General features: G+C 30.3%; 4 protein-coding genes across 5 annotated transcripts; all 4 read left to right on the top strand.

The window, feature by feature from the left end:
- Nucleotides 1–8,396: 8,396 nt before the first annotated feature.
- On the top strand, nt 8,397–13,202 carry LOC106764895 (probable inactive receptor kinase At5g58300). 2 transcript variants are annotated; one of them, XM_014649331.2, is made up of 3 exons: nt 8,397–8,958; nt 10,690–12,032; nt 12,268–13,202. In XM_014649331.2, exons 2-3 carry the CDS (start codon nt 10,703–10,705, stop codon nt 12,897–12,899), a joined length of 1,962 nt encoding a protein of 653 aa, XP_014504817.1. In that variant the 5' UTR covers nt 8,397–8,958; nt 10,690–10,702; the 3' UTR covers nt 12,900–13,202. The 2 variants fall into 2 exon arrangements, with proteins under 2 accessions (XP_014504817.1, XP_022637754.1); XM_022782033.1 differs by lacking the exon at nt 8,397–8,958 and adding an exon at nt 8,983–10,176.
- Nucleotides 13,203–23,551: 10,349 nt separating this feature from the next.
- Nucleotides 23,552–26,065, top strand: LOC106763139 (pathogenesis-related genes transcriptional activator PTI6-like). The gene has a single exon (XM_014647338.2). It carries the CDS (start codon nt 24,794–24,796, stop codon nt 25,637–25,639), a length of 846 nt encoding a protein of 281 aa, XP_014502824.1. The 5' UTR covers nt 23,552–24,793; the 3' UTR covers nt 25,640–26,065.
- Nucleotides 26,066–35,687: 9,622 nt separating this feature from the next.
- On the top strand, nt 35,688–36,515 carry LOC106763361. The gene is made up of 2 exons (XM_014647560.1): nt 35,688–35,831; nt 36,057–36,515. The coding sequence occupies exons 1-2, from the start codon at nt 35,688–35,690 to the stop codon at nt 36,513–36,515; spliced, it is 603 nt and encodes a 200-aa protein (XP_014503046.1).
- Nucleotides 36,516–51,530: 15,015 nt separating this feature from the next.
- On the top strand, nt 51,531–55,985 carry LOC106762908 (eukaryotic translation initiation factor 2 subunit beta). The gene is made up of 10 exons (XM_014647031.2): nt 51,531–51,688; nt 52,456–52,505; nt 52,735–52,843; nt 52,945–53,000; nt 53,130–53,184; nt 53,306–53,394; nt 53,938–54,083; nt 54,863–55,005; nt 55,196–55,281; nt 55,697–55,985. Exons 2-10 carry the CDS (start codon nt 52,461–52,463, stop codon nt 55,772–55,774), a joined length of 807 nt encoding a protein of 268 aa, XP_014502517.1. The 5' UTR covers nt 51,531–51,688; nt 52,456–52,460; the 3' UTR covers nt 55,775–55,985.
- The last annotated feature ends 16,104 nt before the right edge of the window (nt 55,986–72,089 follow it).

Consider the following 72,089-nt stretch of genomic DNA (forward strand, 5'->3'; position numbering starts at 1 on the left):
TATAGGTAATGCCAAAGTCACTTTGTTGAACGGTAAAATTGTCATTTTAGAAATTACAAAATGTATATAGAAATTATGGTGGTGCAGGAAGGAAAAGCGGAACGACAATATGGGATGGGCCTCGTCTGAAATTTCTTGGGCCTGAAAAAGTTCAAACACAAAGCATTCGCTGCAAGATGGGGGTTACTCCCTGTACCTCCCCAATTCCAACCTCCACCCCCATTCCATTTTTACCCTTTGCTCTATTTTTTCTATTCCAATTTTATCTGCACCGTGCCACACCGCCACACACTCACGGCACCGCCACCCGCCGCACACCAAAAGCACCAGACTGCACAAATCAACAGAACCCGTTCAGAGGAGGACTGGGAGAGTGAGAGTTGCAGAGAGCATTTCAAAAATGAAAGCTTTGGTGGGGGTGGGGGTAGAAATACGAAGGAGAGGAATCTCTGTGTGTTTTGACTGAGGCAGAGTGTAAAAGAAGTAGGGTAGGTTAACTTTAGTAAATAGGGGTAAAACGATAAAAATAAAAAATACATAAAGGTTAATTTTGTATTTAAAAAAATATCAAAAAAAGTTGAGGAGGTGGGGGTTGGAATTGGGGAGATACAGGGAGTAACCCCTGCAAGATTGTACTGCAACAGTACTCCATTCTCCAAAAATTATAAGAGGTTGTGACATTACTTTTGAAATACATTGTTAAATAAGTCTTTGAAATTAAAAATAATAAGTCAATAAACAATATTTTTTAATTATTTTAATGTCTAAAAATTCGTTGATACTATCATATAAACTAAAACTTTTAATTTGCAACTATACATTCCACTGTTTGTAATATCTAGTAAAAAAAACATCATTCTAGACAAACAAAAACAACTATTCAATATTTCATCTTTAAAAAGAAAACACTATCATTTGATAAATCTCGGACAAATGTATGTTTGAAGAACAAAATATTTAAAAAAATAAACTTTATTATTATCATTATTACTATTATCATATGGCCAACCTTGCCAATATTATTTCAATGTCATTTTTTATATTTATATCAATACATTAAGATAATTAATTTTTTAAAATATTGTAGTAAATTTAGCTTTATTTTCTTTGTCCTCTGATCATTATCATTAAATATATATATATATATATATATATATATATATATATATATATATATATATAAACTTGTTCCAATCGTCAAAATTGTTAGTATTTTTTAGAAATATTCCTGGAAAAAAAATATTTTAAATTTTGTTAAGACGTGTACTTCAAACATAATTCAATTTGATTTTCAAGGTAAGGATTGTACTTTTTTATATATTATAATTTGATCTTATCTTTAGTCGATATGGACTTCCAACAAATTCTTTTGAAAAGAAGGACATACCACATGCATTTTAGGAGAGTTGTATTGTGAAAAGAAGGAGAATAATAGAATTGGTCAAGGAGAACATACCACACACATAACCCTCTTAGAGCATGTAATCCTTCATAAATAGATTCTTTCTCTTACGCCTCATGCTTTTCTTGCTCCCTTTTTCTTGTGGATCACCTGCCATGTGATTTTTTGGTATAACATACTTGTTTCCCACATCGAGCTCAGTATTTGTTTGACTTTCATTTTTCTCACCCGTTACAGAATTGTACTTTTTTATATATTATAATTTGATTTTATCTTTAGTCGATATGGACTTCTAACAAATTCTCTTGAAAAAAAGAACAAAAGAATTTCAATTTTAATTTTCTTAAATTTACTGAATGGACCTTTTGCATTTATTGGGCCGTGTGGTCTGGAAGGTAAACTGCAAAGCAGAAGTCCACACTCCAAACAAACCCAAAGATTTAAGAAAAGAATAATTAATATAGGGGACCATGGTCCATGCTTGGAGGACCATCTCACTTTAGCTCTCACTCACTTCACGCAACAAAAATAAATTAATTTTTCCATCTCTTTCATGTTCTTAATTTTTATAGAAATAACTATAAAACGATTACATTCATCTTTCATTTATCGTCACATCTGCAATTCATATTAAAAAGTTACAATTTGCCAAAAATAATTCATTGATGCACCCTAACTTTTTTCTTTTTTAAATGTTCATGTTTTATACTATTGGGAACGTTTAATTTATACATTTTTGTTCTATTTAAAAAAAATAAACTTCAAATCTTATTTAAGAAAATTGACTCCGTTATCGTTTTTATTTAAAAAAAAAACATGTTTACTTAATTTTTTAAATAGAAAAAATATTATTAAAACGACTTTAAAACATTTTTTATTCATCTCTTCTCTGTTTGAAAGCAAATATAATTCAAAATAAGCATGATGTCGATTTGAATGTCAACACCAGACAATAACAGACATAATTGGTGTAAGCCTTTTGAAATTCATCACAAGAGCATCTTATATCATTATATAATATATACCCCACTCTCATTGTAGATTTAGAATGTCAAATATATTACCTTAAATTTATGCAGTGATGCATAAGGACAATCATAAGCCACGTGAAAACCCTTACGTAAAACCAATTTCGTTAATATTTTTTTACATTGTTTACTTCCAAACATAACAACGTCTGAAACATACAACAATATAATATTCAAATTCCTCATCATTCCTATTTCATATGATATAATAATATCTGTCAACAACTTTAACTTCTGATTGTTATCAATGTCACTTTAAGGTGTGTTCACTTGGGCTGATTGGAGGTGATTGGAGAGAGTGATTGAGTGGATTTGAGAGTAATTTTTGTTGTTGTTTATTTGAGTGAATTTGGAGATAAACGAGAGTGAATTTTGAAATAAAACTTGTGAGAATTGGTGTAGGATTTAGTTTATATGACAAATTAAAAAAATTTACTTCAAAATTCATTCTCATTTACCTCCAAATTCACTCAAATAAACAACAAAAATATTATCCTCAAATCCACTCAATCACTCTTCCCCAATCACCTCCTGTTATCCCAAGTGTGATTCCTAAATTGTATTTATTGACAGGAATTAAACTTATAAAGAGACGTCTTCCTTTTTTCTTAATATAAAAGAACACAACTCTCTTTTTATATACAAATATATATATATATATATATATATATATATATATATATATATATATATATATATATATACTAATGCATGTAAAGAGTATTTTTAGTTGGTACATTTTAACATAGTGTACCAAATTTTAAGTTACAAAAAAAAATTTATAAAAAAAAATCTAACTTTAAATCAAGGTATTTTAATAATTTTAAAATTTAATTTATAATTAAAAAATAAAATTATTTATTTGTCATCTGATTGGTTCTGGGTAGTTATTATCTTTTAATTTATTTTTTATTTTAAAAAAAAACTTTTTATTTTATTTTTTATTTTAAAAAACAATTACATTTTAAAAAATATATAATAAAAAATAATAACTACTCATCTACACGTGGACTAATCATACGATAAATAAATATTTTTTTTTATTTTAAATTAAATTTTAAAATTATTAAAATACTCTTGAATTTATCATTAATTTTTTTTGTTAACCGAAACTTTATTGTAACCTAAATCAACTAAAAAAATTCTTTACATAAATTAGTAAATTCCATATATATTAATATTATTAGATAAAGATCACATTAATAGAAATGATATCCTAATACCTAACTCCTTTTGTCAATAACTAACATTATTTGGTGATGGTGGTCTTTTCCTCATAATATTCAATTATGATAATGAAAAGAGAAATTATATATAACTAAACATAAGTGTGCATTATATTAACAGCTCCCATCCTTTAAATCAAATCGTAAGTTTGTAATGATAACTAATCTTCCTTCAAACACCTTCTTCCATTCAAGCCAATTAATATAATATTTGGTGTAATTTATTAATATTACATATAACATTTTCTACATGGTCAATGAATATCATAATTAACTTAGATTAAATTTATTAAATTTTTTTACACCAAACTCATGTTATTATTATTTTTCTTTTCTGATAAAAAAAAAAGTTAAGTACTATTGTTTTCGATAGGTCCTGTGATTTTGCTCTTTGTTTTTAGTGTGGTCTTGATCCAGCATGATTCCCACAATTGCAATGATGCATTTTTGGGGGCTAAAGTAGAGACATGATTAAAGAATGGGAGCTTTAAACTCGTTAGGTTTTCTCTATTATTGACCATTGCTATCATTCAACATTCAAACAAAACTAGCACAACCTTTTTCAGCTTCCGTCGTCATTGTAGGTTTCAAAAATTCCAATAAGTACGTTAAAAAATAATGCTATTATTGTATGTTATTCAAATGCTATATTTTTTTTCAAACAAAATGTTGCTCAATTAATTTATGACATCTCATCAACATCCAACATATTTCATCACTCAAAATATTTATACAAACACATATGTATTGGTCTCAAATAAAATTTTCACATTAATAACAAACATCTCACATTCTTGTAAGATATAAATATAATAACTTCTTTTTTCTTCTAAAATTATAATGGTTTAATCATCATTTCATCCTAAAATTAAGATTTAACCCATAAAATTAAATAATTCTATTATTTTATATAGTATTTTTTTACCTCACGCATGATCGTGGTACAATAAAGTCATTAGGATGATGAAGTAAAATTGTAAAATTGTGTGAATCATATTTTTTTTTTCTTACATTACCGATTTATCATTGTCCACCTCTTTTGGCCAATGAATTAATTTCAAATAAAACTTAAATGTAATCTTATTAAAAGTAAAAACAATTAAAAATCCACTTAAATTCACTTTTTTTTAGGTGGGTACTTCTTTGATTAGTTTTAATTAAAATAAATCCATATCAATTAAAAATTAAAAATAGAGCATTATTAAAATAGAGTTAAATATATTTCTGACCCTTAATTTTTAGTGAAAATTAAAATTAGTATTTCTTTAAAATTTTACTCCAATTTAATCTCTCAATTTTAGAAATAGATAGATTTAATTCTTTAAACGAAATTTTATTAAGTTTATTTGATGTTTTAAACACATTTTATGATAGCATTTAAGTTGCTTATACTGTTTGATACATGTACTGCACACAGGCCAATAAGGGATCAATTGAGCAAAAGAATAATCAACCTTAAACACAACCTTTAATCAAGTTTACTAGTAAGTCTTACTTATTAAGCAGTGAACTGTGATTATAGTTTTGTTAATCGTAAGTCCATATTGACAAGTAAGAAGGTAAGTGATTGCATTTATTGTGTATTTAAGACTTTATTACTGGCTTCAACGTCATAATTTGACTAGTACTGTTGACACGGTTTGAAGTTCAGACATTAAGAACATAGAAAAATTTGACTAAAGATACTCATAATAACATTAATTAGCCAGGAGAAAAATACGGAAGAGTTTTTTATTATAATGCCAAACTCAACCAAAACAATATAATTTTAAATATAACAAAAATTCGTTAAAAGAACTAAATTCATACCATTATAAAAATAAGAGACTAAATTAATTCAAAATTCTAAAAATAAAAAATTAGTGAATAAAAATATATTTAACCATTAAAATAAAACTTAATATATGATATATAATATAAAATGCATAGCATAATTTTGTTAGAAAATAAAATATAAAATCCATATTATAATCTGAAATTGAGCTACCATACTCCATTTGACTTTTGTGATAACACATCACTTACGATAAAACAGTGGTTGGGTGATTAATGTGTGGTTTGTCTTCAGAACCTATATCGAGGTTGTGTCCCCATTTCTGAATAGTTTAGTTCACCATTTTATGTATTTCATAGTTACCAGTGTTGGAAATATGAAGTTCATTTATTTATGTGCCCACAAATAAATATTCAGATCCAAAAAAATAGGTGGAAGTGGTTGGCAAAAGAAACAATGGGAGTAGTAGTTAGATCAACATTTCTTTGTTTGCTTTCATTTCTCTCTCTTTCTCTCACCAACTCCTATAAATTATAACATTGTCTTTTCCAAAATACTATACGCTCAAATCCATCTTTACAGGATTAAATATGTTTTTAGTCTCTATATTTTGAGGTGATTTTGATTTTAGTTTCTCTCTCAACCTAAGATACAATTTAGTCCTTCAACTTTAAAAAATTTTGATCTTAGTCTTTTTTACCAAATTTTTTTAACTTTATTTGTTGTTTCAAGCAAAAAATTTGGTAAAAAAGACTAAAACCAAAGTTTTATAAAGTTGAAAGACTAAATTGTACCTTAGTTTGAAAGAGAGACTAAAACCAAAATCATTCAGAATACAGGAACTAAAAATATATTTAACTCCGTCTTTATATACTCCTCTTTTTTATTTTCAACATTATTCAATTCTCTATACATGAATAATAAATAGGTCTATTTCAGTAAATGTTGGCACAAGTTCATTTGCAATTTTTATTTTAAATAGCGTTATTGCGAGAAAAAAAAATATTGGGGTGCTTCATAATTTATTATATTAATTTAGTTCATTTGTTTAGATTTAATAAACTATGAAATGGATCCTCATGAATATTTGTTAGTAGGCAAAATTAACACTGGAAATGTAAAAGACAGAATGATAGATTTAATCTAATAAAAATAAGACTAATTATAAGCATTTTTTTTTTAGAAATTATAGTTTATCCCATGTTAATTATAAGAATGACTGAGTTTGAACCTCTGATTGTAGCTTCCGTTATTCTGTTTTCAATGTAGAACAAAAGAACAAATTACACGACAAAATTTGGTAGAAGATGCGAACTGATTTTGTTTAAAAAACATGTTGACTTTGTTTTCACAGGAATCGACGATTGAATCCAATGCTTTGGAACACTGAAGAGAGTAAAGGCAAACTACAAACTAAACAAATTTTTAAAGCATTTAAGTCTTTTCCATTATATTTGGTTTATTTTCTTGAAATTATGAGCAAATTAAATTTCAATGGAGAGACTCTATTTGACTCTCTTGTTTTATCAATTTCATCACCGCGACAAATAAATGAAGAAATAAATACCATGTGCTTCTTTTCTTTGAATATTCCAATCACTAATTCAAATACTTTGACTAATATTAGATCCAACATAGTCTAATCTTAACGGTTTTATACTACAATTATTACACCACAAATCTTATACAAAACTATTTCACCCCATTCATTTTTCATCACATGAGTGAACCTATTTTCTAATTTCATAATTTTTTTTTAAAAAAAAAATTAATGTTTCTTTCTTTACAAATCCATTACTCAATCAAACTGCTTCGATGGATTCACTTTTATTAAAATAGACAATATTTTGAAATGAATTAATATTTCAGAAAAAAAGAGAGCATAATTTTAAAACAAAACAGAGAAGATTGTGTAATAAGTATCACTTATCCTTTATTCACTCCAATGAATTTGGAAGGAATGACTGAATGAATTTGAGAGGATTTGAAGATAAACTTTTTTTATTATTTATTTGAATGAATTTAAAGGTAAATGAGAGTAAATTTGAAAGTAAAATTTTTTAATCTATTACATAAATAAAATAAATTCTACACTAATTCTTATAAAATTTACTTTCAAATCCAGTTTCACATATTTCTAAATCTACTCAAATAAACAAAAAAAAAACATTATCTTCAAATTGTTTCAAATCCATTCAATCACTTAGAAAAAAGGAAATGCAATTTACTTTTTTACTATCCTTATAAAATTATACCAGTTCGTTTTATTGTTTCTCTCCGAAAGTATAAGTTACTTTACAATGAATATGCACCATAAATAGTTAACTGGTAAAAGAGATGTTTGTTTCATATAAAATAAAAAGCAAAATTTGTGTTAAGGAAAAAAAAAGGGAAAATGAGAAGATAATGTAACAAACAAGTACAAAAATGAAATGTGTTAACGAAGATGAGATGCAGAGAGAAGTGTGAATGGATGATTCCATTAAATCTGATGGCAGTCCATGCATGTGATGTGAGGTATAAAAATTTTCCAATAAAGAGACATAATTTCTTAGAATAGAAAGGGAGAGAATCAATTACAAATAGAAAGCAAAGATGAACTCTTCCTAATTTCTCTAATTCCTAATTAGAGAAATACCTTCTTTCCATTTTTCTCTTATTTTTATTCATTTCAAATTGGATCCATATTTTTGCATGTCCTATATTGCAACCCAAAATGGTTAATTCAAAGAAGGGATTTTTGTCATAGTAAAACGGTATTTTATTTTTTATACATTACATTTAATTGACTATTTTTCTTTGTTATCTCTCTCCCTCTCTCTAATTATACAATCTAATTATTCTAAAAAAAAGTAGGTAAAGAAAAGATAGGGAGGGATTGGGTGAAAAACATAAAATTACTTTCTTCCCCTCTCTCAAGTGCAATTGCTATTTTCTGAGAGTACTTTTGATCTTGGCCGTTTAAGGAATTATCACACAGTTTCATAGTCCTAGTGCTTTGTGTGCATTGTTCTCTGACTTTTCACTCTCTTTCTCTCTCTTGTTTAGTCAAGAAGCAAGAAGAGTGGTCACTGTGTGTTATGCATTGCTCTGCTGGCCAAACCATTCTTTAATCCTTTGCGACCTTTTTGTTTCCTCTTTGCTTTTTATTTATAATTATCTCAACTTCGACATAAATAATTAAAGTAAAAGGGCTCACTTTCCTGAATCTTGAGCCTTTCTTACTTTAATTTTGAACTCCCTATGAACCATGCGTCTTCACTTCTTCTTCTAGCTCCTATAGTAGCCTCAACCTCGACGCCTTCCATTTTCATGCAAATTATCTGTGGTGTTGAGCTTTCATGCCCCAATTGAGAGCTACGCTGATTGAAATTCTCTATTATTTGTTACTTACTTCAGAATCTGAAGCACAGTACAAGGCTGCAACTTGCTCAGCTTCTTCAGTGTGAATGCATCATCTCGCCCTGTGGTTTAAGCTCTGAGCTGTTCCATGAATCCTTGTGCTTCTTCCTCTTTGCCTCCTTTCAGGTGATTACTCATTGAAAAATCACCCCTTTCTTTGTCCCTGCGTGCTAACTTGTGCTAGTAACTTAGTTTGCAGATCTGGGGTGTTTTGGTTTAGTGGTTTTCATCAGTGCCCACTTATGGGCTTCGAACTATCAAACGGGTTCCACATTGTGGGTTGGGTTTCCAAGGATGTACTTGACAGGGAGTTTTGGGGTTTATTTCTGGTGCTAGTGCTTGGTGTTTTTCTTCTTCACGTGGGGTGTGACTTCTTAATGAGGGAAACTCTTGGGGTGTTTTGGTTCAGTGCTAGTTTGCAGATCTGGGATGTTTTGGTTCAGTGGTTTTCATGAATACCCACTTATGGGCTTCAAACTATCAAATGGGTTGCACATTGTGGGTTGGGTTCCGAAGGATGTGCTTCAAAGGGAGTTTTGAGGTTTCTTTCTGGTGCCAGTGCTTGGTGTTTTTCTTGTTGATGTGGGGGTGTTACTTCTTAATGGTGGGAACTCTTGGGATTTTGTTTTTATTTTATGTTAGATGTTTTTTGTTTTTAGTTGTTGTTTTGATGAAAGTTTAGTTGTTGAACAACTTTGACTGTCAGTGGTCTTTTAATTTCCTTCCCAAGACATTAAATATGGTATGTGAACAAAATTTGGGTTCATAATTCGTCCATCTGTATTCAATGTAGAAATTCGGGTAGTTCCTCTTCTGTGCAGGGACAAAAAAAAAAGGCAGGAAGGAAGCTTACATTGTTTCTTTCTGTTTGGCAAGAAAATCTGATCTGAGAATTAACTGCAGAAATGTTAGTTCAAAGCAGAAATGTTAGTTCAAGTTATAAAGTCACAAGAAAGCTAAATTACCTACTCCAACAACTTAATTTGACAGTAAATGTTGTTCTTGAGTTCTTTTATATTCCTCTTCAGCTAAAATCCTGGGCTTCTTTTTCTTTTGGGGTTCATCTACTTGGCTTTCTAATGGGACCTTTTGTTGAAAAGCTTCTGTCTCTCAAAAATGGTTAATGTTCCAGCCAGTTGATTAATGACTTTAGACTAATTAAAGAGGAATTTGTTATTTCATAGACCAAACATTTTCCTTTTCCTTGCTGACCAAGCTGTCTCAACATATTCAATTTTGTAGTCATCTTCTTCATTGCTCATTTCTCTTTGTTATTGATTTGCAGCTATGCTTTACGTATGGGCATTGCATGTTTCAACTGTAACTTGAATATTCTCCTAGTGGGTATAGTTGTCATTCAATATCTTTTAATATCCACCGTTGAAAACTGAAAATGATGCTATTACTTTCGTTCAACATCATGTAATATTTCTTTTATTTTCATTTTTATCACTTATTCCTAGTTACGCTAGGCAAGGATTGTGACTGATGTATATACCCTGCTCCAAGAGGCATATTTTCATTAGGTTACTGTTGTTCTGTTGTTAATGATTGTTACTCTGCGAAGTTGAAGCTGAATTAGGCATTTTTAAAATACTATGTTTCTGATATTAAGTATTTTTTGTAAGCTCAAAAGGTTGATTCCTCCATTAGATCCCTGATGGTAATGGAAATCTTACAACAAGAAAAAAGAGATTGCAAAATTGATTCAGGGCTTGCAGCTACCTTGATATTTATTGGTTGATTCAGATGTGCCTTTTAGTTAACTAGAACTATCTGTGTCATTATAATTGATAGTGCTTGCTTCTTTATGCTATTGTATTCTAACTATGATTTGTCGTCATGGTGCTAAACCAGGAAAATATGAAGGATGGCAGATATTGCTTCAAATTCATGTATCAATATTATATACCTTATCACCACAAAACTCGCCATGAAGTTCTACTTCCCTCGAGTGCATCCTTTCCTTTTCATGTTTCTTATTCTCTGTCCTACGGTTTTTGCTGACTTAAATTCTGATAAGCAAGCCCTTCTTGATTTTGTTGCTTCTGTCCCCCATCGCCGTGACCTAAAGTGGAATTCAGATACTTCAATTTGTACATCTTGGGTAGGTGTCACTTGCAATCCAAATGGCACCCGTGTTGTTTCGCTCCGGCTTCCTGGAATTGGACTTGTCGGCACCATTCCGGCCAATACACTTGGCAAGATTGACTCACTCAGAAATCTCAGCCTCCGTGCCAACCTACTCAGTGGAAGTCTTCCTCCTGATATTTCTTCTCTTCCTTCTCTACAATATCTTTACCTTCAGCATAATAACCTTTCTGGTAACATACCTACCTCATTGTCCACCCACCTCAATGTACTTGATTTGTCATATAATTCCTTCACCGGTGCTATTCCAAAGACATTGCAAAACTTAACACAACTAACTAGGTTGAACCTCCAGAACAACTCCCTATCTGGTGAGATACCAAATCTCAATGTCACAAAGCTCAGGCACTTGAATTTAAGCTACAACCATTTGAATGGCTCTATCCCTGCTGCTCTTCAGACTTTCCCCAATTCTTCCTTTGAGGGTAACTCTCTATGTGGATTACCTCTAAGGCCATGCTCTGTAGCCCCTCCTGCATCTCCTCCATCATTAACTCCTGTCCCACCAACTCCTTCAAGACACAAAAGTAAATTGAGTAAGGCAGCTATCATTGCAATTGCAGTTGGTGGGGGTGTGCTATTACTTTTAGTAGCTCTCATCATTGTTCTTTGCTGTTTAAAGAAAAAGGATGATGGAAGCCCCAGACCTACTAAAGGCAAGGGTCCTAGTGGTGGGAGAACTGAGAAACCAAAAGAAGAGTTTGGAAGTGGGGTGCAAGAACCTGAGAAGAACAAGTTGGTTTTCTTTGAAGGCAGTTCTTATAATTTTGATCTAGAGGATTTGCTGAGAGCTTCGGCTGAAGTTCTTGGAAAGGGTAGTTATGGTACTGCATATAAGGCTATATTAGAAGAGTCAACAACAGTTGTAGTGAAAAGGTTGAAGGAAGTCGTGGTAGGCAAAAGGGAATTTGAACAGCAGATGGAGATTGTGAGAAGAGTTGGACAGCACCCAAATGTTGTGCCACTTCGAGCTTACTATTATTCCAAGGATGAGAAGCTTTTGGTTTATGACTACATCCCAAATGGCAATCTATCAACCCTCTTGCATGGTATGCATTTCTGTTTCTCTCCTTGTTTCAGTTAAAACTTCTAAACTCGTTTTAGTTTTCCTTTATTATGTATTTGAGTTTATACACATTACACATGAGTTTTACGTATACATAGTGTTGAACTTCATGATATTTGAATGTCTTTTGGATAATCTCATTTTCTATACCTGTGGATGTTATTCAACTTCTTATGGTATATGTACATGAGTTAAATTGGATCTGAATTCTGTGACAGGTAACAGGGCAAGTGGAAGAACTCCATTAGATTGGAACTCCCGAATAAAAATATCTGTTGGAATTGCCAGAGGAATTGCACACGTACATTCAGTTGGCGGTCCAAAATTCACTCACGGAAATGTGAAATCTTCAAATGTCCTCCTCAACCAAGATAACGATGGCTGCATCTCTGACTTTGGCCTGACCCCACTAATGAATGTTCCTGCAACTCCTTCTAGAGCTGCAGGCTATCGTGCCCCTGAGGTGATTGAAACGCGTAAGCACTCTCACAAGTCAGATGTCTACAGTTTTGGTGTTCTCCTTCTGGAAATGCTTACCGGAAAAGCCCCGCAACAGTCTCCAGGACGTGACGACGTGGTCGATCTCCCAAGGTGGGTGCAATCTGTTGTTAGGGAGGAGTGGACAGCTGAGGTTTTTGATGTTGAGCTAATGAGGTACCAAAACATTGAAGAAGAAATGGTGCAAATGTTGCAGATTGCCATGGCCTGTGTGGCAAAGGTTCCAGATATGAGGCCTACCATGGAGGAAGTAGTGAGAATGATTGAAGAAATCCGGCAATCCGACTCCGAAAACCGGCCATCTTCGGAAGAGAATAGATCCAAGGAGGAATCAACTGCTCAGACTCCATAATTAGCTCTGCCTTTCTTTCTTGTGTTCCAAGCAAATTGTTTTCTTGAAATTGTTTCTTTCAGGAAGCAACATTCAGAGGTATATATAAGTGTGCATGAAACAGTTCTCACAGATGGAATTACTTCAGTTCTGTTTTCTAGGAAGGTTTACTTTATTGGATTCTTGTGTATTAACGTTGTGATTCAATTGATGATCTTCATTCAAGAACAATCTCTCCCATTTGTTCTACTGATTGTTAGCAATGTGTATTTCTGTATCACCAAATCATGGCATGGTTAATGATATGATAAATAATTGATACCCTCTTTGATGTCTATTGATCTTTCAATTACAGTGTGGTGATGTGTTAATATATGCTTCAAAAGGCATATGATATATATGGATAAATTTAATATTCATTTTTTACATAAATTTCGAAGGAAAATGATAATCCCATTTTGAAACAGTGACGTGTCATACTAGGTATCAATTTCTTTATTATTTTCATTTTTGTATAGTTCAGCCACGGTGGAATTGAGAGAGTGGTGCGCGGGTTCATTTGAAATCAAAACCCACTTCGACTTCCAGTCATCTATTTCCTTCATCTCCTTCTCGCACGCAAACCTCTCGTTCTTCCCTTGCCTTCTCGCTAAAAGGGGTTTTTGTCGCAGTCCTCTCGTTCCCGCTGTCGTCCCTCCCTCATCTCCTTTCACCAAGGTGACCACTCAGGTGACACCTCTGCCTCCCTTGTGTTCTCTATTCCTCCTCTCAGTCCAATCGAAGGTCTCTTCCATTATCCTCTTTCTTTGTCGTGCCTCGCTCGTGTAGGTTGACGAACCCTAGCATTCATCTCCCAAGCAAGGTACTCTGTCATTCCGTGCGACACAATTTTGTTTCCTTGTCTTGTCCCATCCGTCACTGCCAGGCTGATATAGCACGTTGTGCTGGTAAGAAACGTATTTTTTTTTTTTTTTTGTTAAAAGGCATAAATGGGGTTATTTTTGTGTTTGTGGTTTAGGGTTTCTTGATTTTAATAAAGTGTTTGTGGCATAGAAATTTTTTGAATGATTGGGTTTAGGGTTTAATTTGGTTTTCGAAACCCCTCTGTTGCGTGTGAAGTAATTGTTAAGAAGGTTTTTGGTGAATACGTTGACTGGAGGTTCTTGGTGTATATTTTGTGAATGTTGTGATTGCTGTAATTCCAGTAAGGTATGTATGTTTTTGAGTCGTTGTTTGTTTTTCCTTTGGAAAGGGTTACCTAATCTTACTTACACGTTCATTGATTGTTTTGAGGCATTCGTGCCGTACCAGTAGTTTGAATAAGAAGTTGTCATTTCAACAAAAATCGTTAATTGCAGGTACACCATTTAGATGGTTCACACAGTTGAGTGAGTCTGTGAAGATAAATAGAAATGTTTTAAGTGAGTTATGTAGTGAATGGATGGGAAGGAGGGGTGGGTTTTTAATTAGATCTGATGTTGTTGGTTTTAATTTGTGAGATGTCTGTGTAGGAATTAGGGTTGAGGGTTGTTAGAGATAAGATTTATTTAGATAAGATAGACATAGTTATCGAGTGTAGGAAGTTGTTTGATACGAAAAATGTTGACGTTAATATGATATTCAATTTCATTATGAATCCGCCTGAACATCTTAGTTTAGAAGACGTTTGTAAGGTTGAAACCTACAATGTAGTTTTTACTTACAATTGTCAGCTGGTCCCACAACTATTTAAAAGTTGATTTAATACATCATTTGGTTCCTTCTTATGGGGTTTGGTTCAAAATGATCTCATCTTTGAAAAAAGTTCACTAAGATTCCATATTTTATTAAAAAATGTTCAATATGGTCCTTTTTATAGATGTCGTTAAAATCATAACGATGCAGATGCTAGCGTGGTGAAACCTTAATTAGCTGCTTATTTCGATGCTTACGTGGCGCTGTGAAGTCATTTTAATGTGTAAATATTTAAGAAAAAAACGTAAAATAGTTTAAGTTTGGATTAAAGTCAAAAACCCTGATCTGATTATGCCATTTTTGGGTTCAAAGTTGTTGTGAAATTGGTGATGGCTGCTGATTCCTTGAAGGTGTAAGTGGAACATCGTACGTACATGAGGTAAGCGATCCTAATCTAAGCCTAATTAGTTGATGTTCTTGTTGTTTTATTTGGGGGTTAGGGTTTAATTTGATTTTGTGTTAAATATAGGTATTTTTTTCAATTGATGATACTTTTGGAGGTATAAATTTGTTGTTTAAATATTTTTTGTTGAATTTGGGGGTATAAATTTGGGGATTAGGGTTTAATTTGATTTTATGTTAAATATACGTATTTTGTTCGATTGACAATGATTTTGGGGGTATAAATTTGTTGTTTAAGTATTTTCTTTTGAATTTGGGAGTATAAATTTAGGGGTTAGGGTTTAATTTGATTTTGTTGTTTATCCTTTTCTGTAACTTTTGAACTAAAATTTTCATATCACAAATCCGCCCATAACCACTATACTAAAAAAATTTGAACAACTTGAACGAACCCTAACCACCCCTTTTATTAGACATAATAACCTCAACTTTAAACATTTCCACTAACTCACTTCACTTCAGGGTGTCACGTAATCATTCAACTAAACAACTCACTAAGATTTGGCCACAGTGGTATCTGCACCGTTATGATTTTAATGACGTCTACGAAAAGGACCATATTGAATATTTTTTAATGAAATATGAGATCTTAATGAACTTTTTTCAAAAATGAGATCATTTTGAATCAAACTCCCAAAAAAAGAGACCAAATGATGTATTAAACCTTAAAAATTAAACTCAGACATAGTTAGTTAGTGACAATGTAGTTAACTTTTAGTCTAGTCAGCTCATCTCTTTCGTAATGTCATATATGCGCCTTTAATTCTTCTTAAATTTACTCACAAAAAATCATCCTCTTCTTCTTCTTTGCCAACACCGTGATCATCAACATTGAGGGTTCCACGAACAATGTATTTTGATTTGTCTTCATCAGTTGGAGCCCATTCCCAAAAAATTTGAAATAACAAACAAAACTTGACAAACAAATCCTACAACTAAATGTCAACAAGTTATTAATTGAAAGAAAATACCTCCCGTTTAAGGAAGGACGTTTCACCCTGTACTTACAAGGTTTCATCCTACTCTCCAAAATCTTTCTAGACCTAAAACATCTTTGAAAATAGTGTGGTGTGGAGAGGTGTGTTACGTGAACTTTGAAGGGAGGAGTGAATGACTTTTGGTTTGCACAAGTCAAATAAAGTGAGAGATATAAGGAGTGAGGTCCACGACAATTCTGAGAAAAGGTGAGTGAAGTGTGGTTTTATTTAATTGAATGGAAAAAACAAAAGAGAAAGAGGGAAGGAAGAGAGTGGTAAAGAAGATTTAATGAGAAATGAGTGTTTCAAGTATGGTCCACTTGGTGAGAGAAAAATGAAGTTTGCTTTTAAATTAAGAAGATTAGTGAGGTCGAGTTGTGTTGGTAAAGTTAAAAGAGAGTGTATTTAAGATAATAAGTACATTAAAAATGTGTTGTGTTGTGAATTTAGTAAAAACATGGGTGCACTAGAAATATTTGTTCTATGGACAGGTTGTGAACTTAATAATTTTGTGGGGGGTGTGTCAGTAGAAAAGTATTTAAATCATTTAATTGTGAAAATTAATTTATTAATTATTTGTGAATTTTAATTAATTGTTGGCCAATAAATTTGGTTGACTTTGTACATGGTACTAGAAAATATGTATGGTTGTGATGGTGATATTGTGAGAGCGAGCATTCTGTTATTTCCTTAGAATATTTGTCGAACGAATGATTTTCGTATTGCGATACGATGGTGTGTTGAGTCTTTGCGAAGATTGAGATTTGAGTGTCACCCTTCCTCGTGTGCAAGGACTTGAGAGGGTTGGATGTCTTGCCCAATAACTTCGGCTCGTGTTGAGTATAATGCTCAGTGAGTGCACCTAACCGAAGTTTTTACTCGTTTGTCCTTGAGTAGTTGGGGAGATATGTTTGAAGTTGTAGATGACTCAAATCGTCCTGTTTTGCGAAACAGGTTTGGTACGACAAAATCCAAGGAAACAACAGAAGCTTGTGTGAATGATCTGAGTCATGTTTTGATTACTGTGATGTATTGTAATGTTATGACTATGATAGTCTGTGTTGTGGTGAATGAACATTGAAATTGTATGCTATGTTATATTTTTAGTTACTCACCCTTTCCTTTTGTGGTTGTGGTTCCATCTGCAATGATTGTACTTGTACGAGAGTAGATGACATCGCAGATAAGGCAGGACTGAAGTTGCGCGACGAGAGAAATGTGAACTAGGTACTGCTGGGAATTTCTTATGTTTTAAAGTTGTTTTATATTTTTGGAACAATGGATTTAAATATTTGTAAGGTTTGAGCTTTATGTTATAAGATGTTTCAACAATTAAGGTTTTTTGTTTTCCGTGACGTTATATAAACGAAAAAAAAATTGGCATAATTTTGTATTTTATAAATTAACACGTGACACTCTGTTATGCCACTAGTAAGTAACAAAATCTGAAATTTTCGTTAATTTTTTTCCATTTCTACAAATGGCACTCCGTTAGGGGTGTTACAACATACGATGTCCCGTGTGCGTGTGAATTAGCATGTTATGATTATGGTGTGATTCCTTTGGTTGAATTTCATGTGATGTGAATAAGACTAAGTCTTTCAGATATTGTATCAAATTAATCTCAACTAGAGTTATCCATTCAGCGTGAGCTTCAGATGGTCAAAGAACAATTTGAAAAGATTGACATTGAAGGTAAAGTGATTATCAACGAACTTACCTCTTCAACAACACAATCTCAAACCTTCACATGTACGCCCTCCCTCCACAACTTTCTTTGCCCCCTAACTCAGATCACGAACAACAATCTTAAGCTTGCTTGAAATGTGATTTATAAAAAACGAAGTCACGACACCCGTGCTAAAATGCTTCATTTCATTCCATTTTAAAATAAAACTACGTGGCAGGCAGTGGACAGTGGTGAGGTGGCAGTGCCGTTAGCCACCTCACCAAAAAATTAACGCCGTCCAAAATTAGGGACTAAACGTACATGTTTCCATACTACGAGGACTAAATGCTATCAATGTTTCATGCAGGGACTAAAACCAAAAATCAGTGAAACATTAGGGACTAAAAGCATATTTAACCCTATTTTTTTTTTTAAGTTTACACATTCAAATATTTTATATATGTCATGTATTGCAAAAACTGTACACATCATTCAGTTTTGGCCACGAGGATAATTGTACTGTTATGTCTTTAACGCCATTAGCCAAAAGGACCATTTTTAACCATTTTTAACGAAATATGAGACCTTACTGAACTTTTTTAAAAGATATGAAGACTTTGAAAAACAAAACAAAACTAAAGACCAAATTATGTATTAAACCTTTATTCAATTATGAAATTACTTAATGTTTTAAATGAATTTATATTTATTTTAATCTTTCCATATTAATTTATAAGATAGGGATTTCTATTAATATATTATAATTTCACTTTATTTCTAGCTAATATTTTCAATATATTTCCTTAAGTTAACGAATTAACATTTTGTTCGTTAGATTATATATTTATAATTGATTTAATCCAAATCTAAAAATGATAACATAATAGTTTACAAAAAACGATTAGGCTCTTATTCTATCTAATTGATAAGTTTATTTATAATTTAATAAAGATTATATATTATAATTTAGGATCTCCGACATGATATATGTAAGTTTGAACAAGACTAATGATAACTAAATAGTAGGTTTGATTGGCATTGTCATTGTCTTGCTTAGCAGGATTACGTTTAAAACTGAAGTTTGAATACACAGAGCATGAAGAAAGAGTAGACGCATACTGTGAGCAGTATACATCAATTTTAATAATGTTAGCACTAAGTGAATACAAACAAATTAAATTAAAATGTAATCCGCAACTTGTTTTGGAAATTTTGGAAACAAAATCTTTTTGTAATAATTATCTTAAAAATCATGTTCTAGAACTTTTGGAATGCTCGTTTCTAAAGATTGATAGAACAAGTATTCTGGAAGTTACTTTCACAAAGGATAAAATATCATTTAAAAAGAATCAAACATGTTTGTAATTGTTGGAGTGCAAACAAAGTTTCACATTGACTAAAAAAAGTCTGATTATGAATTTATATACACATAAATACTTCTAATGGTAAAAGGTCCAGCGATGTGTGTTATCTCTCTCAATTTCTATACTTTGACAAAAAATTTAAATTCGTTTTTAAACTAAAATTTTATACAACTTGTTTCAACATTTTGAAAATAAAAAAATATAAATCATTTAAATAATAGATTCAACCTTCTAAAGAATTATAGTAAGCAGATAAAAATTACGGGATTGCAAGAAATAAAAGCCCACTTTTGAACCTAAAACCCGTTTGGTTCACACAAATACAAACCACTTCATAAAAAAAAAAATATGGTTTGGATTTGGTTGTCGAGTGGTAAAAAAAAAAACATTTTTCTTATAATTACGATTGGTTTCAGTATTGTAGTAGCACTGTACAATTGTCTCTAAATCGACAGGCACTGTGGATTGGATACTGACAGGAAAGATCTTTCCAAAATATTATACATTTTCCCTTAAATATATTATTTCAGACACTTAAAATCTTTTATAATTATATGATATTATCTTTAATTACTTTTTATTATCTTAATTTTTGAAAAAATATAAAACTTTACATTCTTTTTACTATTTTACTGTATGTAAAAGTGTATCAGGAAATTTTCACTATAGTCTTGTATCTAATTTGTACGAAACATAAAAGCAGAAAAGAAAACTGGTACCTGGAGAGGTAAACTTAGGGGTATAATCGCGTTGTATTGACTAGGATTTGAGGTGTTCTGAAGTTCAGACCAGAGTCCTAACCATTCCCTCTCTTTCCTCTTTCACGCCTTTTTTGATTCCTGATCACTCTGGATTTATCTTTTTCAAGCTAAACACAGCAAATATAATCAAACAGCTTCTGCTTTATATACTTGATCTTTGAAGTGAGCTAAACTGAACCAAACATAGCCTATTTAGATGTGATGACACTAACAATCTTTAACAGTGCAGGTTGTCTTTTAGACTAAGGTGTTCCAACCAAGCATCAACAGCGATGGCACATTCGCAAGGAACGATGTAGCCCAGCACTAACCATTACCAAGGTTTGATTTTACTTTGCTTGTTCGTTTTCATATTTATTAGTTTTACATAAAGATTGCAGCAGTTGTATTCAACTTTCTGATAGAAGCTAGACCAATTTTCTGAATCACCATGTCATATTTTGTCTGTAATGTGTGAGTATTGGAATATAGTGTAAGTTGTGTTGAGTAATTGCTTGCTACAGCTAAAAGTAAAAACTTCAAAGCTTATAGAGCTATTGGGACCGAGGGTTGAGAAATGGTAGCTTATAAGTAAACGAACAGAGGTTATATACTTGATTGTGTGATGAAAGTTTTCAACTTCTGAACTGTTTGTTGACTTGAAACTTCTGATTATATAGTGAAGAAATTTTGATTATTTGGAAACTAATTCCACTGTTGTTAGGCCCTTTAGTCAACTGGTTCACTTTTGAAGGATCCCAACAACAATGATCTACTTGTACCTGAAATTTCACACATTCACAAGACAAAATCATGCCATGGGATGATGATCCTAGTGGTGCCTTAGCTGTTAAAATGAAGCAGCAAAGTCATTATTCACGTAAAAGAACAAAATATTTTGAATACTTTCTCTTATTATTACCAATTTCTGGGGACAGGAGAATGTAGAGTTATGCAAACTTTTCGGCTGGTTGAGTTGATATTCCAAACAAGTAACAGTAATGCAATCATTACAAGGTAGGCATAATTTTGAAAAGAAAAATGAAATTATGATGTGAGCATATACAGAAAAGAGTTTTATGCATTAGGGGAAGAGAAGAAGTGATTTAATTCACTAAAATCTTGGTTAGATATTAGTATGTTATGGTGGAAGTGGATGTCTCAGACAAGAAGGTATTGATATTTAGTAAGGTCTGTGTTTGAACATTATTTTGATGGAGACGGTCCAACCTCAAACTTGTGACAATAATTTGGAATATATTTGTCCTTTGGTATAAACAAAAGGAAAGTTGAATCACTTGGTGCCTCGGAAAACGAAAGGCATGGTATGGATATGTTCAATTATAAGGGGCTAAAGCTATAGAGATTTTTGTTTTTCATTTCATGTTGCTGTGATGTGATGCTGCAGAGGAAGAAGCTCTTCACTTGTATTCTTCCAACTTTACTAATTCATGTCATTCCTATAAAAAAAATGGTTGAATCATGATTAATTTCCGGTGTTCCCTTTGCCAAATCATGCAGTGAAATTAGGCAGATATCTGAATACAGTTGAAGGGTCAGGTTGACCTGTGATTTAAAATTTGTGGTGCATGGAAAATGCATAGCAGAGTGTGACACGTTTGCGATGAGGTCATAAGAAGTTGCTAAGCGAGTGGTTAATACAAATTTGAAAGACTTAGAAGAAAAGTTAGCAAAAAAAGTAATCAAAAAGACTCTTGACTTGGTTGACAAGCAAATTGCGGGGTCACTCTTATTGTCAAATGTTTTTGCTCTCCAAGAAGGGTAACACCACACGTGTTTAACTATCTAGCACCTTTGCTTCTTCTTCAAGCCAAACAAACCCTAAATAAACCTTTTTAATTATTCCTCCTTACTTCTATCATTCCAGTTAATAAAATAGATAATCACTGCGGTTAAATCTGATCTTATATCTAAATTAAGCGGGGTTTGAATTTTAGTTTCAGAAGCTAGTTTATGTTTGATCTAAGTTTTGCATTTAACCAAATCCTTAAAAAAAGCTAAACATGTTGACCCGATATTTAGTAGAAACCAAAAATTAAAATGGGTTTTGGTTGTTGCAACTGAACGAAATATCGAACTCTTCAAACTTTTTTGAATTTTTCTTGGTACCCGTTTCATTTTGAAGCCTGTTTTTTAGCAGACTGATTCAATTCCGTCAAAATAGTTGGTTTTTAAAAGTAGTCTGATTTTAAGAACTAAACTAAGAAACGGATTAGCTCTGTTTTCATTCAAAATAATGCAGTTTTTTTAGTTAATTCAGTTTATCTTTTAATAGCAATTTTAATAAAGCATGCAGAGTCGTTCTGATCTGACTAAAAATTTCAACTGGTTGAACTGTTTGTTACTGGTCCAATTCAAGGAAATTGAAGCCATTACCCGTATGCTAGGAAGAACTAACTTCATTGTTATGTTTACAGTTTAAAATTGAACTTTTTCATACCACACCCATAAGAAATTTAGAATAGGTGATGGTAAATGAAGGAAGATATCTAATATATTAAAATTTTGTTGAACTCTTGATTTTTTAAGCAGATTGAAATATTTAAATATTGTTTTTACAGTATATATTGGTAAAGATGTAATAGATAATAAGGTCTGGCTTTGAAATTTGAGCTAATAATTTCTCCATAAAAGGCCATTTAAAAGCGACAATTGATCTTAAAAGAAGGGTCCATGTCTGATTATGATAGTTGGAATTAAAAAAGGAAGAAGAAGAGGCAGCAAGACACACGTCTCTGACGATTGAGAATCGTTTGTTTGCCCTTCGAACAACGCAGAGGTTGTCAGATAGAGCGAGGGGAGACATGGGTGTGTCATGGTCTTCCCAGCTTTGTGTTTTGTTTTATTTTAGTTTATGCTATCAAAACATAATTTTTTCAGTATGTCAGACATAAAATAAAGTGACTGTTAATGAAAACGACCAAATTTTTCCTCTTGTCTGAATTACAAAGTTGGTAAAAGAAAAATAAAGCTTTGTTACGTAAGTTTTGTTGAGTATGTTCATCATGCCTATATATTAGATCTGTACATTCAAATGGTTAATAGCATATTTAGTGATCTGTTTAAAGTACGTAAAGCCTCGTTTATAACCTAATCATGCAAATCCTTGTATGTTCCTTTCATACTTTGAAAAGTACACATTCCATGTCATCTGTGAGGAATTTAAAATCACCATAAATAATTCAACTTTCTTACATTTCTTTTCAGCGCATATAATACATGTAATTCTTTCTCTTCTTTGTATTTTTCTCTAGGTATGAATTTGCATTATTTTAGTGTGCATGGATGGTTTTCTCCGAAATCTTTTAAACAGTAAGAGGTTCTCCATTAGCAGATTCCTGGTTGGAAATCCAATTGCGGTAAGTGTATTGCGGTTTGAGGTAAAAAATAGGAAAAAGAAAGTTTTTCAGGCACCACAGAAATTCGGTTGGGTTGGTGAAATAGAATCCGTGCAGGATGATATTTGGACCTTTTTGTTGCAGATAACTAATGCTTACAGCGAGGCAGTGTCCTGAAATCTCTGCCCAGACAAACGCTGCAGAAGTTTGTACTGAAAAGACTATGTTACAGCCTCATCATGAGTTGGACTAACCCAGCCCAATACTGTCCTTGCTAAATCATAATAACTTTTCATCAAACATTGTTTGGAGAGGTGGAAGAGAAGAAAGACAACATAGATGTTCAAGATTTATGGATTTAACCTAATAAATTGCATTATTAAACTCTTGTCGAGATTTTTAAGAAACACAATTATCTGTGTATGTTAGTGAAGAAGAGGTTCGAGTAGCCTATTATATTTGGGTGGATGGCAAAAACAAGGAAGGCACAGAGATTGACAGGAAATTCAACGGTTGGGAAAAAGTTTCCAAGTCGGGGCTCGTTAATTGCGTTTGGCGTGGTGCGAGGGAGCTAAGCTTGACCAACGTGTATATGAAAGCGTATATTGGGGTAGTGAAAAAGGTTGAAAAGTCACAGATAAAGTTCACATGAGGAAGCGTCACACATGACCCATCAGGAAGCACGCCCTTGTGCATATAAGGCCCGCTGGAAGTGAAAGAACAAAATTAAAAATTAGGTAGATGATGATGATGATGAATTTTGAAGAGTAAAAAAGGTGAAAGGGTAAATTGTGGGAGTGGGAGTAGGAATATGTGAGTGGGATTTTGATGTTGTATAAGAGTAAGAGTGGGATTATAGTTGAGGAAACATGGGTTGGGACACGTCATCAGTGGCAGCTGGAACATGGAACTTATGATTTTTCTACTCCCGACAAGGACACATTCACACACACTCGCAGGTCACCACCCTCCACTCACACTCCTTACCTCAATACAAAAAACCCCACTCTCACGAGAAAAATGTTTTTCACACCCTAACCCTTCCACAAACACTACTACCCCCGTGCACTATAAATACCCTTTACCCTATACCCTTTCATCTCGTTTTCTTCTCCGTTTTCTCCAACCTTCCACTCTCTCTTCGCTCCGGTTACCCTCTAAACACATCTTTCCTCTCCCTTCCCGCCAAAGACCCTTCTTTTTCACTATCTTCTTCACTCACTCACTCACTCACTCACGCTTACCCCGTGTGTGTTAGATCCTTCCACCAAAAGCGGAGTGAGATTTCATTTGAAGCGTATCCAAGGTTGGCCATATTCTCTTCTCTCTCTCTCTCTCTCTCTTGGAATATATCTCCAGAAGAAAAGCAAAAGTTTGTTAGTTGTTACCCATAAACATCTCGGTTTCTTTCTGCATCACCAACACCAAAAGTTCTCAAACGTCTCAATTCCCCCAGCATATACATCTACTTGTCCACTTTTCCCCCATACCCTCTAAATTCTTTCGCCCTTTAAACCCACCCTTCATGCACTCCACCACCACACCACAACTTTCCCTCTTCCACCTCTTACTCTCACACTCTCTCAAAAATAAACAACCTTAGACACAAAAACACACTCCTCACCCTTCAATTCTTCACTTTCTTCCATCTCTCCCTCAATCCTCTAGACATGTCCGTACACTCAACACTCAACCTCCACCCCATCAACCCCGCCACTCCAAATTCCAATTTTGATCATAACCCACAGACAAAAACCAAGACCAAAACCCAAAGGAGGCTCCTTCGGATCATAATCACCGACCACGACGCCACTGATTCTGACTCCGACCACGAACAACCACAAAACAACCCAACAACCAGGAAACTCAAGAGAGAAATTACCCAAATCAGTATGCACCTTCCTCTCCCGGATAACTCCCTTTCTTCTTGTTCATATTCTTCTGGTTTAGCTTCTGCTTCCTCTTGTTCCTCCGAACAAGTCTCAAAGTGCAGAAGGCCCAAAAAACCTCCACCACCCTCCGAAGCGGCCCGACGCCGCACCAAGTTCCGCGGCGTCCGTCAGCGGCCGTGGGGGCGATGGGCCGCCGAGATCCGCGACCCGACCCGCCGGAAACGCCTCTGGCTCGGAACATTCGACACGGCGGAGGAAGCCGCCACAGAGTACGACAAAGCCGCCGTCAAACTCAAGGGTCCCAACGCCGTCACCAATTTCCCCCTCACAACGCCGCCCCCGGTGGCGGAGTCTCCTTTTGCCGCCATCGACAGCCTCAGCACCGACGGCGGCGCGTCGTACTCCGACTTGGTGGCCTCGCCGACGTCCGTTTTGACCTACGACTGCGACTCGACGCCGTTCGACAGTTTCCATTACGGTGACGTGGACGCGCTCGGGTTCCACATCGACGCGCCGTTAAGACTGGCGGACGTTGGCGTCTCGCTTACGTGTCATCCCTATAAGGAGGAGCAAGAGGCGTTCGATGAATTCGATCTCGACGAGTTCATGAAGTGGCCTTACTAAAAATCTCAAGGACAGTTTGGTAATTGTGCCGTGTTTGTGCATTGATGCAGTGTGAAAGTTGAAATTCCGAATATGCCCTTCTCGGTGTTGGAGTTTGAAATTTTGTCGTACTCGTTGGATCTTCGGAAGAGTGTAGAGTTGTAGTCCCATTCTACTACCACCTGAAACGGCGATTCTTTATGTCGTATTTGGCAGAATTTAATTTGTAATTATCAAGTTAAAAAAAAAAAATTAAAGTGTCAAAAGCAAGCAGTGATTGAGAAACAAAAGATCAGCTAAGCAAGGATTATATTGTAATTGGTATATAAATTTTGATAATTATTTAAAGAGATTTTGATATTATCTATATACAATGATGGTTAGTGCAAAAGGGACACATTGATAAAATTTGGCTGCTGAATCCAAGCCATCAATGTTCATATTTGAATCATTATATTTCCATCATAAGATATTTTAAATTTATTTATTATTTCTTTGTTTGGTTTAATTGATATGGTGCTTTATGAGTTATTTATTTGCATGCTTTGACGAAATTAGTAGCTGATGGCTCTTTCGGGCAGCACAAATCTCTTACTATTAGTGTTGTTTAAATAAAACGCTTTATAATAAGATTCTTGCAAAGTGTGATTTTTGAAGTACACGACTTTGATTTTCCTAGCTAAAGAATAAATATTAAAATGCATATTCTGAACAACTATTCCAACTTAGTGTCTCGTACATGTTTTTAAAAGGTTAATACAATTCGTAGGATAATCATATAATATAGCGATTTCAAAAACATGAATCATTCACCATGCCATACAACAAAAGAATGTCTGTTCATTGAATGTTACAAAATTCCATAGGTTTTCCATTTACCAGTAAGATAAGATAATCTATACAATTAAAGGAATATTTCTTTTTTTTGTTTTATATTTTTATACGACGAGTCTTACGTGTTTTTTAATCCTTAAAATTCTCCAAATTGTATGGTTATTATGTTGTACGAAGAACCTTTTCTATAATTGGTATTTGCATTGCTGAAATGGAATTGTTTTGTTATAGTTACCCAACAAAATAGGCTTCACTATCCACCAAAATTTTGAAGCACTCCCACATAAACGTGCTTTTTTTTCAAAATTTATTTTGTTAATCGCTTCTTTTCACACTTTATCTTATACACGTTGCAATACCTTTCTTCAAATCATTCCAGGAAAAAAAGTCAAACCATTATATAAAAATATTTTTTTATTTTCTATTTTACCTCTTAAATACCGGTTTTATTTAAATTAATTTTATCACTTTTTTTCTTTAAGTGGTTTTTTAAAATTTAACTTTTTTTTATTTAATAGCTTTATTTTTTTTCTAAATTTAATCATATACCGATATTTTTTTCTTTTTTTTATTCATATTTTATTTTCTATTTTAATTTTTAAGTAATGGTCTGTTTTAATATTTTTACCAATTTTATCATTTGAGTGATATTTTTTATCATTTTTCTTAACAATTTTTATCTGATTTTTTTTAATTTAACCTTATTTTTAAATTAAAATAATTATCTATAATAAAAGAAAATATCTACAAAATAAATAAAAACTATACCGTACGTACATCAATATATGTATGTAGAAAATATTAAAGGGGAATAAAAATCAAATAAAAAATTGGCATAAATAGTGCATTGAATTGGAGTTTGCAATTCTAAGTTCAAATAAACCTGAATTTATAAAATTAATATCAATAAAAAAATGTCTTTAATTAGTTTAGTTACAATTTGACATATTTACTTATAAAGTAGTGAATCGTGAATGAGTAGTATTGATATAAATCACTTTTAAACATCGCAATCACTAAAATGGTAATACAACATTATGTTAAAATGGCCTTGTTTCCGAAATACACAAGATTTTTTTTATCAACCGGTGATTAACTTGAATAACACTATATTCGATATATCTAAATGAGGTAAGAAATATTTTTGATTTTGTAAAGAAAATAGTACAATATATTTATGGAGATTTTGGTTTATTATAAAAAAGAATTTTAATTTTCATATAAACTCTCACGCGTCTTGTAAAGATATTGTACTTAAATACTCTAATTAATTAATTTATTAATTAATTTATATATATTATATTCAAAATTAGGGTTATTAATGTGTCATTATTGTAACAAAATTTACTGAAAACATAATCTCGTTGTTACAAAATAATAAATTGGATCAAATTTATTTTATCGATGAACTGACTGTTTTTTAAACACAAATGCTAATAAATGTAATTTAAAGTTATAAAATAAAAATATTACTCAAATTAGAAAGGAATCAGTTTCTTGGTTCTTTTTAATTTATAATTAAAAGAAGAAGAAATAAGACGAGTGAAATGATGAAGCACGCCGAGTCATGATTTGTGATTTTTTTTTTTTTTATAAACAAAAAAGAAGTTTCTTTAACAATTTTTTTTTTAAATTTTTTGACAACACATACGTGACAGTTTGTGATTAGTTCGTTTTAAATATTTTTTTTAAAATAAATTCAAACAGACTAACAAAATGATAACACATGTTCTCAAAAAATTATTAAAAAAAAGTTATTAAAATATTATTATCTTTTTATTATTACTTTACACATCTATAGAATTATATATATATATATATATATATATATATATATATATATATATATATATATATATTATAAAAACTTCCATAATGTTTCTCTAACAAAATAATATTAGTTGGGGTATGTTTGTGTGTTTCTAAAAAAATATTTGTGTAAAAAATTCAAAATAGAGAAGATGTTGAAGTAATTTAATTAAATAAAAAAGTAAAAGAAAAAGTTATTGCTGACATATACATAAGCTTGTTGAGATTTCTTATAGGATTTAGCGTGGTCAAACTTTTTTTAACAATATCTAGGAGAGTATTATAAGAAATATCGAAATTTATTCTATTTTAAATGGATTTTTATTACTTCGCAATATTTTTAATAACTCTAAATTTGTAATTTTTTTTTATTTACATTGTATTTTTTTATAACCTAAAATACCATTAAAATATGAAAATAATATTGAAATATTGTTTTTGTGTTGATACTGGAAGTTTTAACTTTAAGACTTTTCTAAAATTTGTGCATTGGTTTTGAGATGGTCGACATGATAAAATAAAGTTGAAAAAGTCTAGTCAACCCTCTAAATTTGCGTTTATGTTTTCCAATCCCGTTTCATTTTAATGCTCAAACTGAAAATAATTAATATCGAATTAATTGGTGAAATAAATTGTAGTTTCTACAATTTTAACCCATTAAAGTTTTGATATTTTTAGCTATTATCGTGATCGGTTTTCTTATTTCTCTTATTTTAAAAAATAATATCATGTTAGAGTTTATAGTAAAATCTGTTATTTTAAAAAATAATATCATGTTAGAGTTTATAGTAAAATCTGTTAGAAATAACTGAAATTGTTATATATAACCATTTCCGATCTTATTGATATTATGTTCAATTTTATTTTAAAATTAATTTATGTTTGTAAAGTTTGCTAGACTCAAACTTATTATTTCTTTTTCTTTCTTTAGTTTTAAGAAGTTTTTGTCTCGATTTTCTCTTCTTTTAAGATTGTCAATTTTATTTGAGTTTCAAAATTGGATCTTTTTTTTCCCAACAAATTTTAGTAAAGAATACGTGTTTTTATACACTAAAATTGTTATAATTAATTTTATTTGAATATTTAAGTCCAGTATTAGTTAGATTATTTCAGAAAAGTGATAATCTCGTTAGTTATTTTTAATTTTGATATGGTATGATTATGTAGTGTTAAGACTTCACTTTTTTGGTCAAATTTAATTTTTTGTAGTCATACTTTTATTGCTATTAATTTTCAAATGATAAAATATACTACGTTTAAATTTTATTTACTTTGTTGTTATTCTCGAAATAAATGAGCCATTTAACGAGATTGATGGATCATCTATCACTAAACCTAATAATTAATTGAAATAGTCAAATTGAGCATTAACTATTTTGGACAAATTGTGTTTTCTTTGAGCTTAAATTAATTATTTTTTTTTAATTTGTTAGGATGTTTATATAGATTTATTGTGGTCATTGGTGAGGTGAGTTGTTAGTTTTTTTTTTTAATGGTGTTTTATAGCATATATAGCTTAATTAGTCATTAATTTAATCTTCTCAACTGAAGGTTTTGAGTTGAACACTGTCATTTTGAGCAATTACTTGAACATTTAAGTGATAATTTTCATTGTTCAAGTCATGAGAAAAAGCTTAAGTAAAAAATAATAATAATAATAATAATGACGACGACGACGACTATCTCCTCCTTTCTAATAAAAGCTTATCAATTAAGTGATGAATGACCAAATATCCGAGGGTTCTATGTGAATTTTTCATTATTATTTTTCTATGTTCTTAAACTAAATCATATTCAAACAATCTCATGGGAAGAACATAAATATTTCATTTGAATTTACTATTAAAACAGTATCATTTTGTTTCGAGTAATAGTGAATTGTTTAAATTTAAGAATGAAAGTCATTATTAATTAAAAAATTATATATAAGAATAATATAATGTTATATATTGATATTGATTTGGATGATTATATATTATTTAATATTCGATTATTGAGGTGTTAGAAAGAGTATATAAAGCTATATTTATTGAATATTATTGAACATTAACTTTTTTATCATTTCATGTAAAAGATAAGTAAACACACGACAGCATTACTGAAATAACAATGTTTTAGAGTATTATATATATATATATATATATATATATATATATATATATATATATATATATTTAGTTGGTACATTTTAGTTATGTGTATCGAGTTTTAGTAGATAAAAACACCTTAATGTATTATAGATTTTAAGTTTTAAAATTAATGGTATTTTAATAATTTTTATTTTCAAAACTAAAAAAAAAAAAAGTAACCCCTTGCTTACCTCCGTCATTCCTCTCATCCTTTCCTCTTTCATCCCTTTCCCTCTAACATTTTCTCTATCATCCCTCTTAAATTCCAATTGAAAAAACACTTGCGGTTAAACAATTTGTTTTTGTAAAGAGTTGAGTCATTGACATATTCGCCTTCAGATTCATTCAAGATCTTTTCATTTTATCATCTTCACTAACCTCTCTAATTTCATCATATGTTGAATCATCATCTCAAAAAAAACTTCCAGACCAATTACCAATTCCTTCAAATGTCATTATGCTTGTGAAAATTGGATAAGACAAAAATTATAAAATGAAAATTCATTATAAAATCATTTTTTTGTAAGAAATTGTTTACCAGAGTGTTTCTGACTTTTTCCCGGCAAATTACCAATTCTTTCAAATGTCATTATGCTTGTGAAAATTAAATAAAATTATATAATGCAAAAATTATGAAATGAAAACTCATTATAAAATCATTTTTCTTAAGAAATTGTTTAACAACAAGTGTTTCTGATTTTTCAGTTGGGCTACAGTAGTAATGAGAAAGAAAATGTTGGAGAAAGATGAAAGAGAAAGAGTTGAGAGAAATGAGAGAGGTGAGAAGGGTTTGAGGGTTTCTTTTTTTTTTAGTTTTAAAAATTAAAATTATTAAAATACCCTTAACCTTAAAACTTATAATTCATAATATATTAGGATACTTTTGTCTACTAAAACTCGGTACACATTGTTAAAATGTACCAATGGAAAACAGGTGTACGCAAGTTAGCAAACCCCGTATATATATATATATATATATATATATATATATATATATATATATATATATATATATATATATATATATATATAAACATATAAACATGAGAGCAAAACATTTCACTAGTAGAAAAACGCTGTTTAACGTCGGTTATTTTGGGCCTTTAACGTCTCATTCACAACCGACGTCAATACCGGTGACGTCACACATCCTACACAACAAACGTCTATACATGCGTCAGTTAGTGCCATGTCGGACGTCACTAAACGTCGGTCCAGGCGAAATCTGACGGCTAAAGGCAATATATAGACGTCGGATAAAGCAATAACCGACGTCTAAAAGCACATAAAGACTTAGAACATGTCACTGACTGCCATTTAATGTCACTATTAGACGTCGGTATATGCATTAACCGACGTCTAATATAGACGTTGTGTTTTAGTGCAGTTTTGTTCCTGTCTTTGGACAACCCAGTAGCACATTCTTTCTTTGCTAGTTTCCCCCGAAAAAAGGTTGCCTCTTTTGAATTTCTCATGGCATTTCGACCCAAAACTGAACCTAGGTCTTTGCTTAGTTCCATTTTCAACCGCAAGAGAGAAAAATTACGGTGAAACGATAACTAGGCAACGACCCAGGGTCGTTTTTGGGTCGAAACGTCACGAGAAATCCAAAAGACGCCGCTTTTTCTAGGAGGCAGCTAGCAAAGGAAGAATTTGGTACTGCATTACCCCAAGAGAGGAACAAAACTGCACTAAAACACAACACAAGGAAAACAAATTTTAATCAGTTGAACCGGAAGATAATCGATGAAAGACTGAACAACGTTTAAACGGTAACCATAAAAAAACACGCACCTGGGATGCAATGCCGCAAGAGAGAAAAAGGAGAGGAGGAAGACGATGATATCAGAAACTGCAATGCCGCAAAGAGTCTGCGGTTTATTTAAAATGAAATGGGGCGTCGATTGCTCCAAAGACCGACGTCTATAGTCACCTAGACGTCGGTTATCGAACTAATTCGACGTCCAAGATAACATCTAAACTGACTTTTCGAATGCCCATTAAACGTCGGCCACCAGGGGAGCCGACGTCTAGGGCACTGAACCGATTGACGTTTCATTTCCTGTCAGGGAAGTAGACGACAATTGTGAAGGGGTACCAACGTCTATTTTGCAGGCACATAATTAATTACAGTTGTGAAGGGGCGTCGACGTCAGGTCTCTACTGTCGGACGTCGAAGTGCCTCGGAGTTTGATGAACATAATTAATTACAGGCACATAGACGTCGCGCACCCAAAAATGCGACGTCTATTTTGCAGAAATTTTTGTCTTCCCGCCTTCCGGACAAGACATAGACGTCGATTTTTGTCTACCTGATGTCTAAGCGCCTGGGAATCAGGTGAACAACATTAATTGCAGTCAGGTAGATGTTGGCCCCCATCATAGCCGACGTCAATGGCGCAGGAGAAGTTTGTCTTCTCGCCTACCTCATTACATTGGACGTCGACTTAGGACAGAGCTGACGTGTTCTATATATGAGACGTCGCTTTACCGCAAAACCGACGTCTAGATTGTCATCTTATTTATGGTAATGCTACCGATCACCATATAACGTCGGTGATCCTCTAACAAACATCTATAAGCTGATGTTAAACAACGTTTTTTCAGTAGTGTTTCAAAGTACTTGTGGAAATAATTTAAAGGAAAACATTCCTTTTTTAAAAAGGAAACTATTGGCCAAAAGAAGATATAAGGAAGGAATGAAATCTTCCAATTTTAATTTTCTTTCTTTATTTATTTATTGAAAAAAGACAAAAAAGAAAATTGCAAGTGAGTTTTATTCCATTTTTACGAGAATAAAAGAGTACTTTATGTTACAAAAGGAAAGAAAAAAAAATCCACACATTTCATTTTGACCTAGGATATCTCTAATATTTCATATACATTTTGTTTTTTCCTTTTATCTTCATACAACTAAAAAATAGTACATGTCTTTTTCTTTCAATTCTTTCTCTACTAAATAGGCTAAAATATTATTTCATTCTATTTCTTTTCCACTTTATTTTCTCTACCACCAACCATACCATCAAGCACTAGAGAACCATAGAATTCGGCTCATTTTGAATATCATACATTATTTGATCAAACTTTAACCATTAAACAAATGTTTTTTATTATTTTTTTTTAATTGGGTGCAAGTCATGATAAATAGCAAATGTATATTAATGCACAAAAGTAAGTTGTATTAAATTTCTTTATGAACCGATCATAGATTTTAGTCTAAAGTAATTAATCAAAGTGAGTATGAAAAAAAAAATCTCAAAGCAATGAGAACACCTAACCTAATGCTTTACACACTAACCAAATATTAATTTGATTTTTGACAATTGCTAAGTCTTATTATCGCATGCTGATTTTATAACATAATCATAGCCTAGAGCGGATGTATTGAAAATAAAGGTCATAAAGCAACATAATAATGAACCCAAAAGTTCAACAACTTCCAAGCTTTTCAATTAAATATCATAAATTAAAATAACGTTTGTGGAAGAAAACAGAACAACACTTCATTGTTCATTAAAATCGATAAATATCAGGTGTCGCTTATTTATACATATATATAAAAAAACAGCTGCTTTTGAATCTTATTTTTTTCTAAGGATCCAAATTAATTTCAATTGTTGCCATTTATATCAAATTTTAAGTAACCATACAATAATTGATAAATAAAATCTATCCACACACAGTATATAAAATGAAACTACTCAAACAAAAATAAATTCATTAATGTCCTCGTAAGGGTCAAAACTAAACCTATTATTTAGGTCTTAGATAGAATTCTAAATTCTAGATCACATATGCAAAAGCTGCCTATATATGTCTTGGTTCCAATTTCATCAATTAAGTATAATTATAATTTAATATTTTAATTATTACATTTAACCATTTAATTTACCAGGTTATTTGAATAGCATTATAATTTAATCTGAATAAGTTCATGTTAACTTAATTATTTTAAAATAATAATTTATATTTTAATTTTGAATAAACATACCAAATATTTAAAATATAAAAAAAAATCACTCATGTGATCTTAATAATTATCTTTATGATAAACTATAATTTTATATAGTTTTCTATTAAATTTTAATAAAATAGTATTTAAAATATACTTACAAATTTATAGGTATTAAAACTTTACTTTTGAATTAGGTGGTATACTTACAAAATTGTAATCAACTACTATTATTATTTGTTTACTTTGAATTTCTTTGAATACAATCAAGTAACTTTTATTTGGTGCCACCTAGCTTATTATATAATCCCATGGACACGAAGGGTCATAAGTTTTTTTTTTTTTCTAATCTTTTTAAATGAAATTTTTAATAATTTTTTTAATTTAATATCGTCGGCCTCTTGGCTTTTGGTGAGATAGAGATTTCAATGTGAGCATGGTGATTGGGCCAGTTCAACAAGATGATTTCGTAACCGTATTTTTTTTTTTTCTTACTGCGATTGTGGTTCCCCTGTCCCCCTCCTCCTTTTCAGTTTTTACGTGTCAAGATGAGACCAAATCTAAGTTTGATTGACCACAGTTTAAAGACAATAACAAAGTGGGCCCATGGGGCCCATGAGCCCACCAATAGTTGGCTACAAGTTAATTACAATAATGCGGGAGGGCCCACTAAGCTGCTTCGTGCTTGTACATAATGGTCTTCCATTGGGCATGGGCCCCACCAATAAAGAGTTACCGGCGGCTGAGGCTTCCCAACAGTAGACACTCTCAAATGGTGAGGTGATTGGACTTTTTGAGTTACAAAAATATTTATTTTAATGTAATATAATATCATATTAATATTATAATAACTTTGCTCCACATTAGTTGCATTAATTATATGAGACGTGTCTCTTATTGAATCTGTTGACAATCATCTGAAGTTAATAATGAAGATTTGAAACTGGTTTTGTTTTTGCTACCTCCAAAGCTATTTTTTTATTACCTTGTATCTTCTACCAAACAAAATGTAACTAATTAGTTCTAATTTTCTCAATTTAGATTAAAGTGGTGTAATTTTGTATTCATAGAAATGGTGCAATTTTAAAAATAAAAAAGTCGTGTAAACTTTGTATGACTTGATTGAATGTGTTGTAGTTTTTTTTTTTAGTTTTAATTGAAATTATGTTAGTTTGGTATGATTTGTTAGAGTACAAGTTAGATAGTTACTAAGTCAAATTGTTATTGGAAGTTGCTTTTTCTATTATAAATATTGAACATTTGTATCTTGTAAATAGTTGATTTTTCTATTATAATTACTAATTTTATGGTAATTGAAAAAATTATGTGGTCGTTGCCTTCGATGTTTGATTATATTTTGGTGGCAATTGAGGAGTTTAGAGATTTTGAAAAACTAAAGATTGAAGAACTTCAAAGCTATCTGGAGGCGTATGAGATGAGGATGTGGGAAAGAAATCCTATCAAACTCGATGAGCAGGCATTGAAGGTTTAGCACGTCAAAAATGAAGAGAAGAAGACATTCAAGAAATGGAAAGGGAAACATGATAAAGGGAAGTGGAGAAATGATAGAAACAAAGATGACCAAAATGAATATTCAATAGAGGAGGAAGGCAAACCAGAGAAGAATTTCCGCACAAAGGACAAGAGAAATATTGAATGTTTCAATTTTCATAAGTATGGGCACTACTCTAATGAGTATTATACTGAAAAGGAAGAGCAGAATAAGGGTCAAGAAAAGGAGGCCTACATAGCTCAAGAGGAGTCTGATTCAGAACTCCTCATATTGATCACAACTACATATACAGTAAGCTCAAACTCTCAAGATAAATTGTGGTATTTGGATTCGGGATGCTCGAATCATATGACTTGCCACAAAGAATGGTTGGTAAATTTTGATGAAACCAAGAAGAGTATGGTGAAATTTGCTGATAACAACACTTCAAAGGTAGAGGGAGTTGGTGATGTTATTATTAGAAGGAAGAATGACTCGCGTGCCATTCTGGCTTGTGTGTTGTTTGTGCCTGCAATAAGGTACAATCTTCTGAGTATTGGCCAGTTAATTCAAAATGGCTTTATAGTAGCAATGGGTGGCTTCAATAAGGTTGAGGTGTTTGATAAAAGAAAAAACTTGATCTTGAGGAGCAAGATCTCGAAGAATAAAACATTTTAGATTAGCCTAGTGAAGTCTACAATGTGTGAAAAATATGGTGTTACAGAATGTGAGATGAATACTGATGCACAGACTGGTGATGAGGAATGTTTGTTGCACATAGCTATGTTTGCAAGTGCGTAACCGATCGGTCAAACTGAAGCCTTGAAGAAATCCATGTGGAAGGATGCAATGAGAGAAGAAGTTGATTCCGTTAGGAAGAATGAAATCTGGAAGCTAGTTGACATTCCAACTTGGAAGAAGAAAAACGTTGAAGGGAATGCTGCCAAAGAAGCATGGGGAGTCACAGGTGAACCGAGACATGGCAAACACCAACACACCCGACCGCAACATTCATTGAACCGAGCGGGGCGTCGCTCAGGAGCGTCAAACTGGCAACCGCAGTCGCACTGTTCGTTCACGTCATTCAGTCGCTCTTTCGCACCGTTCAGTCTTGGTTGCACAGCTCGCGCGAATTGGCATCCGCTTTTGCCACGTGATTGACAAGGACAGTTGCTCAATGGACTGACAAGTGCAGTTCCACGAGTCACTGAACACATTGTTCGGTCACACATCGTTCGGTCTCAATGTGGTGCGCAAGGTAGTTGATGAGGATGGGTGCTACCTTTAGGTGCTTAGCTTAGAGGGGAGTGTTAGAGTATAAGCCGAGTCAATTAGTTAGTTAGCCAAACTGTCCTTGGCAGTTTCTTTTCCTATTATAAATACTAAACTTATGTACCTTGTAAATAGTTGATTTTGAGATCAGTGAATAATACAAAATTTTAGTGCGTTTAGAGTTTGCTCTTTTCTTTCTCTGCTCACCTCTCTAACTGTTCGGTGCAACGTGCTTGGTCGTTCGGTGTTGTTTATGTCCTGCTGGGTCGTCCTCTAGCGTCAGTGTTGTAGTGCTCTGCTGGGGTGTGCTTGTAGTGTTCGGTGCAGAAACATTATTGTTCGATCAAACGCTTTAGGCATCACAAATCGTTCGTTAGGCACACTCAGCCCAAACCCTCGTTCTCTTCCTATTCCAACATGATTTTAGTGTATTTTAATTAAAGTTATGTTAATTTTAATTTCTGACTTGAAAGATGTATTATACAATTATAGTATTTTATAATTTCTTTTAATTAAAATCATGTCATTTTGTTATGATTTTAGTATTGTATGATATAAACTAAAGTTGTATCAGTTTAATAAATTGTAATATATATATATATATATATATATTAATTAGTATTCTACTTGAGTTGTGAGTTTGCTATATATTAGTATTCTACCTTTTTAAAGCAAAATTAGTTAAACTTGTGTCAATGTAATACAATTCACTTTAGTAAATAAAAGTTATGTTTAATTGACACAATTTTTTTATTTATAAAATCGTACTAACATTACATTACTTACCCATTTTTATAATTTTTTAAATTTTTTTCACCATTTTGATAAATTTAAAAGAAAAGTTGCATTATTTTGTGTGCCTTTGTCATTCTAGCCAAATTCTTTTAGAAAATGGGAGTTTGGGTAGGTTTTTGTGCTAAATTAATTATTATATCCTCCTTTTTGTCAGAAAAAAAATAGTAGTTTTGGATGTAATATTTTTAAGTATTATGTAATATTATCTTCATTAATTAATATTGCTTCAAGATTAATCTAGATGTTCAATGATATAGACGATAATTTAGACAATACATATTTCGTAATTTTTTATTTAAAAAAATATTTGCTATGTGTTAGATGAAAGTCATGTTATCAAGTGGAGACTGTGATAAAGATACATGTTAGCGTGGAGATAAATGTAATATAAAAAATTTCAATTTAATCTTTATATTTATTATTTTGTATTAATTTAGTTTTATATTTTTTAAACTGAAGTAATTTCGTTTATTTTTAAAATTAAATTAAATTTATAAAATGTTATAATTATTATTATGATATTTTTATTAAAATTATGTTTTTATTAATATTTTAAATAAGATTAAGTTTATTTAAATATATATTTCATATTGAAATTTATTTAAATTTTGTTTTAAAATTTTAAGTATATTTATTCCAAATTGTTATAAAACTGTTTTAAAATCTTACATTTAAATTTATAAAAAAATTATTTTAAACGAACTCTAATATTTATATAACATTGATGTATAAATATTTAAAACAAAATTAAATAAAGTTAAAATGTAAAATATAAATTTAAATAAATTTAATTTCATTAAAATATTTAATAAAAATATAATTATGACATTTATATAAAAGTTAAATTCGATACTCATTCAAAAAGTAATGAAATTGTTTTATTTTAGAAAAAACAGAACATGAAACAACATAACAAATATAGTGATTAAATTTAGATTTTTCACACTGAGTGACACAAGATATTAACATTGTTATGTTAAATAGTTTATGTCACGTGAGAAGATCCTTCAATTAACACATGACAATTTAAAAAATATAAAATATTTAAAAAAATGTTAATATATTGCACTAATAAAAGGACTAAATTGCATAAAGTTTACAAAAGTCAGAACTTAATTGAAATTAATCTAATGACCTATTTTAAATTTTCGAAGAAAAATAAAAATCAATCTAGAATTTAAACCTACAACAAATCTATTTCATCAACATTATGAGAATGGAAGTGATGGATAGTATTTGAATGAATAGGAGATATTATGATATTGTCTTATTCAAATAATAAAGTTTTTCTTAATTACAATAAATATTATATATATATATATATATATATATATATATATATATATTGATATTTGTATAAATGTTTTCTTTAAAAAAGTGTTTTTTTTGGCGTCATAGGAAATAATTTTAATGGTTTTGGTTCTTAAGGCTTGATGTATTAGACACAAATCATTAAAGATGAAGACATCCCACACTTTATGAATGATATTAGTGTAAATTAAGATATTAAATAATGAGAAATTGAAATAAATTTGTACATCATTATTTTTAAAAGTAGATATGCGAATTATATTGATATTGTAATGTGTATTTTGGTTATATGATAAACATATATCAGGTGAGGTTTACTATGCATGTGTGATTAATTTAAATTAATGTATTTTAGATAATGTGAAATGTTAATAATTTTACATATAGTAACAACACACTCATATTATTTTATAAACTCGTAATGGTACATAAATACGTACATGTAACAGTTTAGGTATACTATTTATTGTTATATGTTAGTATACGAGTATTTTAAATTAAACGAATTACTTTACATATTTTTTTTTATGCATCTATTTAATATCTAGACGTGACACCATCTCGACCTTCATTGGATCTGAAAATTTGAGGTATACGTGTGATAAAGATAACGGTTTCTAGTTTTATTTTTTATTTTTAAAAGGCACGGGTATTATTTTTTTATTTTTTATTTTTAAAAGGCACGGGTATTATTTTTTTAATAGGATATTGCCACCATCATTATGATTACATCACATCATCCTTTTATATTTAAGATCTTAAGTCACACTTAATTCTTAATTTCAATGATAAATTTTATTTTAGCATTTGAAAAGCCTCACATATAAAAATTTAAATGACTTTTTTCTAAATATTATTTTTTCAATTAACTAAAACATCTCTTATTAAGATAAAATTGTCACAAAGTTTAGTTACAATTATCCTAATGAAACTAAAGTTAAACTTAAACAATATTAGGAAGAGGACTGAAGATGATGATGATGTTGTGTGAATTAATAAAGTAATTGACGAAAAAAGAAATCCCGAAATCAATGGATTTAAAGACGTTGAAACTTGAAAGGACATGAATGGGGTTGATTTGGTGGGTCCCACGGTTGGTGACCAAAAGAGATACGAAGTTGAGAAAAAACCTATCCTACGTAGCCGCCTTCCACTATCTGCATTATATTATTATTAATTTGAAATAATTACGTTATATTGTATGGTCATACGTAGAAATTTTTAAGTGAAAGCATGATTATAGTACTAGATTTGACCTTATTAAATGCTCACACACTGTTTCAAATCAACTCCTTCTGAATATTCATTTCTTCTTTCAGGATGCAGATAACAACAAGATCCTTCCACCCAAAACACTGTCTTTGCCTCCTTCGGTAAGCCAAGTCCTCACAAATCTTAGGTACAAATACCACTATTAGTTTTTGTGTAAAACTTCAAAATCAAACCACTATAATTTTAGAATGATTTTAGTAATACAATATTTACAGTCTAATATATTTTATTCCATCAATTAATTATAAATTATTTTTTCATCTCTAAAAGGATACTTCACAAATTAATTATGTAAATAAACTAAGTTTATTGAAAAAATTGTAGATAAGTTGATGCAATAATATTTTAAAAATATTATCAAGTATATGTTATGAGTAAGATAATATCCTAACTTAAATCTATGATTAAACAAATAAACTTGCATATTTTCTTTCGTGTTTGACAATTATATTTTTATAACATTGTATTATATGGTTGAAATCCTAAAGAATCTAACATCACAAGATTGTATATCCAAGTTAATCATCTAGGTTGACCACCCAGGTCGTCCTTCATCAAGACCGATCATCAAGATTGTCCTTCATCAAGATTAACCACCAATGTTGTTCTCCTTCAAGGTTGAGTTCCTCTATGTAGAGTTTCTCTAGATCGCCCAGTATGACCGAACAATATGGTTATATTATTAGCAGTAATGACTCATTAAACCCCTAATGCAGATTAAGATGTAGTTGGGCTGTCATTAGGTCAACGAAATGTAAAAGACCCATTACAACAATTATAAATAAAGGTCCTAGGTATGACTTCGAACATCATGTACATGATATGCACCACTTGCTTTGTTAACCAAACAATCATTTACTGACTTAAGCATTAGAGTGCCTTTTGTGGATAACCTCCTGCATGGTGTTAAACGATCGGTAACATTAAGAACCATCTTGGACTCCTTTGCAGACTTGGAGTATGATGAAGACTTAGACCCCAACCTCATACCCAAAAAATTTGGCACCCACCGTAGGACCTAACGTGTTTCCCCTTATAGACATAAGGAACCAGTTGAGCGGCATAGTGGAAGATATCAATCTCACAACTGCTCAATCTCTTAAGACCTCAACCGCTCGACTAACATGGCCTCACAGGTGCTCGACTAGACCTTGGTCTAACAGGTACTCGACTTAGCATGTATTAATTGCTTGGTCAGCATGGCCTCACAAGTGTTCAAGCATACTTGGCCTCACAGGTACTCGATTTAGCATGACCTCTTAAGTGTTCGGTCTAACATGACCTTTAGGTGCTCGACCAACATGGCCTCATAAGTGCTTGACTAACACGGTCTCACAGGCACTCAACTTAGAAAACATCAATTGCTCAGTCAACATGGCCTCACAAGTGCTCAACCAAACCTTGCCTCACAAGTACTCAGCCTAGCATGCCTCAATTGCTCGGTCAACATGGCCACATAGGTGCTTGACTAGACCTTGGCCTCATCAATACTTAGCCTAACATGACCTCATAGGTACTCAGACAACATGGCCTCACAGGTGGTCGACTAACATGGCCTCATAAATGTTCGCCCTTGGCCTCACAAGTACTTGGCCTAGCATGGCCTCATAAGTGCTCGACCAGAATGGCCTTACAAGTGATCGCGTAGACCTTGGCCTCATAAGTGCTTGGCCAGCATGACCTCACAAGTGCTCGATGAGACCTTGGCCTCACAAGTACTCGACCTAGCATGCCTCAACTACTCGGCCAGCATGGCCTCACTAGTTTTGATGAAAAACAGTAGATTTTCATAGATATGTGTATGTGTGTGTGTTTATTATAGGCACTTCGACACTCGTGTTAGGATTTAGTTACCAATCAGTTATCACTAAAGTCAAATGTTCAATAAATGTAATTCACTTACCTTCTTACCTTACCTTTGTATTTATAGGTTTTGAAATGAGCTTTTAATTATGATTGACCCAATTACGACCCAATATGTCATAAGGGTGTTTTTCCTAGTTAATCACATTGTCTTTAATATGTAAGAGACTTATAGGTCATCATCGTGTTTAGTAACAAATCGATCTTTGTTATTTCAAAGGTTTTGGAGGATTGACTAACCGCCCGTTTTGAGATTTGCATTTACCAGTTAGTCTATATTAGGGATGACAAAAAAAATCATGCTCGCGGATAAAATCCTTTCGATGATTGTTGGTATCCACGAATATTTACTACCGACGGGTTGTGGGTTGTAGGTATTTTAATACTCGCTTATAAAAGAGTCAAGTATGAGTATTATACTATTCATACCCGCAGATATCCGTTACTTGAAAAAAGTAAAAATAAAAATTTCATCTATATTTTATTAAGTTAAATTTAAATAAAATTAAAATTAATTTATATTTTATAAGATTAAACTTAATTAAAATTAAATTTTAATTTATATTTTATATATTTTTTGTAATTTTATTTTAATAATTTATAAAAATATATATAGAGAAAATATCCATAAATTTTAAAATATTTAGAAATATTTTTTAAACGGATATCAAGTAATATAGATTTTTTTTTAATCAAGTTGCATGTGGGTACTATTCATTTTCAATGAGACTTTATATATATATATATATATATATATATATATATATATATGTATATATAATTAAAAGGAGAAAAACTAAAGAAACAGAAGCATTGACAACTCCCTATGTCGAGTTATCTATTTGCTGTTGTTTGATTCAGTTGATGGAAACATTTAATACTAGAAGACAAAGAGAGCATAAAGTTTGAATTGTATGAACAACTCAAGTGGCTGCTTTTGTTAAACGTCAATCAATTTCACCACCTTTGCATATATAAAAATGTCACTTCAATTTTTTTCCAACAATTTTATGATCACATTTTTAACATAGAAAATTTACTCTCATTTTATAATTTTGTGTTTCTTTTTCTCCTTTTTCCCTCTTCATCATTTAAGTCTTAAAGGACTCTTCACTCTTCTCACAAGCCTTTATTATTTTTTAACAGCCTGAAAGAGACTTTTCTTCCTTATTTCCATCGCTGATTCGTGCATTATTACAATCTAGAAGGAAGCAGCTAGGACCAAAATCATATCTGGGTGTGCGACACAATTACCCTGTAGAGATATGTTTCTATGCTTTTCAATATTTTCATTCATGCGAGACCCAACTATAGAAACAAATAGTACATTTTATTTTAATTCATAATGTTTGTGCATTTCTTTTTTTTTTCTAAAATATATAAATTTTATAAAATAAAATTTAACTTTACTGCTATTCTATATTAAAATAAACTTTATTATTCACGAGTCACTACTTTTAATAGATTTTAACAATAATTTTAATACTATAAAATCTAACTTAATCTTACAAAATCGATTTGTAAAATGAGATTTACATTCATTTATATACTATGAATTGATTTTATATCTAATCGATGTAGGATTTTCGAACACTTTATCATTTTTATCTAATGTATAATTCACTTTCTTAAAAGACAATTTCTATAAAGATTTTGTTACAATGTTTAAGAAGGAAGAGTAATATAGAAGCAATGGAAAAAGGAAAATGTTTAGATGATAAGAGGAAAGTATGTGGGAAGATGATTGACGTGTGAAAATTTGATATAATAATGAAATAATTGAAAAGGGAAGAAAGAATGGAAAAGTTAGGAAGATGTTGATGGAGTGAGTAGACATGATGCGGGATGTACAGAGTCAGTTACATCCACATGGTGATAATTGCCATTCACTTGTGTATGTGATGCTAATGGGTGGCTGAAAAACCCCACTCCCTATCTTCCTTTCCCAATTCACATCCCCTCCATTAATCATCACCATCTCCTTTCATCACAACTTTTTAACCTCCCTTCTTTGCATTTTCAATTTTTACTTCATAACAAAAAATCCATAAATTTATTATTTTAACATTTTAAATTATAAATAATTTCAATTTCATTCATATTTTAATTTTACTCATATTTCTTATACATCTCATATTATTATAAATGTATTTTTAATTAATAATTTAATTCTTATATTTATTTATTTTTTTATTTATATTTTTGTCTTAAAAGTGTTGTATGTCAAAGATGAGTACTATATATCAAAATTTAAACTATCTTCTAGTTTGAAATTCCTTTTATTTTAACATATGACACATTTTAAGAAAAATATGATTATGACTCAACTTTTAATATGTAAGACTTTCAAATGATTTTAATACCAACTTATTATAAGAGTTTACATTGATTTTTTTTAGAAATATAAGGACTCAATTAATTCTTTTTCTCAAATGAGACTTAATTGAGTGAAAAAATATAGGACAAAAACAAATAAAAAACATAAATATAAAAATTAAATTACTAATTAGACCTTAGAGTAAGTAAACTTAAGAAAATTTAACAAATTTACTATTTTAAACAAGTGACTATAAGAATTTTTTTAATTATTGACGACAATAAATTTATCGGTAAACTTAAATTTTTTGACAAATTTCACAATTTAATTTTTTGATAAATATTTGGTCAGTCAGCAAAATCAATAGATTAATCAAAATTTGCATTATCGATAAATGTTTCCATCAATAACTTATCATTACAATTACTAACAATAATATTTTCTCTATAAGTTCATTGACAACTTAAACGATAAATTTCTCATCCAATCTAATAAAGATTTTTGTATATTAAGGAGAGATAGACAAGAAAATGAAAAAAAAAGAAAAGAAAAGGAGGAAGAAGATGTGATAAGGTGACACTTGCTTACTCAATAGAACATTTTACCAATAAACACTTTCTAATGAATTTTTAACCATCAATAATCAATTAATAAACTTGATTTATCAACTTATTTTAGTATTAATAACATATTAAAGTGGTCAATAATATGTTATTTTCATGAATTGATATTGTCTTTTATATTGATTAGACATATCTCTTAATAATATCATCTATAATTGTCTTATTTTACTTTTTAAGACGACTCTTAAAAATTGAAAAATTAAATATATTTAAAACAATTTTCATTTAGTTTAAGTGTGTAGTAAAAAATAACTCTTGATTTGATGTTGGGTTGACTTAAAATATTCTAAAGAGAGTCAAGTTTGTATAACTACAAAGATTTTAGATAAATGTACTTAAAAATGAGAATGTTTGTTACTATCTTTCTTTGGGTTTGTTTATTTTTTTTTAAGAAAATCATTAACATTAAACATATGATATAAAAGTTGAACTAAATTAAATAACTAGTTTAGAATTGTACTTATCTCAATCTTTTCTTTTTATTGTAAAGTTGTTGATATTTTATAAATAAGTTGTTAAACATTTTCTTTTTTAAAAAAAAGAATTAATTATTTTTGTTTTTATCGGGATCTTGAACGTGAACCTAGAAAGATTTGATAGGATTAAAGTGAATTAGAGAAAACCTACTTGTAAAAGACTTTTTTACTCTCAAGCCAATAAAATAGTTTGGAACTTTTAAGTATAAGAGTGTGTGTATCTTGTGGTAAAATACTATGTGTATTTATAAGGTTTCTGAACTTTGTGACTCATGTGACAAAAGTAATAATATCAAAAAAATATAAAGTAATATCGACAAATATAATGACTTATCATATACAATAATTAACAAAATAATGACGATAATGTGATACTTTATCTCGTTTATCAAATATTATATAGTAATATTTCGATATAATCAAACTACAAAATTTAATCACATATATAAATATTTCAGAATATTCACTAACCACTTTAAGTTAACAAAGCAAAATAAATCTTGTTGATTTATATGACTTAAGATATTTATGGACTCAAATATGCATAATTTTAAAATAAAAACAAAATATTTTTAATGATACCATTAAATGATAAAACAACTCTATAAAAATTATACAGGTTACTTTGTTATTAATTAAACTTAATACATAACATTACAATATAGTAAATATTTTGATTCGGTTATGACATTAAAATTAAATATAGTAAACATTTTGATTGATTTTTCAATTTTTAATTTGAAATCAAAACAAATTACTCTATTGATCAAATTTATATCTATTTATTTAGTATCATTTAATCTTACATATGTAATAAAACAATTAATGTAAATATGTTTATACCTATATAAAGGTGGTTTTCTTTTTCATATTCACATTTTTTTCAAATTTATTTTATAAATAATTTTTTAAAATTAAAATAAATATTTTTTTTTCATTTTTATCGTTTCTTTAAATTTAACTATTTTTTTTCAATTTAATCATGATTTTCAACTTAACCATTTTTTATTTATAAAATAAATAAAAAATATTTACAATAAAATTATAAAAATTAGTTATATTTAATTTCATAATTATAATAATAACAATAATAATCATTTTATTATTTCTATTATCATAAAAAGCTAAACCCATAAAGCATGTATTTTCAAGTTGAGAAAAAAAAAATGTAGTTCTAAGGATCAAAAAGAGGAATTGTTTTTATACGAGTATCGAGTTAAATAAAGATGTTGTTCATGGATCATTCCAGTTTAGCGGATTAGGACGTGAATATGGAATGTCAAAATTGATTTTCTTGTTATAATGGTTGAAAGTTTCAATTTGGAAGTGTGATATAATTGTTATGAACTTTGTTAACCATTATTCAAGATCAATAAATGGAACATGATCTTACGAGGATGGTTGTGGATAGGTTGACAAAAAGTATTCACTTTTTGTCAGTGTGTCAAAAGTCGTATATGATCATGTTGGTTGAATGGTACATCAAGAAAAGAGTAAGGTGGTTTGAAGTGTTAACCAACATGTTTGAGATAAAGACATTATGTTACCGTTTGATTTTGATAGAATGCTACAAGAGGTAGTGGAGGATTATTCAAACTATAGAATTGAGGTGAGAAGTTGTCTATATGAGTATATGTTAGTTCAATCTACATTGTAGAACACTAAATCAAATAACATAGAAGAAGGATTTAAGACTCGTGATTGTGTGAGGTATAATATATTGGTTGAATCTAGGTGGTTGTTTTAAAAGAAAAACAAGAGGAACATATCTTTATTTTTTTACCTAATGAGTGAATTTCTAAGGATGATTTTTTTTTTTAGAGAATAATGTGAGAATACAGAGAATGACTTAAGAGTAGTGGTGATTTTTATAAAAAAGATAATATTATAAAATTTTTAATGATAATAAAAGGTTAAGTTATATAAAATTTTTAATATATATATATATATATATATAGCTGAAATTTATTTTATATAAAACCATGATCTTTCTAGAAACTATTTTTATAAGGTTATTTTGTCTTCATTATAAGGTTATAATCTTCTTAATAATTTATTTGATGATTAAATATCGCTTCTATTCTACAAAAGTAATCGATAATTTTTTTGAATAAATTGATTTTCTGTTTTTTTTTTCAATTTATTTTCTTTACATTTAGATTTTATTTGTTTGCATATAACTTTAAAATCATTAATATGAGTATTTGATAATAAGTAATCATGACCTTATGCTTCTTGTACTAGTGCTCATACAATATTTACATTATTTAAAATAAAACTCCCGAAAAGAAATTATACCTAAGATACAAGTACACCATGATAATACCCATTGATGGTAAGGCTGAGACTGTTTTAAAAGAAAAGGAAATAAAAAAAATACAAAAACACGCAGTTGGTGGAATTGAATAAAATACATCTTATCACATACCTTTATCCAATTTTATTCTGTTCATGTGATTTCTCTTTGGTCAACCCAAATATAGCGCAAAGTTCGGAAGGTTTGGTGAGGAATAGGAACAGCGTTTTGTCATGAGACAAAACTAGAGCAGAAGATGGAAAAAGTAAAGAAAAGCAGCAGCAGATTATTTTTTTTGGTTAACACTTTTTACTACAATTTTTCAAACTTCAAGCAACCTAAGAAACCAATTGTCGCAGTTGTTCTTCACCAAATCTTTTATTTTAAAATCACAAGGGAGAAAAGAAGAAAAGCTTTTCTCACTCCTTATTTGCCACCATGTATTCTCATTGACCATGTCTTTTCAACACAATAAAGACCAAACATCATATTATGGAACCAATCAACTCAATCTTCCAAAATCTTAAGTTTTAGAATTTAACAATTTCGTTGAGTGAGATAAACGATAAGCAACATATCTTTTCAGTATACAAATGTATTAGTTAAAATTTGACAAAAATCATCAAAAGTAGAAGGTCACATTATCTATTTAATCTCTCTTAGAATTTTTCAATTTTAAACCTGTATTACATAGCGGTAAGGTGAATCGGACGAAACTACTAAAAAAAACGATTGATTGAATGACTAATGCCAACAATCTCTAAAGAACAACTATTGTTAAACATTACTTCTAATTAAGATTACTGATAAGTGTTACTTAGTAGACAATGAATCATGATTAGGTCGTGATTAGGATTTCTCGGACCCATATCGAAACTTATAAATAAAAATCATAATAATAAAATACGTAGTTATATTTATTGTGAATGTATGAGTGGATTTGACATGTAGATCCTAACTTGGAGTAAAATGTAAAAGTGTGTTATGTGGATATCTTTTACCTTACATTAAAAAGAAAACCAATAAAAAATTGTGTCAAATAACGTTCACCAATGTTTATGAAAACCTAAACTGTTTTCACTGAAAGATCATTTAAAAGAAAATGTTAATAGAATTGTTAAACGATGAAAGGGTCATAGAAAATAGTAGAAAGTAGCAACAAGTCTAAGAAGTGTATACCCACGCAGCACACGAAACACTGTTCACGAGACAGACAAAATGTTAAAAAGTGTAGTGAGTAGAAAAATTCTAAACACCAATTAGCATCGACATCGCCCAAATCTGTGGTTATAAATAGTTTAAGTGTCAAATTGAGTGAATAAAGGCATCAGTCGTTCCGAATAAGACGAAACAGCTGGTAAATGTGTGTGATTAATTAATAAAGTGAACAAGAACAGAGAAAAATCTTGCATAGTGGTCTTTTTGATGGATCCAAATCCTATCACTGTGTTTTCTTAGAAATCTCTTAGTCTTTTGGTCCTTGTGACCCGTTCTCTCTCTATCTTCTGAGTTAGGCAGGAGGAAATTTAAAATTGATCATAAACTTATTGAAAATATCAGAATTTAAAAATTAATTAATGGTTGGATGGGATTGGACAGTAGAAGATATTGAATAGGACGTGGAATGGAAGGGGAGCTGAATCTTAAACTGGGCCTTCAGCTCACCATATATTTGGTCACACAAGTCAACCAAAGGTCCAATTCCATGCAACCACATATTGGATTCACTAACTTCAACATTTATAAAATTTACAAAATAGACTCTGATTAATAAATATTAAGAGTAATACATTCTTTAAAAATCACTTTTCTAAATACTGTTGTTTTGAAAATAAAAATAAAAATCACGGTTTAAAAGAACGTTTTCGCTTAAATTAATATTTGGATCATGTTGCATAATTTAAACCGTTTGATTAATTTTTAAAATATAATTAATAATTTCATGTAAGAGTGATTTTAAAAGCATAGTAAGAAGTGATACAAGAAATTAATGCGAGCAAATTATGCCATTATAATTTGTTTTTATTTATTTTTTTAGATAAAATTATGAGCAGATATATTTGTAATAATTAGTGTACTTCAATTATGTTGAATATATGGCCTCTTTGCATGTGCACTATGGATACCAGTGACTTAGGTGGAATTAAATGTCAGGTTTATTTGATTACAGCTTAACACTTACTCCACGGTCAACACTTTATATATATATATATATATATATATATATATATATATATATATATATATATATATATATATATATATATTTTGTCCAAAGAAACTCTACTGATTAATTAATTAATATTATCACCCTAAGATATTAGGAGTGGACTTCACCATAGTATCACAGTGATACCATGTTCAAAATAAATTTCCTAATTTGTTTTTTTATATTAAAAAGTATATAGTTTTATTCTGTATTTCAATGTTAATTAAAAGAGTGATTATGCTAAAAAAACACATATAACTTTTTTTCTTGCCAAATATCATTATTAATCAGAATTAGGGATAGACAAATAGAATTGAACTAATATAATGTAACATCTGTGAAAAACTAAAAACTAATTTTTCTATACTTCTGGTGAGAATATTTATTGGAGCTTGACTTTGGGTAGGTTGCATCTTAGAGTGAACACATGCCATGAATTCGTCGGTGAAAGTTGTAACATGTCTTTAGTTTACTTCAATTCTTTTGTTTCTTATTTTCTAGTCATTGCCATGTGCTGTCCTTCCTTCTCTTTAACATATTTTTCTTTTTCTAATACACGCCAATTTTTTTTCCTTATTATATAGTGCGTAGTCTAATAATAAAAATTTATTTCCAAATTTAACGATATTATTAAATTTTTTTACTTTTTCATTCTTGACTTCTTCTTAATTTTTTTAATCAAAATTATAAAGTGACATTTTCCAACTTTACATATAATCACAATTTATGATAGATTACTTCGTTTACATTACATGTTATTATTCTAATATTTTATTTATTTGTTAAATGAATAATAATATTTAATATTTCCTCAATATTTATTTATTTTTATTAATTCAATTTATATATTTTGAAAACAACAATATAAATAGTCAATTATACAATTTCATTTTCTATTCAATTAAATTGAATTTAAAATAAATTATTTTTCAGACAAACATCGTACCAGGTTAAAATTAATATGGAAGTCATTTAAGCTATAGAAGACTTGAGCTGAAAATAAATTAAAAATGATGTTGTGCCACTTGCATAGTTGTTTCAAGGTCCAACTTCATTTGCAAAAATATATTTACCATGAACTTGTTTCCTTCTAATTTATTTTATGTCCAACTGGTTTTCATGGATTCAAAATATTTTATCCATTAGGCTGTATATTTTGGGTTCAGAGTGGAGACCCTGTTCATCCAACGGCCCAATAATCGGCTGCGTAGGCCCATTGAGAAGCCCAGATTCGAAGCCCGATAATATCCATACAAGATGCACAAACATAGAAGAAGGAAAAGAAAAGAGGTAGTGCAGCGCTGAGTTTTGTGGGGGAAAGAAAGGGTTTTTCATTTCGCGACCACCGGCCGCAATCTTGTCTCCAGGGATTCCACTATCTCTGCCCTCACTTCAAAGCTTTTCTTTGCGCTATCAGGTTCCTAATCATTTTCGATTATCTAATATCTATTCCTATTATTATTATTATTATTACTATTATTATTATTTTTGTTTCTGTTCGCTGATGTTTGTACCTAATAAATTTCACTTTGATTTTTCGTTTCTTCGGCTCCTCGATGTCCAAAATCGGTGTTGGTTATTGTATTTCTTCCTCCATTTCCAGCTATCCGTTTCGATGTGTGTTTCTGGAATTCCTTTTTCGCGTCTGTACGGTGTACTAGGTTTTGAAACATAGGGAAAACTAATCGCTTTCTTAAAGCTGTTTAGAGCCCACAATAAGCTTATGAAAAGGAACAAGTAGTTGCGTTTGGATCTGTGATTTTCGTAATTTCTGTAGATTAAGCTTCCTCTTGCTTCTCGTGCTCGATTTGATAAGATTCTCGTTGTCCATTAACGGTGGATATTTTGTTTTTTTTTTGTTATGTTTAATTAGATTGTACTACTTGCTTCTTTTTAGGATTCAACTGTTCAATCATCAAGGGCTCCCTTGCACTTTCTTTATATCTAATTTTTCCTTTTTTGAGCTATTGGATTACACCACATGGGAGTTAAGAACATTCTCAAGTAGCACAAAGTGTGTTATAGGTTTCCTATTTATAAGTGATGCTTTGGTGAAGTTTCAATTTTTTTTAAGAATTTGATTTTGTTAATAGCTTCCTTAATTTTTCACTTTTGTCCACTCGTTTTTTTGTATGCCTTCCTAATTCTCTACATATTTACAAAATTTTATTTTATGTGTTGCAGCAATCATGGCGGATGAAACACAAAATGAACTGAAGGAGGAGATTCCAGAAGTGAGTTCATTGATCCCTTAATTATCTGTAATTTAAAAAGTGCTTTCCCGCTTGTGTTTTCGTTTATTGAGCATTAGGCCTAAAAATCAGGTTTTTTCACTTTATTCTTGTATTGCTTATTTATTATGATGATCATGGGTTGCATATTTCGGTTGATCAAGTTTGTTGGTTGAGATTTCTGTTTGTTGTAGCAGTACCATCATCTGATACCTGAATTGATAAATCTCAGATTGTACCCTTTGACCCTACCAAAAAGAAGAAGAAAAAGAAAGCTACAATTATAGATCCTGCTGATGACCCCGTGGAGAAATTGGCTGAGAAGACGGAAAACCTCACAGGTATGCAAAAATAATACAAGTAATTTCCTCCTCTGGTTTTATTTTCAGTTCTATCTGGCTATTGTGCATAGCTATGTTTCTCATTTATTTTGCATTTGCAGTTTCTGATGGGGTTGAGGCTGCATTTACTGGTTTGAAAAAGAAAAAGAAGAAGCCTGTAAGTCATTCTATATTTATGCTTAATGTGGTCTTTTTGTTTCTCCTGGATAATTATATCTCTTCAGAGATTGTTTTTCATGTATCTAGTTTTTTTGGAAACAATTTGAAACCTGATGTTTGATTATAGGTTGAAATGAGTAACTTGAATGATGAGAGCGGAGATGCAGTTGAAGATTTGGATGGTGAGCAGCATATAACTGTGTAAATATTGTTTTTGTGAATTGTGGAGTAGTATTTGCTTTAAATGTATGTTTTGAGGGGAGCTTATTCAACACTTAATATCTGGTAAACTTTTTCTTTTAGATCATGCTGAAGACGATGAAGGAGAAATAGTTGCTCCTCAGGCTCGTTATCCTTGGGAAGGGAGTGATCGAGATTATGAATACGAGGAGGTTTGTCACATTTAAGTGTTTTTCTCCTATACTGATATATGACCTCTCAGCTTAAATGTTGATGTGAAACTTTCTTTTAATGATTTTTTCTTCATCACTTTGTTGAAAAATATTTGAGTTTATTTAAATTTTCTTCCACAGTTCTAATTGTTTATTTTGTACACCTGCCTGATATTTCTCAACATTGTTTTATTAGGTTGATATTAGGGTGTATTGATTATGCTCCAGATTCATTTATCTGCTTGAAAGTTTTATCATGGTAATATTCATTTTTGTTTAAGTGTAATGATGGTCTATGCGTGCCTCTGTAATACATCTGATTGTAAAGGGATTTTTACTGTTTAATCCTTCTTGGATCCAGAAATGTCAGTTTTCTATAAACCGTGAACATTTGCGGAATTTTTTTTGATAGGGTCAAAGTATAAATCCATAAAATATTGGCAAAAGCATTTATTATACACTAATGCCTTGTCTTGGAAACTCCTTGTCGTGCATACCTCTTCCCTTACATATCTCTTACGGATTCTGAATTTTTTCGTGCAGCTTCTTGGCAGAGTGTTTAACATTCTTCGTGAGAATAATCCTGAACTTGCTGGAGATAGGCGAAGGACAGTAATGAGGCCTCCTCAGGTTCTTCGTGAAGGCACAAAGAAAACTGTGTTTGTGAATTTTATGGATCTGTGCAAAACGTATGTTACTATTTTATTCAAAATGCTTAATAGTATAGGGTGACATGATGAGAGTTTGCTAAACAGTAGGCCTGGTTTTTGTCTGTCTATGTTATTTCAATATTAATTTTATTATTCACTGAATTGAACACGGAAACACCATTTGTGATGTATGATACGGTCCATGACTTTGTTGGGTTGGAGGAGGATCAGTTGCTGAATCTAAACCCAAGCCCACCATCGTCAGGTTTACTGTTGGAATAACAGAAAGTGCTTGTGAACTTCCATGTTGGTCAGTTACTGACAATTTAAGTGTTGTGTGAGGCAGTTATTGAAGAAAAAACTGCCATGCTATATTGTATGTGTCAGTCTTTGAACTGAGAGCTATTTTCTTGAGGAGCTCTAGTAACCAGCATTCAATGAGCACGTCCTTTCAGTTTCTGTTACAGAACGTGTGCTCCATCAGTATGGCAATACTGATATTTTATGTTAGTGTAATTTCATGTATACGGGTCATGAATATCCACCAGATTTCTTAATTATAGGTGGAATGGATTTTAAAAGGCATACATTTTTTTTCGAATTAACCTTTCCTGTTAAGAATGCAAAATGCTTGTCAAATTTATTAATGCCTGGAAATATTGAGTGAGACTTTCCACTACATTGTTCATTATGTTCAGCTAATAATGACTATTATCATTGTTTTCTTATTTCCTTTATTGCTACATATCTTATAACAAAATAGATTGTACATAATATAAGCATCTGTTTTCTTAATTTACTTCTATGCAATCTTTTAGAATGCATCGGCAGCCTGACCATGTCATGGCTTTCTTGCTGGCTGAGTTGGGTACAAGTGGATCGCTTGACGGACAGCAGAGATTGGTTGTGAAGGGAAGGTTTGCACCAAAGAACTTTGAAGGAATTCTGCGAAGATATGTCAGTAAGTACTCGTTTTGAATTACAATTATTTGTTGTGTTTCAGAAATGGAATATTCGTATAGGTATGAAAGTTGTGGTGTTGGTGTTTTTGGGTGTTTTTTTATCACATGCAGCCTAGCAAGACTGGAACATTAAAACTCCCCATTCAGATTTATATCAGTTGAAGTTGATCATAATTTTGTTTTTTTCAGATGAGTATGTCATTTGCCTTGGATGCAAGAGCCCGGATACTATACTTACGAAGGAGAATCGTCTCTTCTTTCTCCGGTGTGAAAAGGTTAATTTTCTTTACCCGTTTGCCTTTTTTTCTTTTTTCTCTTCTAGTTTTCACGCCAAGTTTCTTACCCACCTAGCAACAACCATATTTCAAACATGATGGTTTCTTGTAGATGGTTTGTTTTATTTAATACCTTTTAAGCTTTATAATGATTTGCCTACACTTGGAAATCTATTTCATGTAGCGTGGGTGATGGTAGTGTTATAATATTCCAATTTTATTTTTTTTACAACCATTAAATGGACATCCAATTACACTTGCGGATTATGATTGCCAATTCATCCTATTTTGGGTCAATGATTTTTCATCATAATGATTAAGGATATTTTTTACCAACCTCTGATCATTATTAATTTTTGGTAGAAGAAATTTACGTTTTCTCATTAAATATCATATTCTGGTTTACTTCTTACAGTGTGGATCAGGAAGATCGGTTGCTCCAATCAAGGCTGGTTTTGTTGCTCGTGTTGGCCGAAGGAACACGGGAACATGATTGGTCCTACTTTAATAATTGTAACTGGCTGAGGAGATGAACCTTTTTATGAAAGTTTTGCCCATGTAATGATGTATCTCTTGTCCTACAATTGAGTTTGTTGCGGTAACGGTATCTTTAGAGTGAATATTGTTATATCTTGTGTCTTGGGTGCAAGTATAATAATTCTTTAGTTTAAAAAGATTGTCATACATCGCGAATCTTCATTCCATTTAGAAAATCCCTGATGTTATAACCATTTAAGTTTATACTTTTCATTTTATATGTTTAGGATGATTTGCATACACCATGTAGTGGTGAGGGTACTGTCATAGAAAACCTCCCAATATCCCTGATGGTAGTCGTCATTAAATGAAATCACTTGTAAAACCAGAAAGTCATTGATTATTTACTGGTTTGGTTGTTGAGAGAGTGGAAAAGATGCCCAGGGGAAAACCGGAGAAAATAATTACACTGTTTATTTTCGTACATCGAAACTTGTAAAATAGAAATGTTCGTTTTAGTTAATGGTGACACATGCACGTCCGTTAGAGGTCAACTAGGATATGCATGGTATTGTTGTGCGACAAGTGTTACTTATATTCAAAAACCAAAGTAATGGCTAAACGGACGCAATAATCTCAGCTCGATTCTCATTTATTTTCTAAGTCAAACTAGCATGCTTTTTAGTTCTAAGTTTGTTTTTCTGGTTATTAGTCAGTAAAACCGAGCGGTTCAAGTCAACACGAAATAAATAAGAATGGAGCAGGTAAGTCACGATCGGTAAAATAAATTGGGAATATATAATTAAAAATATGGAGAATAGACAAGACTGGATATTTAGGTATGGTCAGTGTAGTATAAAGGGGTTTAGGTCGGTCGGGAGCTGCATAAGGATCGGGCGTAAGCTCGTACCGATAGGGAAGGTTACGATAGGTTACGATAGTGCTAGATAATTGGCTGGCCCACATGGTGTGCGAGTTGTATGAGAAAACTTAGAAAACCTAGTGGATCGGGAAGGAAAACAAGTGCAGCAATTACTGAGCAGTTAGTGAAAATATTTTGCGAATTTGGCGGAACGAGGATTTAGGAAGGAAGTTGGAGGCAGTTGTGGGCAACAGAAGTGGGAAGTAGTTGCGACTCTGACGTGGAGGAAGTTACGGAATAATTGGGCCTAGTCTAACGTGGCTCCTATTAAGATGAGATTATTCCTCTATAAATAGGACAACATAACTCAGGTATGAGGTTGATTTCTGAATTCTTTGAATATTTACTTGAGTGACCTAGCTGACTTGAGGGTCGGAGTGCTAATGTGCAGGTACCCCCCGTTCGGTTTCTAGATCATTATCAGGTACATGGTCGAAGAGATCGTGATTTGTGGTTTTGAATCGTGGTCTCATTTCCCATTGAAACAGTCAATTTTATTCATTTAATTGTTTTTATACTAATTTTGTATATTCTATGTGATAAATTATAAATAGAGGACGAAGGCGATGGATTATTCAAAATTCATATTCTACAGAAACCCTATTCAGCTTCTTCATATTCTAAAAGAAAAATTATTTATTAAATATTTAGAATTTATTTAGTTTTTTCGTCATTATAAATTTAGTATATAATAATAATATATTATTATTATTATTATTTACTATTATTATGTTTATTGTTTTGTATTTGTATCTAATTTTTAAGTTTATGAAATGGAAGTGATAGAAGTACTAATATTGAATTTTTCTTTGAATTTTACATTTTGCAATATATCATAAGTTCAAAACTAAGTTATGTGGATGCTCTATTAATGCAGTGAGAGAGAGAGAAAGATTATTGAGGATAATGGGAAGGTGTTTGTATGCTCCCTTCACCTCCCCAAGTGCTCTTCAATCTTCCCATTATTTTCATTTATTTCAAAAATATTCTACACATCTCCACTATTTTCTTTTATGTCAAAAATACCCTACACCTCCTCACTATCCTAAACAATCTTTTCCTTTCTCTCTCTACATTAATAGAGCATTCACATGTTTCAGATTTGAATTTGTGATATATTACAAAATATAAAATTCAAGGGAAACTTCAATATTAGGACTTCCACCATTTCCATTTTATAAAATTAAAACTTAGATACAAAATAATAAACATAATAATATTAATAGTAAATAATGATATATTATTATTATTATTAAGAACTAAATAAATTCTAAATCTTTAACAAATAATTTTTTTTATTTTTTAAGTATTTAATAATATTTTTATATTATTTATCTAATAAATTAAATATTTTATTCAAGTTATTTGAGTCAAACATGTTGATAAGTTAAAACATAATATAATGTTAAAAATTATAGATATTATATGTAAAAAAAACACACATATATATATATATAAACATTTTTCTATAAATTTAGAACAAAATTTTACCATTTATTAAGTAATTTGAATAAAAAATATATATTTAGCAGCATAAATAAAATTGAATGAAACTTATTTAAGAAAATATATCACAAGTTCAAATTTGAGTCATGTAAATGCTCCATTAATGAGCCATGTAAATGCTCTATTAATATAGAGAGAAAGAGAAATATAGAGAAAGAGAAATATTGTTAAGGATAATGGGGAGATGTAGAGTATTGTTGGAATAAAAGAAAACAGTGAGGAGGTCTAGCATATTTTTGAAATAAATTAAAATAGTGGGGAGGTGTAGGACCCACTTGGGGAGGTGGAGGGAGTAACACCCATGCTCCATTAATGCATAGAGAAAGAGAAAGATTATTGAGGATAATGAGAAGATGTAAAGTATTTTTGGAATAAAAAAAAATAATAAGAGAAGTATAGAGTATTTTTGGAATAAAAGAAACTAGTGGAGAGGTGGATGAATAGTTACAATGGTGGAGAGAGCAACACCCTTACCTTTATGTTTAGAACTGCACGATTAGGTGTTAGATTTACAAGACCTTTTTCTTCCTGCACCCTTATACTCCAGGCAAAAAGACTATATTATCCTTCCTTGCTCTACCACATCACTGTTGTTGGATTGCTGTCATTGTGGCCGTCTTCACCCCTTAAAAAGTATTTTGGAAATTTCATTTTGAAAATTTTGTTCTGAAATATATTTTATATGTTCCGAAAAGTTTATCCTTTGAAAGTTCATTTCATAAAACATTGGAAAAGTTGTTATAGAAAGAAATTCTGTTATAGAAAACTCATTCTGAAATGTAATTTATGTCTCAAGTAAATTATTTCTGAAAAATTTGTTTTTGAAATAAACATTTCAGAAACTATCAGCCACATTAAAAATGATAAAATAATCATTTTAAAAATTAAAAAAAAGAAAAATTATGAAAATATATGAAGAAAAAGCAAAAAAATGTTTCCTCCCAATAATGGTAAAAGTTTACAGGACACAGTGAGCCAAGAAATTGAAAGTTAGTTATTGAATGAAAATAGATAATATGTATTCTTAATATATTCTGAAATATAAACTTTTTTTAATAACTTAGTTATATGTGACTATTTTATTTGAATTTATTTTATAAAAATATTTAAAATAAATTAATCAAAAATCATTACGTATGTATTATAAAAAAAATTGTTAAAAAAAATTGTTGAAAAAACATTTTCCATTATTAATATTCCAAGTAATCCAAACTATATTTTTAACCGGATTCCAATATTTACTAAATAAAAACATAATATCATATTTTAAAATTTAGTACATTCACAAAACCATTCTTAGTCGAATTTCATAATTCAATATACTTATTCATATTTTTCATTCAACCAGATTTTAAAATCTGCTAAGCACTCGAAATAACACGAATTTCATAATCCAATAAATATATAAATTTGCAAAACGAATTTCAAAATTTTGACATAGATCTCACCTTATCTAAGAAAATTCCGAATTTCCAAATATTGCCCTTATAACATTCTCCCATCAAATATAAATGTGAAAGAATCCATAATCAATTGTTTTTCTTTTCCTCACATTGTGCATACCAGCCCATTGGTAAATATACTTTCACTAACTGTATAAATGTGACAGTGAGAAATAAATTGTATATACATAAAGTACCGCCTTTTTTAAAACAATCAAGTATATAAATATCTAATATTATGTAAATGTACAATAAAAATATATATAAACGTATAATTTTGTAATTATAATTCGAATTTTATTTTAATAGATTGTAGAAAATAAATATGTATTAAAAATATTATATATTTTTTTAATTTATTAAAGTATAATTAAGTTAAAATTTATAAATTTTGAAAGAAAAAAAAGATTACTTTAAATTTAGAATATATACATTAAAAAAAGTGGTTTTTAAAAAGTAAAGGAAGAATTATTGGTGTCCCCTTTAATGGTGTTCAACGACCATTGGTGCTTACTATAAGTAAATTTTAATTTCAGTTCCCAAATTTTGTGAAGAGAAATGGGTGCATTGAAGAGTTTGTCTTTCTAGTGAGTTGAAAATATTTCTCTAATGATATTCTGATAATTGTAAAATATTAAATGTATTTATAAGTCAAATTTCAAAATTTGATTTTTATGATTTATTATGATTATCAGATTTTAAAATTCAGAAACAAGATACACTAAATTTCAGATTAAGTTTTGTTAATTTTTATATTTTTAAGTTTAATTCTTTATTGTGTGGATAGTGAGTGGAGGAGTAAATAATGTTAAGAGGTGGATGGTGACAATAAATAATGTTTAGAGAGTTAGGTAATAACAATAAATAATATTTATCTAATTACTTAATATAAAATATATAATGTGGAGGGTTGAAATGACTATCATAGAAAAAATTTGGAAATACAGGAAGAAATGTGTGGGGGTAAGAAATACCAAAACAATTTAGTTCATGTCTTAAGTTGTAGAACAGGACATGGAGATCTTCCTTAAGAAGATTGTTCAGCAAATGAAAAAATGTCACTAAAGAGGATTCAAACTCACCAAAATGAAAGGATAGTTCATATGAAATTCTTGTTTAGTTGGGTCAATTTAGATTGATGAATTTAAAACTACATATTTATAATATTTATACCATAATATAAAAGATATATTTTTGTAGTTATCTTTAATTTCTTTTTTTAATAATATATTTTATCTTTTGACAAATAAAAAATAGGATTAAATATGTGTTTCGTCTCTTAAGTATCACACGATTTTGGATTTAGTTCCTATTCAGAACTTTTGTTCCTTTTTATCTTTTTAGTTTTGAAACTGTTATAAGTAGTCTTTAAAATTGAACGACGTTAACTTTTCTTTGATGTGGCAAAAGGCGAGCCACGTGTTATGTTACTTTCGTTCATTATTGTATGACATGTTGCTTTTCTTCTTCTTTTTATCCTCATGTAATTCCATCGTCACTTCCACCTTCATCTCCTTCATCTCCACCCCGAACGACTTCCTCCGCTCCTTCGTCGGCGACACATTCCTTGCGACCTCCGTCGACTCCGTCTGCTCCTTCACCGTCTACTCCTTCGACTTCATCCCCGTCGTCAACCACTCCACTGTCTAGTTCTCCTCCCTCACCGGGGTCTCCATCATGCCACCTAGTAGCGATAGTGGCAGTGGTAGCACTCTAAGTCCACCGTCTCAGAGCTCGCCTTCCCTCTGATCGAGTCCAACCAGCCCTTCGCCTCCGCTGTTGTCTTCGTCTAGTATTTCAACTAGTGTGGTGGTCGGAATCACCGTGGGGGCAGTCGCGATTCTTGTTGCGTTAAGCATTCTTTGCATATGGTGTTGGAAGAAGAAGAGAAGACGCGACGAGGAGTTCTATGCTCTGTCATCGCCGCAATCACTGAGGGGACCCAAAGGTGTGTGAGCTTTTTGTTTTTATCTTTTGTCTTTTGAGTGGTCTGATGTGAGAAGGATGGTAATCCTAAGGTTTCTTGGCAATTGAGATTTTCTGATTTCTAGTTTTGTAGGTGATGAAGATGAATGTGCAGTGATGGAGTTGATTTCACGGTGGTTATGGAAGTTGAGGCGTTGTTTGTAGTTCATAGTAAAGAGCAACGTGACACACAATTACGAGTTACGAGAGAAAGCTGGCATCACATGTGGTTCACCGTTAGCCAAAATCTAACGCGTTCAATTTTAAGGATTAAATATAAGAGTTTCAAAACTAAGAACTAAAATGAACAAAACTTTCAAATAAGAACTAAACCCAAAATCGCTTAATAGTTAAAGGACTAAAAACATATTTAACCATAAAAAGTATTCTTATTTAATGAACCATGAAGTTGGACGGCCTTATAATCTCTCTATTCAATCGTAACAATATATTTTTCCACTTGACAAATATCACTAAATAAGAATCAAATTTATTGACTAAATTAGAAAATATTTTATAAGCTAAAAATTATTAATATTTAATTTAGACTATAATTCATAAAACAATTATATTTTTTTATTAATAGTAAAAATTGTTTTAGATAGTAATCATTTTTGGTTTATAAAATAGTTTCTAATTTAATAATTTTTTTTTTCTTGACTTAGTTGTTTTATAATGATTTTTTTAGTGTTATATATTAAAATTATATCATTTCAATATAATAAAAAATTTGGAAATACAAATGCAACATGTGTTTCTGTTAGTTTTTGAAAAAACTAAAGTGGAACTAAAATTTACTCAAATATTCTATATACCAAAAAACAAAGTATTTAATTGGTAATACAAATTTTGACATTAATTATTAAACTCTTACTTTGAAAGAAAAACTATATGAAAATAGTTTGTAATTAATTCACAATGGAAAATTTACTGTGTAAGAATCTTTACGTACCACTTCACTTGCACCAACATAGATTGACATTTTAGGTATATAATACCAAATAATCCTCGTTATAGTTAAATATGTTTTACATAGCATATATTTTTACACCACTAGTTTATTTATTTGTATGGATTACAGATGAAATCATGAAACTGAACATCATTAAACTAAATGTCCATTCCCATAAAACCGAGAAAAAGTATCAGACAGCAAATGTGGCAATGAAGGCCATGGTGGTTAGTGCTGAAACAAGAGACATATGAACTCTACCGTACACTCTGCTCCCACTGTTTGGATTATGAGCAGTAACATTTGTATTGAAACCTGCATAACCAAAACTCATTTAATTTAATTATTTCTATCACTCCTAAGTTTAACTCTATTTTTTTATCCTTCTTAATTCTACAAGATACACCAACATTATATTCTTCTTAATAAATGACACAATTTTACGTACTCAAAATTAAAATTGTAATAAAGTTTACAGTTATATGTACACATTATTGTAAACACACTACGCATATTTGTGTATGTCTTTTTTTTTTTTTTTTTTTTTTTTTTTTTTTTTTTTATCGTAGATTATTAATTTAATTAAAAAAATAACTGATCTTAAATAAATGTTGATTTGAAAGAATAAAATAATTATTTTAATTTATAAAATAATGAAATGTAAATTAACGGTCATTTATAAGATAAAAGTGAAAACGTAGTTATTTTAATTTAAAATAATGGATACTGAAAGAGCAAAATTAAAAAGAAAATGTGTATACGAAAAAAAGTGAATTCTTTTATGGATAGGTATAGATTATAATATTTTTTAAAGATGTCAAATAAATATTTAACTAGTGAGTTAACTAGTTTATCCGGATTCAAACCGGATTATGAAAAAAATTCTAAGTTTTTTAAATGTAGATGAATTGAATTCGATTTACTAAATCCACATGTTATATGAATTTGAGTCGAGTTAAAAGTGTATTAATTCATAATTCATTGATAATAATTTTTTATTAATTTTTTCCAGTATTTTTATAAATTTTTTATTATAATTATTTATTATAATTTTAATTATATAAGTTGAGAATTTAATTTTTTAAATATTAAAGTGTTGTTTAATAATATTTGTTTGAGATTAACATTAATTTTTAATTACTATTCATACAAATACTCTTCGTTAAGATGGGAAAACATTTTAATTGTATAGTTATAAAAAGTGAGTTCAGTCAATCAACTTTGATGATAATAAATATATAAAATAAATTAAAAAAAAAACAAAACATTCTTAAATACATTAACCAACTAACCCATATATTTAGACGGAATTAGATTATAAATTTTTTAACTCACCTAAAAGTGAAGTGAATTTAGTTAATTTACTTTTAGGTTAATCTTTGGTGTGTCATGTGGATCATCCTAATTAACTTTAATATCCTTAATAATTTCTTTGTTGGTTTAGTAAAAATAGTTGTTGGAAGGAAACATTTAATTTTGATGTAATAATTGTAAATTTGCATGTAATGTTGTTGTCATCATTGCTATAAAACAGTGTTAAAAGCTTGTCTATTAGATAGTGATTGCATACGTAAAACTTCATTTTTATTTTATTAAAATGTGGATAAGAAAATTGATGAAAAAAATTGTTACCATTAAGCTGATTAGCGCAAGCCCTGGAAGTAACATTCCAGACATAAGAGACGGGTTGCTTGGTCTGGAAGAAGAAGTCTGACTTCACATCTTTGATGCAAGTTAAGACATATAAAGTGTGGTCATAGCATCCATTGTTGCAAAAGTTCTTGATATCAGAATCATGCACATTAATCACACCCTCCATTCCTATTGTGTATCCATCTTTTATCGTGCAATAATATGATGTCTGCAAACAGTAACCATTATTATCAGAGATTAATCAAATTATATATGCTAATTGCTAATTAAGTATAGCAGTTAATAACCATTAAGAGGAATTTAAAAAGCAATCACATATATATAACTCATTACATTCTGCAGGCAGAAGTAAGCACTCCTCCAACTCTCGAATGGACTCATATTTGCATTTTTCCTTGGTTCAGTCACATCTGAAAGGCACACAAAAAGTCATGTTTCTTGTGTAGTCTTATGAATTTTTCTACAAAATATAATCACCACAATGCATTGTAATTAGGATTAAGGTTTGTGAACGTAAATGTTTGAGTATAAGGTTGTTGTTTTAATCATAGAAATTAGGTTAAAACATTTTCATGCAAATTCTAATCAGTTATCAGTTTATTGAAATAAACGAATCTATTTGTCATAAGTTATATTTTCTGATGGGTTCTTTTTAAGGGAGAATTAATGAAAAAACACAACATAGAACATGAGTAATATATAAGAAATTGACATTATTTCTGATTTAAAAATTTAACGCAATAAGTTTACGACGTGTTCGACTTTTTAATCTTTCTTAGACTAACATTTGGATAATTCAATATGTTGATAAGTCAATTTTAGAAATTGAATAAACTGTAAAGAGTTCCTACCAAATGCATCAAGAAAGAATGAAAAAAAGTACTAACTTTCAGCATAGACGTGGCTGAATAAGAGAAAAAATGCCCCCAAAGAAAAGCAAAGAAGGAAGCTGCTTTTGCCATTCATCATCATTCCTTAATGATCGAATTATTACGGACACTTGTTTGACCTGTTCTTTTACGAGGAAATTCTGGAATTGCAGGATGTTGTATTTATGTCTCAGATCTATAAAATTTGCTTTGATCAAAACTAGGAAAATTGTTGTTATGTTCAGCGTATGATAAGAATATGGTATCAAGCATCAAGAATCAAGTATTTGACAGAAACAAGGTCACGTTTGAAATTTTAGAAACATAGCAATATGAAGGTTTTGCCTGAAGACAGAAGAATGAAACATGAGTTTGGAAGTTTGTGTCGGAAATAAAGAGGTGGAATACAATGATTGCATCGTCCTAGGCTCATTGATTGTGAATTTTTTTTAAGTGATGAAGTAAATCTTCAACTTGTTCTTTCCTTCGTTACTCAGCCAACTGCATAATTAGCTGCTTATATTCTTATTTTTTTGTTTTGTGAAAATCATATATATTTCCTTATATTTGGACAGAAAACCAAAAGAAAGATTAGAAACTCACACTAATGCAAAGATTTTATTATTAATGTCTTTTTTATCCTAGTCTAAAACTTTCTTCCTAGAACTCTTGCAAATTATATTTCAATGAAATTTTAAGTTCTTGATCTAATTTGCATTTAATCTCTTAATTTAATTTCATTTTCATATTTTAATTTTATTTACTTAGTAATAATTTCAAAACTCAACACAACTTTTATGCTAAAGAAAATACTATGATTATTAGATTTAGTTGCTAATTATTATTTTTATATAATAATAACAATAAAATATAATAATAAACCTATATTTTTTAAGTTGATAATTACCAATAAATTTTACCGATGATTTTTTTGTTGTTAATAATTACTAACGAAACAAGAATTTTGTTGATAAAATTTATCAACGATCATCTTACCAACAAAATTTTTTCTCTCAGTAAAATGTTAATAATTTTAATTTGTTGACTGATTTAGAGTATTATTAACAAATTTTGACGGCTTTTGTTGTAGTGTATGTGAAATAGTCAAACTAACAATTTCTTTTTCTCAAAATATACCCATTAACAAACAAATATCTAAATAAGTTTATCTCTATTTTAACTGTTAAACTAAACTTCACATGTTAACTATTTAATATTAACTAAAATTTTACTTTTCGATAACCGAATTTTGACCAATTTTCTGACGTGAGAGTAGATATTTTGAGATTTCGGTTATGTGGAAACAAAATACTCAACATGAAATTAAAGTGAAAATACATTATTTTTAATAATATTTTTTAAGATAGGTTTATTTTTGAAATAGAAATCTCAAATTAGAACCAACAAAAATCGTGGCTGAAAATGGGAAGTGATCATACAAAAATCTGAAAAGAAAACATTATTATTCCATGAGACTTGCAGTTTTAGTAAACATAGATTAATAGGTATGACTTAGAGGTGAGACTTATGGGTGACAAAAAAAAAGTTGAAGGATGCTAAACATTGTCTACAATTTAATTGACTTCTCAAATTCTGGTCCCTCAATCAAAAAGTGCCTTTTATATTTTGAAGTTTCTTTTTATTTCTGTCATTAAAAAAAGACAAAAATAAAAAGGAAAAGGGCTTTTACTTTTGGCCAGGAATAATGCAAAAATGTACACTCTCAAAGTGACAGGTTTTCGACATATGCATAAATAATGCATATAAATGAATTATTGTTCTACCAGATGTTGGGTCAGTGTAGGGTGCCTCAAGGCTTTGTATAAAGTTCCTAACTCAAATTATGAGGCAAAAGATTTTTTAATACTTATATTCTTTTTTTTTTGTAAAATGTGTAATTTGAAAATATGTATACATGTATACTGTTGTAGATTATTTTAAAAGGTTTCATTATTTGTTTTCAACTCTAACAAAAGTTTTGTTATACCAAAAATATAACAATTAAATTTCATGATAAGATTATAGCAAAATAAACTATTAAAACACAATTAAATCATAGTTATTTCTTCCAGTTTTTGAAATACTTTAAGTGTGTACATGAAATCAAATTGGAATATGATGAGAATGATGAGTCATGTTGGGTTTGGAGGTATGCATAATGCATGATTCATGGTTGATGTTGGAGTATTGGGTCAATGTGAGTGGTTCATGCACTCAAGGCAAAAAGAAAGGTAAACGAAGCAAGGCAACTACATAAAGTTTCTCAATGAAATTATGGGGTAATAATTTTATTTTATTATTTAAAACTAATTTGTTAGTAAAATCAGTAGCTTACAGGTTATACATAAAGCATTTTTCATATATTATTAAAAAATGTTTATTATTTTAATAGAGTGATCTACCATTATACCTGTATCGTACGGTCCTTCTACATGACCCTACGGTTCTTCCACGTAGTTGCACGGTTCTCCCAGGCTATCCTCTCAGGCCAAACTACCAAGACGTCCCTCCATAGCCGTCCACCTATGTCGCGCCAGCTGATAATGACCCATTAAGTGCTTAATGAAGATTAAGGTGTGATTGGACCGTTATCAGGCCCATGAAAGGTAAAAGTCCATTACAATCAGTATAAATAAAGGTCACAGGTATGTCTTCAGACCATATTGCACTCACTACACATTATGTATTACTCTCATCCCTTGATATTACCGTTCGGTCATTTACTGACTTGAGCGTCGGAGTGCCTTTGACAGGTACCTGCCCACCCGGTCTAGAGAACGAGGAGGGAGAACCAACTTGGAGCACGAGGAAACAACAAGGAAACCGTTTGGCCTTCAACAGGTTACCATCCAGCCTTCAGCAGATTGTTCGGCCATCCACAACAGAAAAAGTATCCAGTCTTCATGGACCGTCCGGCCTTCCCCGCCACCTAGAACGCTCCAGGGCTCGTCCATCCGGTCTTCACGCTCGACACCACTTCACTCCCGAAACAATAACCATAATACCATAATATATACATATTTATTAAAAATTACAAGAGTTTATAAAAAAACAAACACTTATACACATCAACTAAGAAAGACTATAAGCTACTATGTCGTTTTGCATACATTAGAGACATATTATCATTTGTTTTTGTTCACACCATAAAGTGATCATAGCTAAAACACAATGAAACACAACATAATAAAGTGTAAGATAATGTGCAAAAATATTTTATCTAAAACAATCACAATATGCTAGTTTATCAACTAAACTTATATAACTTATCATAAATGATTTATTCACACAAACAATTAACACTAAATAAATGGATACATGCATTTGACATACAACTTCATTGTCTTTGTGCATTTGTAATAGTATTTATACTCTATAAAGTCATAAACCCAATCTGTTCACTAAGTTAGTAGTGCTTGACAACACAATCGTCCAATGACCAAATAACTCGCTCGATGAGAATATCATTTGAACTTATAGACATAAATTCTCTCAAACGTCCAACGACCAGTAAACTCGTTGACTTTGGTATCGCCCAACAATTACCAAATTAGTAGCTCTTTAACTTTGACTTCACTTAACGAGTATATACTTGGCCAATGAGTTTGAATAATTCTGCAAAACAAATTCTGCAGATTTATGTTATTCCATCCTTGTAAATCAATTTAACATGAACCATAGATGCCAAAATAACAACCATTAAATTATAACAAATTAATGACTCAATTCACCTCAAATGCAATATCAACCGTACACCATATCAACATTTCGACACATAATAACTAAATGTAATTCAACACCCCTAACTCAACCCAACAAGTGATATTTAATACGACAACTCAATTACACAAACCAATTATCATACAAGCGTACAATAAAAAATTATATGTTGTCTTTTAGTTAAAAACAATGTAATTAGTTTTTCTTACTTGATAAATAGATCAAACGATCGGGAACACCTAAAAACAACTTCAAACACACAGGAAATCCTATATTCTCCATATTGAAGAAATTGATTGGAGAATTCACTATGAAGATCATCCTAACGATTTTCGATCTTGAAATAAATGAAAAAAATTGTGAGAAAACCTAGAAAAAAAAGGATTCTATAGGAAATGATTTGAGAGATATGATATGTTTTAAGATAAGGAAACTCATTTATAAAGATTCTATTTATATTTTAAAATTTTAATATTAAAATAATCGAACCTGATCATACTAATATACCATCAATTTTATAACACAATCTTCTGTACTCTTATTATTTCATAATTAAAAAAATGTTTTAAGGAATATAACCTTAATAATAATAATAAAAGAACATGTTTAATTGATAATTAATTATTTTAGTCAAAATTGTTTTTAAGCCTCTTTTCTTCATTAAAAAAATATTTTGAACAAATAATTTTAAAACTCTAGTGACAACTTAATGATATTAACTATAATTTTAATATTTTAATTATTTATTTTTAAAAATTTATACCTCTTTAATGTTTTTTTCGAATTTTCTACCTTTTATAATTTTTTTTATTGATTTTTCATTTCCTTTTCCCTAATTAGGTTCAACAATTAGGAGGTGATTAAGTTTAGATTATTTTCAAGTAACTAGAATTTGAGTTGGAATGAATTTTTGTTTTCTTTCAAAATATTTTTTTTTCTATTTTTTTATTCAGTACTAGCTTGAGACGTACGGGTCTTTATTAACATATATAATATATAGGTGTGATATACAAGTGAAAAAGTGAATAATGTAGAAAGTGAATTAAATAATGGTATTATATATTAAAATACTTTTATACGTAGAATTTTTGTATATTAAAATGTATAATAATTAAATTGGTGCATAATTATGAATTAATTAATTATTTTATAGAATATTGGATAAATATTGGTTGTAATAAAAGTTAAAAAATAACATTTAAATTTTTGTATTGTATTTTAAAAAATAATTAAAACTTTGATTAAAGAATTTTGAATATTATTTTTAAAGTATGTAAAAATAATAGTTATACCATAAATTAGTTTTTATATTTAGGGTTTAGAGTTTAATAGTGTTTAAGATATTAATAGTATAATATATTAATATTTTGGGATAATTATTTATTATCTGTTTTAGAAGTGTATTAACTTTTTAAAATTATTATTATGTTATATGTTTTGCCATTTGTTCTTTTTGGTGCCAAATTAATGTTGTAATATATATTTGGTGCAAAATTATAAATATATATTAATTAATATATATTTCTCTATATAATAAAGAAAAACAAACAGAATTTAATATCTTAATTCTTACAAACTTTGAGACTCACGGATCTTATTCGACATTTGTGAATAAAAATTTTTGGTATATGTTTTGACCCAAAGCATATTGATGCTTAGGATGTTTGTTCTTTCAATTTAGGTTTAAACTTCTTTTTGGTTCCTAAGTTATGAGCGGATGTTCAGTTTAGTCCCCGCTTTTAATGTAAGTCTTTGATTCCTAAGTTATAAAAAATGTATCAAATGAGTCCTTTTTTGATATGTTCATGGTCAAAGTACAAAGAGCAATTTAAAGTGCTGTTATTATTAAGAAACAAATCAAAGCAATCTAAAGATGTAGCAGTTTTTAAGAAACAACCAAAAACAGTATTTCAAGTCAAAAAAGGACTCATTTGATACATTTTTTATAACTTAGGGACCAAACATTTACAATTTAAAAAACGGGGACTAAACTGAACATCCGCTTATAACTTAGGACCAAAAAAAGTTTAAACCTTCAATTTATTTAAATATTTTGTTATAATAAAATAATTGTAAATTGACTGGTTTATATTGACACAATAAAAACGTTCACCTATTTTACTACAATAAAAGATAGTAACTGAAAGTTAAAGTGTCAAATTACATAACTTAACAAACAAATAAATTAAACATTCAAACTATTGAAACATTATTCAACAAAGTTCTAGTATTTAAAATTGTTAGATATATTATCTCTATTTTCTATCTTAACTTAGTTTGTTATTATTTCTTATTTATATTTTAGACTTAACTCATATTTCTTCTATTATAAATAGAATACCATACGTGTATATTCAACAAAAGGGAGATTAATCTCATACATAGTTTTCACTATATTCAACATGGTATCTAAAGCCTGGTTGTTTTGAGAATTTTTTTTTTGTTGCCTCTACCACTACACTAGTCGGTAGTGGTGTTGCCTATCGTTATCGATAACACCGTGATAAGTGTGAAAAATAGTTGTTTTCACACTTATAAATGATCTCAATTTTGTAATTCTTCATATTATTACTCAGTGAAAGTTGTAATAGGAAGTAGATTGTTATGTTAAATATTGTACAGGAAAGTATGTATAAATTGGAATCTGTCAACACAACATAAGCCAAAAATTCGCAGAGCCAGAAGAAGAAAATTCGCACAACGCACCAGTACCTGTATGCTGAGCGAATAACAATAGTTGAAGTACATCAATTAAAGGAAATTCGCACAACGCAACACACCTATGTGCTGAGCGAATTAATTAAGTTAAGTGGCTCTTAAAAGACGTGAGAAAAAGGTAGAAACCCTATTCTGACACGAAAAAATACGAAAAAGCTCTATAAGAACTCAGGAGACACTCAAGAGATTATTCAAGACATCAAGAACTTACTTTCTGCAAGGAATTATTGTAAAGAGTACGTTTGTGATGTCTAGGAGACGCTCAAGAGATTATTCAAGACATCAAGAACTCACTTTCTGCAAGGAATTACTGTAAAGAGTACGTTTGTGATGTCTTGGATAGGCTAAATTTTTTGTTAATTGGAATTGGTTGTATGACGATACATTAATGTAACTTTCCTGCTCAATATATATTTCTGCTCTTGTTCTTTTCTTGACTTGCTTTTGATTATACGAAACTATAATTCTCTTTAAAGGTTGTTTTGTACTGGGAAGTATTTTTAGAACTAGAAACCTAAGAAAAGAAACTAAACGTAAATACGCTAGGAATAACTTCTGTGCTTTTGGTCATTATCAACATGTGA

This window comes from Vigna radiata, chromosome 6, assembly GCF_000741045.1.
Source record: "Vigna radiata var. radiata cultivar VC1973A chromosome 6, Vradiata_ver6, whole genome shotgun sequence".
Lineage (NCBI taxonomy): Eukaryota > Viridiplantae > Streptophyta > Magnoliopsida > Fabales > Fabaceae > Vigna > Vigna radiata.

What these genes read in the sequence shown, in the direction of transcription:
- LOC106763139 (XM_014647338.2), top strand. Translation starts at nt 24,794, where the DNA reads ATGTCCGTACACTCAACACTCAACCTCCACCCCATCAACCCCGCCACT.
- LOC106763361 (XM_014647560.1), top strand. Translation starts at nt 35,688, where the DNA reads ATGTTTGATTATATTTTGGTGGCAATTGAGGAGTTTAGAGATTTTGAA. An exon ending in TCGATGAGCAGGCATTGAAG is followed by an intron (nt 35,832 to 36,056) that starts GTTTAGCACGTC and finishes TATACTGAAAAG; the next exon opens with GAAGAGCAGAATAAGGGTCA.
- LOC106762908 (XM_014647031.2), top strand. Translation starts at nt 52,461, where the DNA reads ATGGCGGATGAAACACAAAATGAACTGAAGGAGGAGATTCCAGAA. An exon ending in AAAAGAAAAAGAAGAAGCCT is followed by an intron (nt 53,001 to 53,129) that starts GTAAGTCATTCT and finishes GTTTGATTATAG; the next exon opens with GTTGAAATGAGTAACTTGAA. An exon ending in TTTATGGATCTGTGCAAAAC is followed by an intron (nt 54,084 to 54,862) that starts GTATGTTACTAT and finishes GCAATCTTTTAG; the next exon opens with AATGCATCGGCAGCCTGACC.
- LOC106764895 (XM_014649331.2), top strand. Translation starts at nt 10,703, where the DNA reads ATGGCAGATATTGCTTCAAATTCATGTATCAATATTATATACCTTATC. An exon ending in TCTATCAACCCTCTTGCATG is followed by an intron (nt 12,033 to 12,267) that starts GTATGCATTTCT and finishes ATTCTGTGACAG; the next exon opens with GTAACAGGGCAAGTGGAAGA.